We start from the raw sequence: 68,366 nt of genomic DNA on the forward strand, positions 1-68,366 counted from the left end.
AGGATGTGGAGATATAGGAATGCTTTTACACTGTTGGTGGGAGTGTCAATTAGTTCAACCATTGTGGGAGACAGTGTGGTGATTCCTCAAGGATCTAGTACTAGAAATACCATTTGACCCAGCCATCCCATTACTGGGTATATACCCAAAGGAATATAAATCATGCTACTATAAATACACATGCACACATATGTTCATTGTGACACTATTCACAATAGCAAAGACTTGGAACCAACCCAAATGTCCATCAGTGACAGACTGGATAAAGAAAATGCGGCACATATACACCATGGAATAAAAAAGAATGAGTTCATGTCCTTTACAGGGACATGGATGAAGCTGGAAACCATCATTGTCAGCAAACTATCACAAAGACAGAAAACCAAACACCACATGTTCTCACTCATAGGTGGGAATTGAACAATGAGAACACTTGGACATGGGGGTGGGGAACATCACACACCGGGGCCTGTTGTGGGGTGGGGGGAGGGGGCAGGTATAGCATTAGGAGGAATACCTAATGTAAATGACGAGTTGATGGCTGCAGCAAACCAACATGGCACATGTAACAAACCTGCACTTTGTGCACATGTAACCTAGAACTTAAAGTATAAAAAAAGTAGAAAAAAGCTTATAGAATAAGGATATACAGAAAGAAAATAATTATACAGTTATCCAGTGTGTTCACGTTTTAAGCTAAGTATTATTACAGAAGTCAAGACTTTTTTAAAAAATTGAAGTTTTAAAAAGTAAAAATGTTATAGTAAGCCAAGGTTAATTTATTATTAAAGAAAGAAAAAAATACTTGTATAAATGTAGTGTTCCCTAAGTGTACAGTTTATAAAATGATACACTCTGTATAAAGTGTATAAAGTGTTTGTAAAGTCTACAGTAGTGTACAGTAATGTCCTAGGCCTTTACATTCACTCACCACTTACTCACTGACTCACCCGGATCCACTTCCATTCCTGCAGTCTCCATTCATGGTAGGTGACCTATACAGGTGTGATATGGTTTGGATATTTGCCCCCCACCAAATCTCATATTGAAATATGATTCCCAGTGTTGGAGGTGGAGCCTGGTAGGAGGTGATTTGATTGGGGTGTCGATCCCTCATGAATGGCTTGACACCATTCTCTCAGTGCTGTCCTCAAAATAACCACTGAATCTTGCTCTGAGTTCACACGAGCATGTGGTTGTTTAAAGTTGGCACCTCCTCCTTGGCTCTTTCTTGTTCCTGCTTTCACCATGTTACATGTTGGCTCCCCATTGCCTTCTACCATGAGTGTAATCATCCTAGGTGTCACCAGAAGCAGATGCCAGCACCATGAATCCCATAAAGCCTACAGAACCATGAGCCAATTAAACTTCTATTCTCCCAGCCTCAGATATTTCTTCATAGCAATGCAAGAACAAGCTAATAAAAAGTACATCATTTTTTATCTTTTATATCATATTTTTACTATACCTTTTCTATGTTAGATATGTTTAAACTCACAAACACTTACCATTATGTTACAGTTGCCTACAGTATTCAGTAAAGTAACATGTTGTGCAGATTTGTAGCCTCAGAGCAATAGGCTATACCACATAGCCTCAGTGTGTAGTAGGCTAGGCCATCTAAGTTTGTGTAAGTATGCTCGGTGATGTTCACACAATGACAAAATCACCTGACACAGTTCTCAGAATGTATCCCCATCTTTAAGTGACACCTGACTATAAATAGAGGCGTACACCATCTTCAGGAATTAGAAGACTCAATTTTGTATTTATATCAATTATCTCCAATTTACTCTCTAGATCTGAAGCAATCCAAATCAACACCCTGACAGACTTTTTCTATGTAGAAAGTTGTGAATTTATATGTAAATGCAAAGGGCCAATGTGGTCAAAACAATCTTAAAGAAAAAGCTGGAAAATTTACATGATCACATATCAATAGTATCCGGACCTCTTTTTTCTTTCTTTTTTTTTTCTTTTTTTCTTTTTTTTTTTTTTGAGACAGAGTCTCACTCTGTCACCCAGGCTGGAGTTCAGTGGCCTAAACTTGGCTCACCGCAAGCTCCACGCCATTCTCCTGCCTCAACCTCCCAAGTAGCTGGGACTACAGGTGCCCACCACCATGCCCACCTAATTTTTTGGTATTTTTAGTAGAGATGGGGTTTTACTGTGTTAGCCAGGATGGTCTCAATCTCCTGAACACGTGATCTGCCCACCTCGGCCTCCCAAAGTGCTGGGATTACAGGCGTGAGCCACCGCACCCGGACCCGGACCTCTTTTTTCTAAAGATACTTAAAGAAATTATCCAATCTAAAGGGTAGAAAGAAAAAAGATGGTTTCAGAGACCTATGGGATGATATCAAACAATGTAACATATGTGTAACTGGAGCCCGACAGGAGAAAAGAGTGAGAATGATGCCAAATATATATATATATATTTGAAGAAATAATTGCCAAAATATAACTAAATACAATGGAAAACATCAATTTGAGATTCCAGAAGTTCAGCAAACCCCAAACAACACAAAGAAAGCACATCTAGATATATCAGAGTAAAACTGCTAAAAGTAAAAAGAAAAATCTCAAAAGCAGAAAGTGGAGAGAAAAGATGTATTACATAAAAGAAAAAAATAATCACAAATGACAGTTAATATGGTTAGGCTATGTCCCCACCCAAATCTCATCTTGAATTGTAGCTCCCATAATCCCAGTGGGAGGTAATGGAATCATGGGGGTCAGCTTTTCCCTTGCTTTTCTTGTGATAGTAAGTCTCATGAGATCTGATGGTTTTATAAAGGGCAGTTGCCCTACATACACTCTCTTGCCTGCTGCCATATAAGATGTGCCTTTGTCTCCTTTGCCTCCCCAGCCATGTGGAACTGTGAGTCCATTAAACCTTTTACTTTATAAATTACCCAGTCTCAGGTATTTCTTCATAGCAGTATGAAAATAATAGACAAATACAACAGCTGACTTCATGTCCTAAACAATAGAAACTAAAGGACAATAGAACACTACATTTGTAGTGCTAGCTGAAAGCCAGAGAGAGATTGTCAACCCAGAGATTAATATCTGGTGACAATACCCTTCAACATTGAGGGTAGCCTTTGGTCCAAGGTGGCAGGGCTGAGCCAGCAGCGCCTCCCTCTGCTCCCCAGCTCTCCACACTCCATTGTCCTGCCTGCTGCCATGATGGAACAGTCCAACTCCTTCACCAAGGACTCCCAGATGGCCGTGGCTCAGATCCGGCAGGTCAAGCTGCTGCTGCTGCAGGTGCAACATGCCAGTAGCAGATCGCAGCCCACAAGTACCACAAAATGTGGTGGACGGACCGAATTCTCTGCATCTCCAAGGAGCATGGGGATGTCCTCCTGGAAGGGCAACCTTGCCAGTGCCATCCGTTACTTCCCATGCAAGCCCTTAACTTTGCCTTCAAGAATAAGTACAAGCAGTTCTTCCTGGGGGTGCAGACAAGCACATGCAGTTCTGGAGGTGCTTCGCTGGCCATCCAGCCTTGGGTGGCCTGGCTGCCACCTCCTCACTCTGCTTCATGTACCCCCTGGATTTCTCAGAACCTCCTGGAAGCCGACATTGGGAAATTGGGCACAGTGCATGAGTTCAAAGACCTGGGAGCCTGGCTGGTGAGGATCACCAAATCCAACGGACCCAGGGCCTGTACCAGGGCTTCAGCATCTCACTCAAGGCATCATCATCTACCCAGCAGCCTCCTTCCACTAGTAGGATACAGCTGAGGGCATGCTCCCCAGCCCCAAGAACATGCACATCCTGGCAAGCTGAGTTACTGCAAAGACTATGAGGGCCATGGTCAACATGACCTCCTATCCTCCTACACGGAGCTCAAAGGAGCCCACATCATGCATATAGGGACCCTAGATTGTTGGAGGAAGATCTTTAAAGATGAAAAGGGCAAAGGCTTCTTCAAGGGCAAGGTCCAATGTCCTTGGAGGTATCGGGGGCACCTTGGTGCTGGTCCTGTAAGAGAAGCTGAAGAAAGTCATGAAGTGCCTTTGTCTCCTCCACAGAAACAGGAAACAACAGAATCATGGTGAGTACTCAACAGCTGCAGACCATTGACCTTCAAGAAACTCCAATTGTCTATCCTGGCCACACATGTCTGTGGAGGGTGGGGGAAGGCTCTGGAAAAGGGGCACGTTGTGATCACATTCGACCATCAGCATCACAATCAATGACCATGATCAATTCCATGAATTGATCACTGGGGGGAAGCAGGCCCACTGGCATTTTCTCTGCTGCTCAGACCTAGAGTCTAGTTGTTTGTAGGGCCTGAGTGGTGTGTAAGTATTTATGTAAAACAAAAGAAACATGTGTCCCATTTGTACTTAAGCACTGGCTCCTCATTTGCACAGCCAAATATTTGCAGTTATGTTCTATGTGGGCATTCTGCTGCAAAACAATAAAAAGAGAGCACTGAGAACCTCAAAAAATGAAGGCAAAGACATTTTCACAGAAAATAAAAACTGAAAAAGAATCATCACCGGCAGATCTGTACTATAAGAAATAGTAAAGAATGTTCTGCAGGCCAAAGGCAATTGATTCCAGATAGGGATGTCTATCTACAGGAAAGAAGGAAAAGCATGAAGTGAGTAGGAAAATATAAAATAGCCTGGAGTTTCTTTTCTTCTCATAATTGTCTTAAAACACCACTGACTATACAGAGAAAAATATTGTAAGGTGAGATTTACAACGTATATTGAAGTACATGTCAGGGGAACAGGTTCAAGGGAGTTTACTCTTGTAAGGTTATTACATTTATAAAGTAGGAAGTGAAACATTTCAGACCAGGTGTGAAGTACAAACTGAGAAATGGTACAAGGTTGACTTTAAGTAAGCTTTGATAATTGAAGGATGCATATTGTTAGCCATAGAGCAACCACTTAAAAATTAAATTAAAAGAGATATTCCTAGGAAACCAATAGAGGAAATATAGTCTTATAATCCAATAAGCAGATGGCAAACAACCCAATAAAATATAAGCAAAAGGGCCATGCAGGGTGGTTTATGTCTGTAATCCTAGTAGTTTGGGAGGCCAAGGCAGGCAGATCACTTGAGCCCAGGAGTTTGAGACCAGCCTGGGCAACATGGTCAAACTTTGTATCTACAAAAAATACAAAAGTTAGTCAGGCATGGTGGCACACACCATGGCACTACTTGGGAGGCTGAGACTGGAGGATTGCTTGAGCCACTACTTGGGAGGCTGAGACTGGAGGATTGCTTGAGCCCAGGAGGTCCAGGTTGCAGTGAGTTGTGAGTTGTGATCATGCCACTGCACTCCAGCCTGGGTGACAGAGCAAGACCTGTCTCTTTCTCTTTCTCTCCCTCTCCCTCTATCTCTATCTCCCAGAAGATTTTTTGCATACATATATGCAAAAGATTTACAGAAGGAAGTATACAAATGTCCAGCAAGTCAATAAAAAGCATTTGCATAATTAGTCATCAAAAGATACAATTTACACCAAAATGTGATATCACTATACACCCACTAGAATAGATATAATGAAAAAGGCAAAACTTTCTTAGCGTGGGTGAGCATCTGGAGTAAATGGAGTAACCCATTGCTGGTGGGAAGAGTATGTTGAAGCCAACAATTTTGGAAAAGTGTTTGGTAGTTTCTAGAAGCATATACACACTCTATGACCCAGAAATCCCACTCCTAGATATTTATTGAAGAGAAACAAAAACATGCCAACAAAAATACTTTTAAAATATTCACAGTAGCTTTATGCATACCAGCTCCAATCTGGAAATTACCCAAATATATATCCCCATTGGGATAGATAAATTGTGGTGTATTCTACACAATGGAATAGTATACAGTCATAAAAGGAATGCTAAGTGAAATAAAACATACACAAAAATAATCCACAAAGAATTATTCCACTAATATAAATAGAAATTTGGACAAATTGGGAAAAATTAATATTTATTTGGGATAAGAAATCATGAGAGCAGTTAGCATTGAGGGAAAGTAGGATGTGGAGACTGAGAGGGACAAAAGGAGGTTTCTGGGTGCAGATATTATTCTCTTCTTGAGCTAGTCAGAGGCCACATGGATGTGTTCACCATCTGAAAATTCATCAAGATATGAACTTCTAATTTGTACACTTTTCTGTATATGCTTTACTTTGATAAAATAATTTCCTTTAAAAATATATTTGGCTGCCACCACAATAATCATTGTTTCAAGCAAGAATCATCAGTTGAGGGAAATAGCTGATTGGAGACAAGTCTAACCTGCAGCCCCCACTGAGACACAGCAGCATGGAGAGACACACCTTGTGAAATTTTGTTCCAGGAACTACCGCAGGAACATACCAGGAAAGCAGAGAGAATCCACAGGCCCTTTGAAGGAGGTGAATTGCCCCTGCAGGCTCTGTGGGACAGCTGAGGAACTGTGAGTCGGCTTGCTTTCTCAGCTGGGAGGCTTGCAACCTGGGGCAAGTTCTCAGCCCTACTCACTGGCTGCCTGGAAATAAACTCAGTGCTGTTGGGGTGTGGGGAAGGAGGGCATGCTGGGAGAGAGACTAGCTTTTTGGGCTGCATGGGAGCTGGGGGAGACCTGTGGTTGCTGGCTTTCTCCCACTTCCCTAGCAACCTGTATGACACAGCAGAGACAGCCATAATCCTCCTGGAAACATAACTCCATTGGCCTCCACACCCCCATCCCCCTCAACAGCTGCAGTAAGCCCTGCCCAAGGAGAGGCTGAGCTCAGACACACCTAACTTTGCCCCACCTGATGGTCTTCCTCACCTGCCCTGGTAGCCAAAGACAAAGGACATATTATCTTGGGAGCTCTACCACCCACCTCCTGATCCTCCCTATATTTCTGCAGCTGATGCACTCTTGCAAGCACCACCTCCTGGCTGGAGGCCAACCAGCACAAAACCAGCACACTAAACACAAATAGAACCAAGATCCCTCACTGAGTCCACTCCACTCCCCTGCTGCCTCCACCAGAGCAGGTGCTGGTGTCCACAGCTGAGAGAATTGAAGACAGATCATATCACAGGACTCTTTGCATTACAAGCCCAGAGCCTGGTAGCTCCGCTGGGTGGCTAGATCCAGAAGAGAAATAACAATCACTGCAGTTCAGCTCTCAGGAAGCCACATCTCTAGGGGAAGGGAGAGAGCACTACATCAAGGGAGCACCCTGTGGTACAAAAGAATCTGAATAGCAGCTCTTGAGTCCCAGATCTTCTCTCTGACATAGTCTACCCAAATCAGAGGGAACCAAAAAAACAATTCTGGTAATATGAAAATCAAGATTCTTTAACATCCCCCCAAAAAAATCACACTAGCTCACCAGCAATGGATCCAAAACAAGATGAAATCTCTGAACTGCTGCAAGAAAAATTCAGGAGGTTTACTATTAAGCCAATCAAGGGGGCACAAGAGAAAGGTGAAGTCCAACTTAAACTAATCAAAAAAAATATACAGGATATGAATGGCAAAATCTTCAGTGATAGCATAAATAAAAATCAATCACAACTTCTGGAAAGGCAGGACACACTTAGAGAATTGCAAAATGCACTGTAAAGTCTCAGCAACAGAATCAAACAAGTAGAAGAAAGAATTTCAGAGCTCAAAGACAAGGCTTTTGAATTAACCCAACAGTGACAAAAAAAAAAAAAAAGAATAAAAAAAGAACAAAGCCTCCAAGAAATTGGGATTATGTTAAACAACCAAACCTAAGAATAATTGGTGTTTCAAGGCAAAAGAGAAATCAAAAAGTTTGGAAAACATATCTGAGGAAATAATTGAGGAAAACTTCCCTGGCCTTGTTAGAGATCTAAACATCCAAACACAAAAAGCTCAAAGAACACCTGGGAAATTCATCATAAAAAATAAATCATCACCTAGGCACATAGTCATCAGGTTATCTAAAGTCAAGACAAAGGAAAAAAATCTTAAGAGCTGTGAGGCAAAAGCATCAGGTAACCTATAAAGGAAAACCTATCAGATTAACAGCAGATTTTCTCAGCAGAAACCCTACAAACTAGAAGAGATTAGGGTCCTATCTTCACCCTCCTTAAAAAAAAATTATCTGCCAAGAACTTTCTATCCAGTGAAACTTTGTATCCAGTGAAGCTGCATAAATGAAGGAATTATATAGTCTTTTTCAGACAAACAAATGCTGAGAAAATTTGCCACTACCAAGCCAGCACTACAAGAACTGCTTAAAGGACCTCTAAATCTTGAAACAAATCCTCAGAATACACCAAAATAGAATGTCCTAAAGCATATATCCCACAGGACCTCTAAAACAACAACACAACAAAAAATAAAAAATAAAAAAATAAAAAACGAAGGTTTTCAGGCAGGCAACAAATAGCACGATGAATAGAATAGCACCTCACATCTCAAAACTAGTGATGAATGTAAATGGCCTAAATGCTCCACTTAAAAGACACAGAATGGCAGAATGGGTAAGAATTCACCAACCAAGTATCTGCTGTCTTCAAGAGGCTCATCTGACACATAAGGACTCACATAAACTTAAGGTAAAGGAATGGAAAAAGATATTCCACTCAAATGGACACCAAAAGTGAGCAGGAGTAGCTATTCTTATACCAGATAAAACAAACTTTAAAGCAACAGCAGCTAAAAGAGACAAAGAAGAACATTATATAATGATAAAAGGAATAGTCCAAGAGGAAAATATCACAATCCTAAATATATATGCACCTAAAACTGGAGCTTCCATATTTATAAAACAGTTACTACTAAACCTAAGAAATGAGATAGGCAGCAACACATTAATAGTGGGGGACTTCAATACTCCACATAGCACTAGACAGGTCATCAAGACAAAAAGTCAACAAAGAAACAATCGACTTAAACTATACCCTAGAACAAATGGTCTTAACACATATTTACAGAACATTCTACCAGAATATACATTCTGCAGAATATACAACTGCAGAATATACATTCTATTCATTGGCACATGGAACATTCTCCAAGATAGACCATATGATAGGCCACAAAACAAGTCTCAACAAATTTAAGAAAATTGAAATAATAGCAAGTGCTCTCTCAGACTTGGAATAAAATTGGAAATCAACTCCAAAAGGAATACTCAAAACCATGCAAATACATGGAAATTGAATAACCTGCTCCTGAATGATCTTTGGGTCAACAACGAAATCAAGAGGGAATTTAAAAGCTCTTTGAACTGAATGATAATAGTGACATGACCTATCAAATCCTCTGGGATACAGCAAAGGTGTGCCAAGAGGAAAGTTCACAGAATTAAATGCCTACATTAAAAAGTCTGAAAGAGCATAAACAAATAATCTAAGGTCACTCCTCAAGGAGCTAGAGAAACTAGAACAAACCAAACCCAGACTCAGAAGAAGAAAAGGAATAACAAAGATCAGAGCAGAGCTAAATGAACCTGAAACCAAAAAAATACAAGAGATAAGTGAAACATAAAGCGGTTCTTTGAAAAGATAAATAAAATTGATAGACCATTAGTGAGATTCACCAAGAAAAGAAGAGAGAAGATCCAAACAAGCTCAATTAGAAATGAAATGGGAGATATTACAACCGACACCACAGAAATACAAAAGAACATCCAAAGCTACTATGAACACCTTTACACACATAAACTAGAAAACCTAAAGGAGATGGATAAATTCCCAGAAATATACAACCCACCCATATTAAACTAGGAAGAAACAGAAACTCTGAACAGACCAATAACAAGGAGTGAGATTGAAATGGTAATTTAAAAGTTACCAAAAAAAAAAAAGTCCAAGGCCAGATGGATTAACAGTTGAATTCTAGCAGGCATTCAAAGAATTGGTACTAATCCTATTGACACTATTCCAAAAGATAGAGAAAGAGGGAATCCTTTCTAAATCCTTCTGTGAAACCAGCATCACCCTAATACCAAAACCAGGAAAGGACATAACAAAAAAGAAAACTACAGAACAATATCCCTGATGAACATAGATGCAAAATCCTCAACAAAATATTAGCTAACCAAATCCAACAGCATGTCAAAAAGATAATGCGCCATGATCAAGTGGGTATCATACTAGGCATTGCAGGGATGGTTTAACATCTGCAAGTCAATTAATGTGATACATCACATAAACAGAATTTAAAACAAAAAATCACATGATCATCTCAATAGACACAGAAAAATCATTGGATAAACTCCAGCATCCCTTTATGATTAAAACACTCAGCAAACTTGGCATAGAAGGGACATACCTTAAGGTAATAAAAGCCATCTATGACAAACCCACAGCCAATATTATACTAAACGGGAAAATTTGAAAGCATTCCCACTAACAACTGGAAGAAGACAAAGATATCCACTTTCACCACTTCTACTCAGCATAGTACTGGAAGTCCTAGCCAGAGCAATCAGACAAGAGAAAGAAATAAAGGGCACCCAAATCAGTAAAGAGGGTACCAAACAATCACTGTTTGCTGATGGCATGATTGCATACCTAGAAAACCCTAAAGACTCACCCGAAAAGCTCCTGGAACTAGTAAATAAATTCAGCAAAGTTTCATGTTACAAACTTAATGTACACAAATCAGTAGCCCTGCTATACAACAATAGCAACAAAGCTGAGAATCAAATCCAGAACTCAACCCCTTTTAAAATAGCTGCAAATAAAATAAAATACTTAGGAATATACCTAACCAATGAGGTGAAAGACCCCTACAAGGTAAACTACAAAATGCTACTGAAAGAAATCATCAATGACACAAACAAATGGAAACACATGCCGTTCTCATGGATGGGTAAAATCAATATTGTGAAAATGACCATACTGCCAAAAGCAGTCTACAAATTCAGTGTAATTCCCATCAAAATATTATACCACCATCATTCTTCACAGGACTAAAGAAAAAACAATCCTAAAATTCATATGGAACCAAAAAAGAGCCTGCATAGCCAAAGCAAGACTAAGCAAAAAGAACAAATCAGAAAGCATTACATTACCTGTCTTCAAACTACACTATAAAGCCACAGTCACCAAAATAGCATGGTACTGGTATAAAAACAGGCATATAGAACAATGGAACAGAATAGAGAATCAAGAAATAAGCCCAAATACTTACAGTCAATTGATCTTAAACAAAGCAAACAAAAACATAAAGTGGGGAAAGGACACCCTATTCAACAAATGGTGCTGGGATAATTGGCAAGCCACATGTAGAAGAATGAAACTGAATCTTCATCTCTCACCTTATATAAAAATCAACTCAAGATGGATCAAAGACATATCTGAGACCTGAAACCATAAAAAAATCTAGAAGATAACATTGGAAAACCCCTTCTAGACATTGGCTTAGGCAAGACTTCATGCCCAAGACCCAAAAGCAAATGCAACACAAAGATTAATAGATGGGACTTAATTAAACTAAAAAGCTTTTGCACAGCAAAAGAAATAATCAGTAGAGTAAACATAAAACCCACAGAGTGGGAGAAAATCTTTGCAATCTATACATCTAACAAAGGACAAATATCCAGAATCTACGAAGAACTCAAACAAATCAGCAAGAAAAAAACAAACAATCCCATCAAAGAGTGGGCTAAGGACATGAATAGACAATTCTCAAAAGAAGATATACAAATGGCCAACAAACATATGAAAAAATGCTCAACATCACTAATTATCAGGGAAATGCAAATCAAAACCACAATAACACTTTACTCCTGCAAATCAAAAACTAATAGATGATGGCATGGATGTGGTGAAAAGCGAACACTTTTACACTGTTGGGGGGAATGTAAACTAGTACAACCACTATGGGAAACAGTGTGGAAATTCTTTAAAGAACTAAAAGTAGATCTATCATTTGATCCAGCGATCCCACTCCTGGGTATCTATCCAGAGGAAAATAAGTTATTATATGAAAAAGATATTTGCACATGCATGTTTATAGCAGCACAATTTGCAGCGGCAAAATATGGAATGAGCCTAAAGGCCCATCAATCAACGAGTGAACAAAGAAAATGTCATATATATAACATGGAATACTACTCCACCATAAAAAGGAATGAAATGATAGCATTTGCAGCAACCTGGATGGAATTGGAGACCATTATTCTAAGTGAAGTAACTCAGGAACGGAAAAACAAACATCGTATGTTCTCACTTATAAGTAGGAGCTAAGTTATGAAGATGCAAACGCATAAGAATGATATGATGGACTTCGAGGACTCGGGGGAAAGGGTGGGAGCAGGATGAGGGATAAACGACTATACATTGGGTGCAGTGTACACTGCTCAGATGATGGGTGCACCAAAATCTCAGAAATCACCACTAAGGAACTTATTCATGTAAATAAACACCACTTGTTTTCCAAAAACCTATTGAAATAAAAATAAATAAATAAATAAAAGTAAAGCAAAGCCCCACAGAGGGGAAAAAAAACAGAATCATCAGTGGATGCCGAACTGTGTGGCCTGAAGGCATGATGGAGAACAGGAGGTCTGTAGTCTCACTCTCTCCCCACAACACACTTACCACTCGCAAAGACAAAAATAGTAATTTTACAATAAAGGGAATTGAGGACACCATCTAACCAAGTGATCAACATATCAACATTAACATGTGTGTTAGTTTGCAAGGGCTACCATGGTACCACAGACTAGGTGGCTTAAATCACAGAAATTTATTTTGCCATACTTCTGGAGGCTGGAAGTTCAAGATCGAGACATCAGGAGGGCTGTTTCCTTCTGCGGGCCATGAGGGAAGGGACTGTTCTTCCAGACCTCTCTTCTTGGCTTGCAGACAGCCACTCTCTCCCTGAGTCTTGATAGCATCCTCCATTTGTACATGTCTGTCCAAATTTTATCTTTTTTTTTTTTTTTTGAGACAGTTTCACTCTGTCACCCATGCTGGAGCGCAGTGGTGCAATCTCAGCTCACTGCAATCTCTGCCTCCCAGGTTCAAGCAATTCTCATGCCTTGGCCTCCCAAATAGCTGAAACTATAGAGGCGTGCCCCCACACCCAGGTAATTTTTGTATTTTTAGTAGAGACAGGGGTTTCACCATGTTGGTCCAGCTGGTCTCAAACTCCTGACCTCAAGTGATCCACCTACCTCAGCCTCCCAAAGTGCTGGGCTTACAGGCACAAGCCACCGCACCCAGCAGATTTCCTCTTCATATGAAAACACCAATCATGTTGGATTAGGGCTCGCCCTAATGACTTCGTTTTAACTTAATCACCTTTTTAAAGAACTTCTCCCCAAATCCTACCACATTCTGAGAAACTAGGGGTTAGGGCTTCAACATCTGAATTTTAGGGGACAAGACTCAGCCCATGACAATGTGTACCAGTCATGGAACAATAGGGCACCATGGGCTCAAGATAGAAGAAATTGAAATGCTCACAGCATCATTTTTGCGACTTTCTTGCCGGAAATCTCAAACCTGCATTTCATCATTAAAAAAAAAAAAAAATGAGAAAAACCTAAATTGAGGGACATTCTACAAAATAACTAACCTGTACTCAAAAGTCTCAAGGTTATGAAAACAATGGTTAAGGAACTGTTCCAGATGAAAGGAGACTAAACAGACACAAATTAAATACAGTGTGTGATCCTCAACTGCCTCCTGGCCCAGATGAAGGAAACAATTGATGAAATTTGAAGAAAGTCTATCAGTTGGATAATAGCATCATATGAATATTAATTGCTGATTTTAATAATTGTGCTGTGGTTTATAGGAAATGTCCTTGTCTTTTGGAAATTTTCATTGAAGGATTTAGACATAAATATAAATTTGGGGGATCTTGGTGAAGAGTCCTTATATCATTTTTGCAACTTTTCTATAAGTCTAGAATTATTTCAAAATTAAAAAAAAAGTTACAGAAGAGAAAAGTAATACTTTAAAAACTCTGCAGTTGAAAAAAGTGTGTGTGTGTGTGTGTGTGCGTGTGAGTGTGTGTGTGTGCCTGAACACATCTAACACACACAGAACCTGAGAAAATCGAGGATACCCATTTGTTCATTCTTGCATATTTATGTAACTAGGAATTATTGATATAGCAAGTTGAAACCAAAGACAAAATGTGCCTAACCTTACACCATCTAGGAATCAAATTAATTGGCAGAGTGGCCCTTTAAAATAGGGGTGAGTGGGTGATTTGCTCAAAGACCTTCATCTTGGGTTCCTCAACTGTTCCCATAGCTTTGGCTCAAATTCTGGTTAAAAGTAAAATTTCAAGAGCATGAACCCTAATTAAAATGTTGCTGGTGCTGCCTGGATTTATATTTAAAACCAAAATCATAGTATAAAATTTCAAGTGACTCCATTCTCCCATGTTTTACCTCTGAAAACATTGTATAACTGTCACACAATCCCCAAAATTAAGATGACAGACATTTCCCCTCCAAAGATGATTATTTCAGCATTGTGTAGGTTCAGGTTCTAACCTCCCTCAATCAGGATTTGACTCAAATCTTCCACGTGGTTATCTCCTGATTTGTTCAGCCAGCAATCATTGAGTGTCCAATGTATGCCAGGCACAGTTCTATAAACTACATGAGTGGAAAAATAAATCAGACATAGAAACTGTCTTTGAGGGGCTTGCCTTTACCTAAGATGTTGAGAATAAATGTTTTCCCTTTATTCTTAAAATTATTATTAAAAATAGGAATTATTTGGCATTAAAATCTTGTGTACTGCCTTAGTTTCCTAGGGTTGCCATTCATAACAACAACAAAAGAAGCCCAAAACCAAGGTGTGAGGAGGGCCAGGCTCCCTCTGAGACTCTGGACAGAATCTCTCCTTGCCTCTTCCCTGCATCTGAGGGTAGTTGCCAGTCCTTGGTATTCTGCGGCTTGTAGCTGCATCAACTCCAACCTCTGCCCTGTTGTGACACAATATCCTCCCAGTATGTCTGTCTCCACATGGCATTTTCCTCTTCTTATAAGGACACCGGTTATACTGGGTTAGGGCCCACATTAATAACTTCATGTCAACTTAGTTGCATCTACGAAGATCCTGTCTCCAAATAAGATCACATTCACAGGTAATGGGGATTGAGGCTTCAACACATCTTTCGATAATTCAACAATTCAACTCCTACACGCACATTTCAATAAATGAATTTGGTCTTCTCCTCAGGGAACTTAAATCTTCCTAATGAGAACACAAATTTGTGTTTCAGACTTGTTTTCCAAAATACTATAAATGACTTTCCATGATGTGAAGGGCATCTTTCTGGGCCTCAGGAGAAAGTTTAAACGTAATACTTGCTTAGTTAGATATGTGGGTGAAAGGATGAGTTCAAGTGTAACGCTAAGTATGAGGTCTCAAGGCCGCTCTGATCCGTTATTACATAAATATTAAACCTGTATTATCCATTATTACATAAATATTGAAAACCTGTACTTTGGGCTGGGAACGGGGGATGCAGGGAGGAGAGGGGAAGGGAAAGTGTGTAACTGTCAGAGTAGAGGCGGCTGGATCCCACCCCAGCCAGAACAGCCATCATTACCACCTTACCTGCTGTATACACTGGGCTCCTGCACAAAGATCCCCCTCTAGAAAACAAACAAAGCAAAACAGGGATTCCCAACTTAAAACACTTGAAAATCAATGGCTTGGATTTCTGGGAAATTTTTTCATAAATAGATTGAGGGGGTACATGTGCAGTTTTATTATGTGGGTATATTGTGTAATGCCGGGGTTTGAGCTTCTAATGAGCCCATCACCCAAATAGCGGACACAGTACCCAGTAGGTAATTTTCCAACCCTCACCCCCTTCTCATCCTTCCCGATTCTGGAGTCCCCAGAGTCTCTTAATTCTGTCTTTATGACCTTGTGTACTCATTATTTAGCTCTCACTTATAAGTTAAACACAGCCACATTTTATTCCTATGGTGATATTTTTCTTTGTCTTCTTAATAAAATTAGGCTGGTCAATTTATTTTCCAGTTTCAATTATATTTTCCAAACCATTGTTTTTCTGCTCCTGTACTAATAAAATGCTGTCATCGTAGGTCCCTGCTAATAGTAAAAATGTTTAAACAGTGGAAAACTATAGCAGCATGATTTATAGTCCTTTGGGTATATACCCAGTAATGGGATGGCTGGGTCAAACGGTATTTCTAGTTCTAGATCCCTGAGGAATCGCCACACTGACTTCCACAATGGTTGAACTAGTTTACAGTCCGACCGACAGTGTAAAAGTGTTCCTATTTCTCCACATCCTCTCCAGCACCTGTTGTTTCCTGATTTTTTAATGATGGCCATTCTAACTGGTGTGAGATGGTATCTCACTGTGGTTTTGATTTGCATTTCTCTTATGGCCAGTGATGAGGAGCATTTCTTCATGTGTTTTTTGGCTGCATAAATGTCTTCTTTTGAGAAGTGTCTGTTCATGTCCTCTGCCCACTTTTTGATGGGGTTGTTTGTTTTTTTCTTGTAAATTTGTTTGAGTTCATTGTAGATTCTGGATATTAGCCCTTTGTCAGATGAGTAGGTTGCAAAAATTTTCTCCCATTGTGTAGGTTGCCTGTTCACTCTGATGATAGTTTCTTTTGCTGTGCAGAAGCTCTTTAGTTTAATGAGATCCCATTTGTCGATTTTGGCTTTTGTTGCCATTGCTTTTGGTGTTTTAGACATGAAGTCCTTGCCCACGCCTATGTCCTGAATGGTATTGCCTAGGTTTTCTTGTAGGATTTTAATGGTTTCAGGTCTAACATATAAGTCTTTAATCCATCTTGAATTAATTTTTGTATAAGGTGTAAGGAAGGCATCCAGTTGCAGCTTTCTACATATGGCTAGCCAGTTTTCCCAGCACCATTTATTAAATAGGGAATCCTTTCCCCATTTCTTGTTTTTGTCAGGTTTGTCAAAGATCAGATAGTTGTAGCTATGCGGCATCATTTCTGAGGGCTCTGTTCTGTTCCATTGATCTATGTCTCTGTTGTGGTACCAGTACCATGCTGTTTTGGTTACTGTAGCCTTGTAGTATAGTTTAAAGTCAGGTAGCGTGATGCCTCCAGCTTTGTTCTTTTGGCTTAGGATTGACTTGGCGATGCGGGCTCTTTTTTGGTTCCATATGAACTTTAAAGTAGTTTTTTCCAATTCTGTGAAGAAAGTCATTGGTAGCTTGATGGGGATGGCATTGAATCTATAAATTACCTTGGGCAGTATGGCCATTTTCACGATATTGATTCTTCCAACCCATGAGCATGGAATGTTCTTCCATTTGTTTGTATCCTCTTTTATTTCATTGAGCAGTGGTTTGTAGTTCTCCTTGAAGAGGTCCTTCACATCCCTTGTAAGTTGGATTCCTAGGTATTTTATTCTCTTTGAAGCAATTGTGAATGGGAGTTCACTCATGATTTGGCTCTCTGTTTGTCTGTTATTGGTGTACAAGAATGCTTGTGATTTTTGTACATTAATTTTGTATCCTGAGACTTTGCTGAAGTTGCTAATCAGCTTAAGGAGATTTTGGGCTGAGACAATGGGGTTTTCTAGATATACAATCATGTCATCTGCAAACAGGGACAATTTGACTTCCTCTTTTCCTAATTGAATACCCTTTATTTCCTTCTCCTGCCTGATTGCTCTGGCCAGAACTTCCAGCACTATGTTGAATAGGAGCGGTGAGAGAGGGCATCCCTGTCTTGTGCCAGTTTTCAGAGGGAATGCTTCCAGTTTTTGCCCATTCAGTATGATATTGGCTGTGGGTTTGTTGTAGATAGCTCTTATTATTTTGAGATACGTCCCATCAATACCTAATTTATTGAGAGTTTTTAGCATGAAGGGTTGTTGAATTTTGTCAAAGGCCTTTTCTGCATCTATTGAGATAATCATGTGGTTTTTGTCTTTGGTTCTGTTTATATGCTGGATTACATTTATTGATTTGCGTATGTTGAACCAGCCTTGAATCCCAGGGATGAAGCCCACTGGATCATGGTGGATAAGCTTTTTGATGTGCTGCTGGATTCGGTTTGCCAGTATTTTATTGAGGATTTTTGCATCAATGTTCATCAAGGATATTGGTCTGAAATTCTCTTTTTTGGTTATGTCTCTGCCAGGTTTTGGTATCAGGACGATGCTGGCTTCGTAAAATGTGTTAGGGAGGATTCCCTCTTTTTCTATCAATTGGAATAGTTTCAGAAGGAATGGTACCAGTTCCTCCTTGTACCTCTGGTAGAATTCAGCTGTGAATCCATCAGGTCCTGGACTCTTTTTGGTTGGTAAGCTATTGATTATTGCCACAATTTCAGAACCTGTTATTGGTCTATTCAGAGATTCAACTTCTTCCTGGTTTAGTCTTGGGAGGGTGTATTTGTCGAGGAATTTATCCATTTCTTCTAGATTTTCTAGTTTATTTGCATAGAGGTGTTTGTAGTATTCTCTGATGGTAGATTGTATTTCTGTGGGATCAGTGGTGATATCCCCTTTTTCGTTTTTTATTGCATCTATTTGATTCTTCTCTCTTTTCTTCTTTATTAGTCTTGCTAGCGGTCCATCAATTTTGTTGATCTTTTCAAAAAACCAGCTCCTGGATTCATTAATTTTTTGAAGGGTTTTTTGTGCCTCTATTTCCTTCAGTTCTGCTCTGATTTTAGTTATTTCTAGCCTTCTCACTCATAGGTGGGAATTGAACAATGAGAACTCATGGACACAGGAAGGGGAACATCACGCTCCGGGGACTGTTGTGGGGTGGGGGGAGAGGGGAGGGACAGCATTAGGAGATATACCTAATGCTAAATGACGAGTTAATGGGTGCAGGAAATCAACATGGCACATGGATACATATGTAACAAACCTGCACATTGTGCACATGTACCCTAAAACCCTGAAGTATAATAAAAAAAAAAATGGAAAACTAAAATATTGTTCCTCCATTTTTCTGACAATAATTCAAAGATTTTTTCCTTAAAAAAAAAACAATGAGTTCTCTTTTAAAATTCAAATTCCAGTATTGATTTAAATGTTATTATCACTGATGTATGAAAATTTCAGGTCACTTTTTTCTTTGCATTTTTAATCTTTTCTCAATACACTTTCACCTTCTAATTTCTTGACTCACAGAAGAAAAATTGTATGAATAAAGTTAGTTTTCTACCTTTTTCTTGCCATACCTTCTTTTATCTTACCTCACTGTCTTTACATCCTCCCTACATTATTCCTTTACCGTTCTTTTCTACTATGCTTACACTTTCACAGTTTTTCATTTCTTTATTTTTCTAAGCCTTCCTTATTTCTAATTTTATAGTCACATATTTTAATAAACTTGAATGATTCTATTTGGCATTTTTTATTACTCTTACACCACTTTTAGTAGAAATTTAAAATATGCTGTCACATTAAACATCTTCATTGAAAAATTTTCGAAATACAGATAGATTTAAAAATTTTTTTAACTCCTGAACGACCACTTGGACAGCATTTTCAATACTTTGATGTACTGTATATACTTCCAGACCTTTGCTATGTAAATAGTTTTTATTAAAATGTAAGCATATGGTAAACTGATATTTGTGGATAGGCCTAGTGAAACTGCAGGTAATTCACAGGGAAATCTACAACTGGCAGCAGCGAGCGGGCCTGTGGTTGGCCCTGGAGTGCTGCGTGGAGACGAAGCGGCTGCGTCCCAGCGCACCCATGGAAGCATCTGCGTGCCCCACTTCTACGCCCAGACGTCTGGTCAGCTGCATCCGTGGAACCCCATACTGGCCCTCAAAAAGCTAAGGGAATCATATCGATCCACTTCCTCCCGGCTCCTCCCCAGAACCCCAGTCCTCACATCCTAGGTCCTCCCTGCTCCGCCTCTGATGGTTTGGAATGTGCTGGAACCCAAGACCCATCGAGCAGCTGCTGAGAATGCCACAGCGCCCAGGCCACAGCAGCCAACCCTGAGGGGTGGCCTTAGCTGGAAAGTCACCCCCAAACCATGCTCAACCTGGCCCACTTCCGGGATTTAAAGTTCCGACTCTCTTGCCGGAAGTTGGGACTGTTCTGGAGGCCCACTCATCTTCAGAGCTGCCCCCTACAGCATGGCAGACAGTTTTCCACCGCCCACTCCTGCTTCGTTCTCGCCCCTTGCCCTCCAGGTGCAGATCCCAGGAACAGCTCCCAATGTGTCCAGAGTTTGTTCCTGCCGGTGGGTGCGTGGTCTCGCTAATTTCATGAATGAATCCACAGACCTTAGGGGTGAGGGTTACAGCTCTTAAAGATAGCACGGACCCAAATAGTGGGCCGTAGGAAGGTTTATTGTGAAGAGTAAAAGGACAAACCCTGCACAGCCTGAAAGAGGATCCTCAAGGTTGCCGCTGCTGGCTGGGGTGGCCAGCTTTTATTCCCTTATTGTCCCCTCCCATTTTCCATTTCTGTCCTATAAGAGTGTCCTTTTTTAAATCTCCCGCCATTGGCTACTTTTAGAATCCTGCCTATTGGTGCATTTTACAGAGTGCTGATTGGTGTGTTTTACAATCCTCTTGTAGAGTGGGAAAGTTCCTGATTGGTGCATTTTACAATCCTCTTGTAAGACAGAAAAATTCCCCAAGTCCCCACTAGATCCAGGAAGTTCAGCTGGCCTCACCTCTCACCAATAGGCATCCCTCACACCCATCTCCATCTGGGGACCCCAGCCTTGCACTGATAAGATGGGATTCCAGAAACAGCAGCACCGATTTTTCCTCCCTCTGCAGACCACCAGGCTCCAGTGGCTCCTCAACGTTTTAACAAATCTTTGTATATTCAGTTTAAAAAAAAAATGGGGCCAGGCGCAGTGGCTCACGCCTGTAATCCCAGCACTTTCGGAGGCCAAGGCAGGTGGATCGCGAGGTCAGGAGATCGAGACCATCCTGGCTAACACGGTGAAACCCCGTCTCTACTAAAAATACAAAAATAATTAGCCAGGCGTGGTGGCGGGAGCCTGTAATCCCAGCTCCTCTGGAGGCTGAGGCAGGAGAATGGCGTGAACCCGGGAGGCAGAGCTTGCAGTGAGCCGAGATTGCGCCACTGCACTCCAGCCTGGGCAATAGAGCGAGACTCCGTCTCAAAAAAAAAAAAAAAAAAAAAATGGTAGCTGATTTTATTTTGCCTTTCTTTGATCACTACTGAAGTGGACATTTGTTTCTCTTGCTTACTGGGCGTTTTCACTTGCAATTTGTGACTGTTATATAAATCATATTATTTTCACTCAACCACTTTCTCCTACTGATTGGTAAGAGCTTCTTAGATGAATTGTTAAAGCTTTGCTATACATTACAATTCTATTCCTAGATGTATTCTTTATTGTCTAATGCTATTTATAATGTTTTGAAATAAGCTGAAGTTTTTGTTTGTATTTAGCCAAATGTCTCAGTCTTTTCCTTTGTGACTTAGCGTTTGTAATATCATATACACAAAATTCTCGGTCCCTCCATGATTATATGAATATTCACCAGAGGGAAAAGATGTCTATAATTATTTCAGTGAACATTATGAAGTTGTCTATAAATTGGAAAAACTGTTATTTGTTTTGTCAATGTTTAAAAAAACTCTTAATTTATCAAGGGAGAAGATAAAAATCAACCACTATGACATTCAGAAAGGCTTGTGCCCTCCTCTTGCAGACTCTGAACTCATTCATTTTCACGAGCCAACCAGGTGTCCTGGTGCAGTCTTCTCCAGGACTATCTTGGCCTTTATTGCCTTGTAAACTGTATTTCCTGGGACCAGGACCAGCAACATAATTTGCAGGGCCCAGTGTGAAAAGAAAATGTGGGGCTCCTTGCTCAAAAAGTATTAAGAATGTCAAGAGGGTAACAACAAAGCATTAAACTAAGCATGAGGTTGCACAGGGGTCTCACACCCATGAAACTACCCTGCTCGGAACACAAAGAGCAAACCTTCTAGATCAATTCCATTTACCAATTAGATTAGTCAAGTCAGTCAAAAATATATTTCATGAGTTTTTCACTTGATTAGTTCTTAAAAAGATGTGATTGAATTCTTTTTAACTGAATTAGGTGGATCTATTAGGATGGGGGAAAAAGTGAGGATGTCATTAGGCTGAAAGTTCTGCAAACAATTTGGGGGCAATATTTGAAGTTAAAATCTGAGATCTATTATCTTTGAAGATCCCCAAGTATAATTCCAAAATTAGATAATAACTGCCAATAATGATCTCTGGCCAAGATCCTGGGCTAAGAGTGTTTACAGGGAAACCTTCATGGCAATCTCATGGGTCAAGGAGTCACCCATTTTACCGATGGTTCACCCATGGATGGCTCACCGATTTTACAGATGCAGAACTTGAGGCTTGAAGGAGAGCAAGTAACTTCCCCAGTTAACACTGCCAGTCAGCAGCAGAACAAGGGCTCAGATTCGGGTCTGAATTTAGAGCCTCACTCTTGGCCTCCGTGTTGTTCTGACATCATGATGACAGGTCCCACCTTCTATAAACACAAGTGAAAATCTGGATTTGGAAAGTTCTATCGTTTGAAAATTTGCCCCCTCTAAAACTCATGCTGAAACTTAATTCTCCATGTGGCAATGTTGAGAGGTCAGACCTTTAAGAGGTGATTGAGTCATGAGGGTTCTGCCTTCATGAATGGATTAAGCCATTCATGGATTAGAAGATTAATGAGTTAATGAATTAATGGGTTATTGATTAATGAGTTATCAGGAGATTAGGACTAATGGCTCTATAAGAGGAAGAGAGACAAGAGCCAGCACAGACAGCCCTTTGCCACGTGATGGCCTGCACCATCTCGGACTCCACAGAGTCACCACCATCAGGAAGGCACTTAACAGATGCAACCCCTCAATCTTGGATTTCTCAGCCTCCATGAACTGTAAGAAATAAATGTTTTTCTTCATAAATTACCCAGTTTCAAGTATTCTACTGGAAGCAACAGAAAATGGACCAAGACAGGAAAGCAGTAGGGAGGCTCACCTGGTGGTATTGCATGTCATGCATTCTTTTTTTTTTTTTTTTTGAGACTGAGTCTCGCTCTGTCGCCCAGGCTGGAGTGCAGTGGCGCAATCTCGGCTCACTGCAAGCTTCGCCTCCCGGGTTCACGCCATTCTCCTGCCTCAGCCTCTCTGAGTAGCTGGGACTACAGGCGCCCGCCACCACGCCCGGCTAATTTTTTGTATTTTTTAGTAGAGACGGGGTTTCACCGTGGTCTCGATCTCCTGACCTCGTGATCCACCCGCCTCGGCCTCCCAAAGTGCTGGGATTACAAGCATGAGCCACCGCGCCCGGCCGCTGTCATGCATTCTTAAGATGGTCCTCGTACTTGTAAAAGAGCCAAAGCTCCTGGACAGCACTGAACTTGTATGCCCACATTTCACGGCTGAAGGAGGTGGAGCTACTCTGTTTTCATATAAAGACAAGGAATTTTTTTCTCCTCTGTATAAACAGCAGGTTGTTTTCCTAGTTCTAAACTGAATGCCAAGCTTCACTTAAAAGAAATTTTTTTTTTTGCATAGAACATTAAGGATTGGGCAATTGCATCTCAAAATCCCAAGTGTTCAGGTTCCACGTAGTGGCCAGCATTTCAGGTGCTTACTTAAACCTTGCCCTCACCCAACAGAGTTTAAAAGCCGACAGTTACAAGCATTTGCATTAGATTAACCTTCTGCCTTTGATCCTACCAAAAACAGTAGGATCAAAATGACCTGTTCATAGCACTGTGTTACTTATCTGCTTTTGTGGCTGCCTACAGACCCAAAACAAAGCTAAAAACAAGAATTGAGTCATCTGCACGATTTAAGCCAAAATCAGGGAAAAAAATATATATTTTTTAAATATATTCCATGTATATATGTAAATTCTTCAGTTTTCCAGTTTACTTTCTGCATATAAACATCAAAATAAAATATCAAACACATATTTACCTTTTCATACTTCCCACAGTCCCTTCAGGATGCAGTCAACTGCACTGAAGTTTTCAAAAGACATTTATTTGTTTTTCTCACTCATATCTAATTTGATAAGAATTCAGAGGGCCCCCCAATTTTATACCTAATGATTGTTTAGCACAGTGATAGCCAGTGCTTTTAATGAGAACCCTGAAATAAGATGCAGAAGTGACTTTCAACCATTAAAAATAATATTGTAAATAGGATGTTGCAAAAACTATATTTTATAATATTTTAGAAATTGAAAAACCCTTTTAATATCACTTACGTATCTTTTTAGTGGTGTCTACTCTGGTAGATCACCTAACCTGGCCATAAGTTTCTCCCATCCAGGTATGCATGCCCCTTTGTAATATGACTTTGCTGCTCTCCCATAAAGAGGTAGAGCCTACTTTATCATCTCTTGAATCTGGGTTGGCCTGGTGATTTGTTTTGAACATTAGAATGCTGTAGAAGTGATATTATCCAACTTTCAAGGCTGACTCTTAAGAGACCTCGCAGCTTCCACTGTCACCCTCTTAGACTGCTGCCCTGGGACTGCTAGGTAAGAAAGTTGGTCTAGCTTCCTGGATGAAAAGAAGCCATGCAGAGCAGAGCTGAGAGCCCCAGTCAACAGTCAGCAGCCATGGCCAGCGACGTAAGTGAGGTCACTTTGGGCCTTCCAGCCCAGCCAACCTCCAGCTGAAGGAAGCTGCATGAGTGAGCCCAGGGGAAACCTGCTAAGGAACCACCCAGCTAACACACAGAATCATGATAAATAATAAGTTGTTGTTGCTTTAAGCTACCACATGTTGGTATGGTTTGTTATACAGCAATAGATGGCTGATATATATACAGTAATGTTGAAAATATGATGTACAAATAACTCTTCATTGCATTGGAGGCTACTGCAAATGTAGGGACTCTCCAATTGTGACATTATACAGACATCAGAAACAAGTAAGATCTCAAGGGTAGACGCTTCACTTGTGGGCAGGGAGAGAAGAGCCACTAAAGGACTTATAAGTATCTCCTGGTTTTGCAGGGATTAAGCAGGGCTCTGAGGCCAAACTGTATAAATTCAAGTTCCGGCCCTACCATTATTAGGTGGGTAGCCTCAGTCAGGTTATGTTACCTCAATTTCTTCATCTGGGATGCAGGGGTAGAAACAGTACTTTCCCCTGAAGTCTGCAGGGACTGAATTAGGAAGTGTTCATATTTTGAAACATACATGGTACCTAGTAAGAGTATAATAAATATTAGCCTTTATCATTGGAGGTAGAGAAAGCCTACATATTTCATAAAAGCAAATTTAATATCAGAAGATGACAGCCTCCATTTGTGCAGCTGGCTTTCCTGTACTCTGACTTTTAAAACTGTAGCCTTCGCACTGGATGCCGTCAATGTCACGTCTTTCTTTCCAGAAAAGTTTGGGGAAAACAAGGGACTCCACATTTATACCTATACAAGAGCATTTCGTAAAAAATATGGCTCTTTCAAGCCTTTAACTTTTTTCTTCTACTAGTCTCTCTTTCGTAAGCCATAATACTTCTTTTGAATACTTTACACATGTGAGGGTATGAGAAATTTATTTTTATCCAAGGGAATCACAAGTTTAAAGGCTCTACATGGATAAAAACAGATGGAAGTGAACTAGACCATTTATTATTTTCATTTGTATTAAACTCTCAAAATAAACCTTTTACCAGACCAATACTTACCACCATTACTGATTGATAACATCACAGCTAAAAGTGGAACTTGCAAGAAAAAAAAAAATCTGTGCCAATTTGTTTTTATTTAACTAAACAAAATGAAATTCTTGCAGCCAAAATTCCTTCTGATGCTGAGCCTAGCATAACCTGAATAATTCTCTAAGGCTATGTTATCAAGACAATTAAAAATAAAATGTTGGCTGCATTCTTGACTGAACTGGTAGATCTTTAATTGATTCCAAGCACCACTCAGATACAAATGTTATTTTACATTCTTGACAGAAGCCACTCCATGTGACCACAAGGAGCTGAACATGCTTTCCCTGCACTTTTTCCCTCTCTCAGTCGTCTTATGCCTCAATGTAAATATTATCATGAAGCCTCAACTGTTAGACTTGACTATGGTGTTATCCAAATTTAAGAGAGTGATAGTGTGCTGAGCATAGCAACCTGGAAGTTTATACAGGAAGAAATGAGACTGGCCATAAGCTGTGGAATGTGCTTAAAATTAGAAATTCAAATGGCAAGTGCCTCTCTGGAGCTTCTTTCAGAGAAGCATCCTTTTGGGGTAATATTAATCACTATCTGATGGTTCAAATGACATCATAGGATAGAGGAGTCTGCGCGGTTTTGAATATGTTAGGCACCTTTGATTATTTTCAAAGTTTCCACAAGAACATAAAACATATTGTAGCCAGCACATTTTCTTTTAATTTTTAAATTCATGCATATTATCAGAGAAATGAAATCCATATGCTTGTGAAAATTCATTTACACTTTGCCCTTCAAAATGTGTGACAGAGTCTCTTCATAAATCTTTTAATGTCTTTGTTTACTTTTGCAAGCATCCGGTTTGTGAGAACAAACTCCAAATAATTTGGAATCAGAACCCAGCTGCCATATTCAATTAGCATGCACCCTTCACAGATGACTAATAGGGCTGTAGACATCTGGAACAAACTCGTGGACACTCTAAAACTAAGACACACTGTTAAGTAAGAAGGCCTGATGAATGCTTGTGAATGTTACTGTAACAGTAAATTCTACTGCTACCTTTTAAGTCGTCTTTTGTCACTAATTTGGTGTGTGTGCCTTGGAAGTCTTTGAGAATTTGTGGATTTCCTCTAGTTAAAGTTCGGCAATATATGAGGATCTCACCTACATTTTGAATTTCAAATGACACCTGAGAAGGACAGGACGTTTCCTCTCTCAATGGCTGTAAAAATCTGATAGGATCTTTCAAAGAGGGAATATTTGAAATGTAACTCTTACTGAAGATGATGAGTTAAAGGCTTGTGTGCTATCTTGCGGTGTCTCCAGTAGCAGCTAGAATATGTAGCTTTGCCTTAATGAAAGTCATTTACTCATCAAAGAGACACAAACTGAAGCCCAACATGGCTACCCATAATCATTGCACTAAAGTCAGCAGCAGATGCAACAGGCTTTTCAGCCCCTTTGAGGTGAATGCGTTTTCCAAGTAGGACGAGGTCTCTGCACACCAGTTCTGGATCTGTGGACATGACACAAAGCATGATCACATAAAATTGATCTAAGTGGACTTGCTACACAAATTCTACTTCAATGCAGTAATGGCAGTGACCTGCTGGCTGTTAATCCTCACAGGTCTAGCCATGAAATCATCAAGTAGTCTTAAGGTCTTGGTGAATGTCCCAAAGCCATCAGATATGATTAGTAGCTGACGATGGCTCTTCCCTCTGATGCTGTCAAGTGCTCCAGTAAATTCAGAGATTTGCGTTAGCAGTCCTGATGGGCTCTGGATCATTAACAAATCTAATATATAGCCAAGGCCAGGTGCGGTGGCTCATGCCTGTACTCCTAACACTTTGGGAGGCCGAGGTCAAGGTGGGAGGATGGCTTGAGCCCAGGAGTTCAAAACCAGCCTGGGCAACACAGCAAGACTGCATCTCTACAAAAAATTAAAAATAAAAAAATTAGCCAGGTGGTGCACGGCTGTAGTCGTAGCTGCTCAGGAGGTTGAGGTGGGAGGATCACCTGAGTCTAGGAGTTCAAGGCTGCAGTGAACTGTGATCAGACCATTATACTCCAGCCTGGGTGACAGAGTGAGATCCTGTCTCAAGAAATAATTTAAAAAAATAATTTTTTATATATATATATATATAACATATATTATATATATATATGTGTAATAGCCAATGTGGTCTACAAGGTTAAAACACGATTTAATTCACCACAAAATGTTGATGTACAAAGAAAAAGAAGAAAACAGCAACAACAATTAGAACACTAATAAAAGCTGACTGTGACCCAAAGCAAGTCCCTACCCTTTATGTATATTATTACATTTAATTCTCAGAACAGCCCAGGGATAGAGGTATAATTTCCATTAAACGGATGAGGAAACTAAGGCTGAAACGTTTTGCATAAATTTACCCAAAGCAACACAACTGATAAGTGGTAAAACTGAGACTTTGAACCTAGATAGCTCTGACAACTTTTAGCTACACATCCCCTATCTTTTCCTAAACTGCTTCCTGCATAAAGATGTTCCACAGCTGGTATTCTGAGTTAAATATGTGCAAAAGACCACATTACAGATGGTAAAAGAGGCTCCTTTTTTTAAATCTAAGAAATAAATTATCATTGCCTCACCCATGGTGATCTTTCTGGATTTTATCCTGAAATAAATAGAAAGTGGAAAGATAATCATTTTCCTTGCTGTTTGTTGCCTCTGTAATATGTTGGTCTTTACACAGAAATATTGTATTGTGACTTTAAATGATTAAAACTTTCAAAAAGATCACTAAATATAGATAAGTTGCTTAAAATGAAAGACAAACTCAAATGAACCAAAAAAATTAAAATTTCACAAATATAAATGAAATTGATTTTATTTCCCAAAAATATCAGTTTAGATTAGATTGGTTTTTTGGTTTTTTTTTGTTTTTTGTTTTTTGAGACAGAGTTGTACTCTGTCACCCAGGCTGGAGTGCAGTGTTGCAATCACAGCTCACTGCAGCCTCCCTCTCCTGGGCTCAAGGAATCCTCTTGCCTCATCCTCTCAAGTATCTAGAACTATGGGCATGCACACCACATCCAGCTAATTTTTGTTTTGTTTTGTTTTTTGTTTTTTTTTTTTGGTAGCGATGGGGTCTCGCTAGGTCGCCCAGGATGGTCTCAAACTCCTGGGCTCAAGCAATCCTTCCTCCTCAGCCTCCCAAAGTGCTGGGATTACAGGTGTGAGCCACTGTGCCTGGCTAGTTGCTTTTAAAATTCACATATGTTTATTTTAAACTCAAAGACTTCAATATATGTATATATTACAGTCAAAGTTGGAAGTGAAACTTATTTTCAAGGTGCTATTGATGTCTAAGCTAACTTGTTTGCTAAGTCATGTGTTGATGAGCCTAGAAAGTCCATTTTTTACCACATGTGCAAGCATCTGGCTAACAATAATAATAACAACAACAACAACAACAAGAGCCCTTCTCTTGTAAGTAGACCTTCACAACAGGACAGTTGCCACTTTAACAAAACGACAAATCTTTTACACTGTATTGTTTATCTTCATGCTTGTCTTTATCTCCTGGAACAATGTGTGCTCCCCCTGGTGGCCAGAATAATACTTTCGGCTTCCCAGTTCAAGCTAATCATGTTACAACTTGTTTGCCGGAGAAGCATTTTATTTTTTATGTTTCACAAGTTTCAGGCTCGAATTCAACTTTTTAAGAAGTCAATTTCTTTCCATTCATTTAAATATCTTTCCATTCATTTAAATATCTTGCTTACTTTTCGTCTAAGAGATTATTCAATCAAAACCATCTAGTAATTTTTGTTTTGTTGTTTGTTGTTTGGGGTAAAATAAAATCTTACAAAGCTAAAACCACATCCACAAATGACTGGAAGAAACCCGAAAAGTTAAAATTGTGAGGTCTATATAAGAAATGACACTGCAGATAATCCATCAAGTCAATATATTTCACCAGAGAAAAGGGAAATAAGACGTTACAGGATGGAAATGTAATTTAATAGCTGAATGAATACTTGTCTGCCTATTTCATCCTTAAGAAGAAAAAGGAAAGTGAAGGCAACCCAGGTGATTACATTATAATGCAGTTGAAATTCTGCCACCCATGAAAACTGCAATTGGGATTCCACTTTTGGATTTGGCCAGCCAGAAACAGATGTGTGTTCCAACAAGAATCACAGGCTGCATCTCCTGGACAAGAGCTCTTTAGAGTGCAGCAGGAGTTTCAACTGGTTTCAACTCCAAAGAAAGGACTAGACTAAACTGAGTATAATTGTTCCAAGTGTTTAGAATTCCCAAGTTGGACTGGGGCTAAATGTGTGATTCTCATTTTATGGCCCTGAAAAAGAAGACAGTGTGATTCTTCCTTGTTCTGTTTAAAAAAAGAACCGAAAAAAAAAATTTAAGGTTGAGATACAAAGGTTTGGCTAGAAACATCTCAACCATAGGACATTTCTTCAGTGAGTAAGGCTATGGTTCAGACAGCAAGGTCAAGGTGAAAACTGAATACCACTTTGTGCATAAATCTTGCCCATTAAAAGAAGGGATTCAAATGTTTCTTATTATATAGCCTGTCTGGATGCACAATCCTTTCAACTGAGTTCCTCAGGCACATTCTAGCAAGATTCTAAATGCATATCATGCAGCATTACATGGGGCAGGTAGAGTTTCTTTTGAAAAGAAACCCAGGCCAATGGAACCCTAGCTAGGGAAGCTGATGCCAGAAAATCTACAGTGTGCTTTACTGAAACCACAGTTCAATTAAATAAATTCCATCCTTCTTACCAGGAGTCAAGAAACACACAAATGGCAGAAATACAGTTGTCAGTGAGTGGGGTTCACTCATCAGGAGGTTAATTCCACGTAGATTTTAGTAAATTGAATTTGGGATAGGTTAAAAAAAATGCTTGTGCCAGTATTGGAAATCTAAACTTTATTTGTAGCTGGTATTTCTTCACACAAGGTTTTCCCGCACCCCTCTGTCTCCACGTCTCTTTCCTGGCCCAGAGAGACTGACTCCCTCCAAAGGAGAGGAAGCCTTCCCCTCACACCTTCAAATGACCTTCAGTGATCTGTAGAACAATTCGGGGCATATTCAAGAAGGGCAAAACTTCATGCCTCTTGTCCCTCAATTCTCCTTTCCTTTGGTTTGTTTTCCTTACTTTTTGCCAAAAAGCATCTACCTTTGGCAGGGAAGTTATTACAATCCATCGCAAGTACACCCTCCAATAATGAACGCAGCAAAATCCTGTCTTTATTCATTTAAAGCACGAAGCTGGCCCTCTTTACAAATACCCTGTTTTTAATAAATCCTCGGTAATAGACATCCGTTCACGAGAATAAAGTAGGTACATTGGAGCTGAAGCTGGTGGTACACAAAGAGCAGATCTTCAGCTCATGTCTGTGTGTGCACAGCACAACTCATTAGTGTGCACTTTTAAATAACACATAGAAACAGGTATTTTCCCGCATGCATGTTTTTCCTGGAAATATTCACAAAAGACTATAACAGCATTCACCTTTAAGAACAAAAATGAGGGCAGGAAGAACTTCCACTTTTCATTTTAATGTTTCTGTACTGCTTGAGTTTTTTAGTGATACGCATATATTATTTCTATTCTTTCAAAAACTCAGAGGGCTATCTAAGTGATTATGTCTTTATTTTCTTTGGGTTGCATCTCTATATTTTTTTTTCAAAAAAAAACTTAAATTAAAAAAATAAAAGGCAAAGACAAACTGCGTTTAGGGAGTGATTGTTTCTCAAATTATTCTACCCGACGTGGTGCTGCATAATTTTGTTATGAGCTCTCAGTGCCTCCACAGATCCATATGAACAAAGAGCAAAAGTGCAATATTCCAATGGGATCTTTTGGAAAATATTTAAATTCTGGGTCTCCCACCAGCCTTGCAAGTGATTCCTCTAACTTTTGTTAGCAGATAAGCAAAACTGTCTCCAGAGAGGTGAAGCCACACCAGTGCCAGTCTTCCTACAGGCCAGGTCACCGTGTGCGTTACTGCATTGAAGGCCACATTTCACAGACAGGTTCAGAGAGGTCCCAGTCCCCTGACACCTACAGTGGAGCAGAGATTTAAGCAAAGTTCACTGAGACGTTCCGTGACCCCCAGCCGCGAGAGAGGGGGTATATCCCTCTACACCCCACATGAAATGTCAGAGCCTGCTGGCTCTGGGACGAAGGCTGCCTGTCCTCTGTGAATGCTCGCCCCAGAGCCAGGGAACTCAAAGACCCGCCTCCAGCCACAGGACACAGGGAACAAGAGGCAGATTTGAAGAATGCCTCCCTTTGCAGGTGGCACTTAAAACACAGGTGCTTTCCATCCATCCTGGGGCGCGCTTCCCAGCTCTTCTCCCCCATAACCCTGATCAGCTCAAACACAGAAGTGGGCCATAGCAGGGAAATGGGGATGGTGACAACTCAAAGTTAGAAGTTGTCATATATATTCTTCTCATTCCTTCAGAAAAGGATGTGATGTCTTCCTCCTGGCCTGAGCAAGCCAGTCCTTCTCCAGGCAGCACAAATGGGTGCATGAAAATTCTGTCCAGGATGTCACGACTGAGCACGCAATGCTTATTAAGCACAAGGAGACAGGCTGAGAGGATGGGGGACTTGGGAACATGCTTCTCTGTCATACATTTTTGCTATTATCAGTATGACAAGCTCTTCTACAGGATATGCTGCCATGGAAGGCTGAGGACCTCAGTCTCAAAGTCCAAGTCTCAATCCTGCCTCTCTGATGAGATAGTGTCACCCAGTTTCCAAGCACAAGCCCTCTAAATCATACCTTGCTATGTGGTCCAAAGAAAACAAATCAGATCTCTAGCCATCACTAACACTGTCTACAAAATGAAACTTTAAAAAAAAAAGACAAGAGACTTTGAATCTGAGGAGAAGAGTCTCTCTAGGAAAAAAGTAAGTACTGTTTTATAACTGATACCTTCAACAGGTACTATCGCAAAGAGTTGAAATAAAAACTGTTTACCACTGGTCCCCTAGGTGGGACCAGTGCACACACCAAGCAGGCAGCTCCACTCACAAAGAGCAACTTCAATTCAAAAATCTCTTCCGTCAGTTTTAGAAAGTCAAACAGAGGGAGGAATACAAACAATTAGCCGGAAGCCCCTTTGTAGTGCAAACCCCCAAGATTACTTGGTAGCCTGGGATTGTCTTCTTTAGCTTTTAGAATACTAGAAATGTTCTGAAGAAATCCTCCATTCTGGCTCATTGCCTTTTGCCTATTTTACTCTTTTCAGAATTAACTGCATTTTAAGGTGGTTTCTGCATATTGCCTCTCTAGCTCCGTTTCTCAGGGCTCACCTGGCATTTCCTGGCCGGCTAACATGCCCATCCCTTGTGAGGGAAGAAGGGGCTCCCCATCCCATTGGCAAATGCCTTCCCCATTTCCATTTCGCTTTCTCTTCCACTTATTGACCAACCTGGAATGCAGGTGCTCATGAGGAAACCAAGAAAATCATTTCCCTTGATAGTGTTCATCCTAGGAACTCAGGGGAGAGAGTAGCTGCGGAGTAAGAACTCAACACTCTGCGCTGAGAAACAGACTTGCTCACCTCACCACACACCTTTCAGACGCTTTCCTTTATTCAGAGGCAGCCACCTTTAACGGGCGATGTTAGGCTCTCGCCAGGGATATTGCTATGACTACAGAATTGCATTATGTCCAGGGGACCACCACCAGCTCGCCTGACTTGGAAGCAGTTCACAGCTCTTGTGGCTGGCTCTAGAAGATACTTTCTGGGTTGTTTCGTTGTTGTTGTTGTTGTTTGTTTTGTTTTTAACCCCCATCCCTTGCAAACCAGAAGTCCAAATGAACCTTTGTACCTGGAAGCAGTTTGTGGTTGAAATTAACAAATGTGCTGACCCCTGAACACCAAAAAGTGCTGATGTGTTTACCACTGGTCGGATTCCCTAGCAAGTGTTGCGAGAGGAGGGCTGGGAGGAGACACCTGCAGGACACCCAGTTTTCTAAGCACTGAAAACACCAACAACCCCGTACTCCTTACTCCTACCCCAGTCTTCTTTGGGGTGACATCATCTCAGAAGGAAAGAGAAGCCCGGCGGCCAGTGGGCTCTGAGAAAACAGATTTCCAGGCAGTATGCTGCTGGGATCGACGGGAGAGGACGGTTCCTGGAGGGTTTTTTAGGGTTTGTTATTACAAAAATATATATAAGATAAAGGCTGTGGCTTTTCTGTCCACTTCCTAGGTTTGAGCCCCCCTCCATTAGGGCTGGGGGGCTCAGAGGAGTGAAGGCTACAAAGTCCCAGGTGCCAGAGAAGGGACTGTCACCGAGATGGCTCTAGGGCTCTCAGGGACTGAGGGAGGGTTGGGGAAGCAGTAAAACAAAGGGAATCAGGGCCCTTGACAGTAGAACAAGAGAGACAGAGGAGAGGGAACGACAGGGATGGACCAGGAAAAAGGGCTGAGAGCATAAGAGGAGTAGATAGAGCAGACGGGGAAGGAGCCGGACTGGAGCAGAGGTCGGAGCAAGGAAAAGAGAGTGGAAGGGCAGAGGGAGCCCTGGAAGGTCGGGGAAAGCCGGGGTGGAAGGTAGGGAGGAAGGGAAAGAGAAAGGGAAGGGAGGGAGACTGAGAAAGAAAGAGGGGGGAAGGAAAGAGGGAGAGAGGAGAGACGGAGAAGGACAAGAGAGTGACAAAAAAGAAATTTGAGGCTGGCAGAGCGAAATTTTCAATTTTGTTTTTTCCCCAAGTCCTTCTTTAAAGGGGGAGCTTGGAGCGCCTCGATTTGAAGTGAGGGGACTGAAGGAGGGTTGGGGAAGCAGTAAAACAAAGGGAATCCTTGCTGTCAGAGCAAGGATTGTGAGGAGGGTGCGACAGTCCAAAGCCAAAGTTCAGAGAAGCCTAAAAACCCAGGCCAATAAAGGAAGTGTGGTGGGTCCGGCCAGAGGCAGGGCTGGGCCTGGGGGCTAGTGGGCGTGCACCCCGCGGGCCGGCGCTGGCTTCCTCCGCCGCGAGTCCTCCGATCCTGCCCGCGCCGGTTGCCGGGGCCGCCGCGCAGACCTGTGCGCCCGGGTCCGCCTGCCGTTTCCTCCGGGCTCGGGTCCAGGGAGAGCTGCCCCTAGGAGGTCGAGGCCGGGATGGGCAGTCCGTGTAAGCTACTGAGGGCGTCCGGGGCCTTGCTGCCGGGGCTGGGAGGCTTCCTGTCAGCCACTGCGGGAGGAAGCACAGAGGCGTCGGATCACTGCCTAGCGCCGCGCAGTGCGAGAGGCACTGGAACTCAGGACGCCTGCAGAGCGAGGTCGTGAGCGCTCAACCGTTGAAGGCTTTGGAAGAGGGAAGCAGAGACTCGCGCTCTCCAGAGACCCCAAGCTTCCGTGGGCGACCAGCCCTTCCTCTCCCGCTAGGAGAGCCACTTGCAAGGAGAGCGTTGGCAAGCAGGACTCCTCGCAAGGCCATTTGCAAACACTGACCGCTGGCCAGGTGCAATTCCCGTTGCCCTCCAACCTCCTCACCACCTGCTCAGTAAAGGAAGTGAAGGGCGCAGAGGGCTGGGAAGCTTTCAGGTCTGATGGAGACTTCCGCAGAAGGGAGCGGGACTCTAACGTTGCGCGGACCCTCACCCTTTCCAAACCCCAGGCGCGCGCACAAGTGGGAAGAGCAGCCAGTGCGTCGAGTCCGCTGACACTCGCGGCTCGGAGCTCGCTGTGGGCAGGGGGAAATCGTGCGGGAAATGAGCCACCAGAGATTTCCCTGGAGCGGCCTGGATTCCTCCGACGTAGGAGGCAGTTGCGCTTTAAGTGAGCGGCAGACTTCGTTGTGCCCACGACGTGCGGGGATCCAGATGCGCTCACCACTGTGGGCACAGCACGTCCTGGGACCTGTGGGCCCCCGGATTAAGTGACAGTGGGATTACCAGATCGGGCAGTATTCTGCGCCTTACTCTATTATTTAGGGGTTTGGGAAGGGGCCCAAGTTTTGCTACCGGAAGCCAGAAAGTGACGCCACGATTGCGCAAGCCTGTTTTTCCTTTCCCAACCTTGGGCCACTCTGCTTCTCCTACACTAGGATCCACAGTTTGTTTATACTACAGGGGCCTATTTTCAATTTTCTTTTTTCCCCAAGTCCTTCTTTAAAGGGGGAGCTTGGAGCGCCTCGGTTTGAAGTGAGGGGAACTCTGGATATTTTTCTCCTGCAACTTCCCTCGCCTCAGCCTCAGGCGCAACTTGCTGTGGCTGCGCAGAGCTGGGCCAACCACATCTGTGCAAGACACACACACACACACGCACACACACAAACACACGGTTTCGTTGAGGTTTTAAAGAGGTCTAAAGACCTTCCCAGGACAGAGTGGCCCCTCTGCTTTTCCCTGGCTCTCAGCTGTTTTTCCTAAACAAAGTTGTGGCCGCCCAGCCAACAAGTATTCAGACCTTTTCTTTCTACCCTGGACACACACTTCAAAGTGAGGACCTGTTTAGAAAACATCTGAGGAGGTGGAGGTTTCTCAGCCAAGGGACGGTTACCTTAGAGACAAGCAAGAAACTGAACTCATGAAAAATAAACACCTAGGACGACTGCATCCCACCCTACAGGGGCGAATCCTGCTGTGTTTTTAGCCCTGTCCAAGCCATCCTTCCTCATAGGGCCCCTCCTGCCCTCCATTCCCTCCATAGGACAACATGGGTGGGTACTTCTGGGCCCTCGGAGGCCAGAGCCTAGGTCAGGCTCATTTAATTCAGGGGCTAAGAATGGGGAGAGGCATTTTTTAAGTATTCAACAGCAACTGCAGGGCACTCTGGGACCACCGTTGAGGGGAGGCACGGGTCTGGGAAGGGATCCCCGGGGGCTAGGTCAAACGGAGGCTGGGGTTGCCAGCGTCCAGGTGCGACAATGCCAGCGCCCTAGTGCTCTTTGACAAAGTTTACTTTTAGGATCCTCCAAGAACCAATCCTGAGGCAGAGGTAACTGGAGCGAAGCTGCAAGTTATCTTTAGCAAATATAAGCACTACATTTTCTTTGTGCCTATGCAATATCTTACAGATTTGATTTCCAACTCTTTAGTCATTCCAGAGCCCCACGAGGAGGAACTTAAAACCCTGAGGTTTTGAGGGTCTCTGAAAACATCCTGTAAATACCAGCTGTCTTGAGGGAACATCTGGTGGTGTCTGTCACCTAAGGGTGGGGAAGGGAAGATGGTCGTGCCCTGGCTGTGAAAAAACATTTGGATGTGGGTGGAGAATCCTAGAATGTCAGCCTCTCCAAGTGAAGATTAAGCAAAACTTTCTATTCTTCTCAATTCCCAAAAATTAAAGTTTCCTTTCAGGGGATGGGAAATGTAAATCACACTTTTTGCATACATAATAGGAAACCCAGACTCGCTACCTTAAAAAAAAAAAAAAGAAAAAAATTCATTATAATATTAATTAAATAACACAATTAATTAATATCTAATTAAATGCTAAATTTTCAATTTGACATTTGATTAAGTTTCACTTAGGGTAACTGTTAAGCTGTTCACTTGCACTAATTTGGAGGACATATTGATATATATTGCACTGTGTGTGTGTGGTGTGTATGTGTTAGGTGATCAAAGGTATTTGCTTTTCCTGAGCATTTATTATATTAAATTGCTTTTCATTACACAGAAGAATTTTTTCTTACTGAAAAGAAATTCAGTAAATACTATTCTTATGAATTGAACAATTGCTGACAGTAAATTGTCCTCTGGGACACGTTTCTTTGAAGATATTAATTTCTTAAGAACTGATCAGAAAATAAAAGGCAGTGATTCTTATTATTTTTCTGTCTTTTCAAAGACCAGTTGTGTTGAGGGAATAGATCTTTGAAGTCAGCTGTTCTACCAGTAAGGAGTAAAAATCCATAACCCAAGTATGTATGTAATTCTCAGGCTATGAATATAGATAGATAATGAATGATTATTTCTACATTCCTGTTTGAACACAAACAGTTGCATGCCAGCTTGAGAAATCATTGCTAATGGTGTCCCCAAGTTATCTGATTATCTTTTATTAGAACTTTTAAAGAACTTGGAGGACCACAAAATTAAATTATTAATAACTAGAGTAACAAACTATTGCTGTAGTTTTTAAAAACAGGTGGGATATTACATAATAGGAAATCGATATAATGGTAAAAGGGACTTAAATGCCAGCACCGCTCAATGGCCCTGTATTTCTGAAAAGGAAAGTGTCTTCTAAAGAAAGTCAATCACCAGTGAGGCTTAATGTTAAAATCAGCTTCCCCACAACTTCCACCTCAAATTAAAAGAGGTAGTTTAGAATTAGGAACTGTGTGTGTTACCTTTGGCTTATTATCTGCACTTTATAATTTGTGTCTAATGTAGAGCTTAAAATGCCTCCAGGGCAAAGTGGCTCTATTGAAAACAAATGCATTCCTCTGAAGACTGTGGGTCTTTTTTCTAAGTCTTCCTTCTCCTTAAGATGAACCCAGGGAAATATTTCAAATCTGTTTTTCTACTTTTTTAATTCAAAAGAACCTGCTTATTTAAGTGATTTGTGTAATGTGGTAAATTTTATTTTGATTTCGATTTCGACAGATAACCTCAATTGTGGAGAAAACAGGTTGATTGGAGGCTGAGGATGAGTGAAGCGCTCATCTGCGACCCCTTAGCTATCCTTAAACATACAGCTTAAAGGAGTTCTCACTCTCAACTTTCAACATTTCCTTCACTTGGATTTTTCTATAAATGAGCAAGTGATCGTATCCTATTTAAATTACACTTAAAGTTTAAAAGAGCTCCAAATCCCAATTTTTATAAATTTTCCTTATTTGGATTTGTCTATAACTAGGCAAGTGAACATTATCCTAATATCCCAGGATGTCTGTGCTCTAGGAAAGGTGGAAATAGAAAAAGTATTTTTCTCCCTTCATTTCACTGTTGTGGATGGCATCTTTATTTCCTTCCTGCCCCCTACTCCACCCCCACTCTCCAGGGCATGCCCTCCTATCTTATCAAGACTACTTGGAAATAGCACTTTTTACCTGGGCAGCACCAAGGAGGATGGCCCTCCTGTCCCGGGCCTGCCCACTGCCACCTGCCACTACATCCACCTCGCTTCCAGCCCTGGACAGGTGGAGGCAAAGCAGCTAGTAAAAATCCTTTTATAATCTGGGAACTCCATGCTGTCCCCCAGGTTTGTGCCTTGTCCCTTTCTCTACTGGGGCTGGGATGCCCTGGGGTGACCCTTTTCTTTCCCAGGTTGATTGAAGTTGCAAATTTCTGGTGCTCAGAACCTAAGCACCGGCAAGTTTGAACTTAGCAAATCAAGCCATTCCTTTTAACAACAAAGAAAATGAGGATTCAAGGGCTGATGAGCTTTTCCCAAGCTAAAGGAAAAACTGGAACCCTCCTGGTAGTGTGAGAAGATGCCCCTCACACTGTTGACTGTCAGTGAAATACCTAAAATCTGTTCCTTGACTGTTCAGGAAGTGGACTTATGGAAGAGGAAGAGGAGGAGGAAGCGGAAAAGGAGGCAAGACTCCCAGGCACATTTTGCACAGAAAGAGAGAACCCCCCGCCCCCACCACAACCACACAACCACCACCACCAACCACAGGAAGCTCCTCAGCCTGGAGTAAAAGACACTGATTCACATGGCCTCTACTTTCCCACAGTGTGTATTTAAGAAAAAGAATCCAAAGGCCTTTTTTTTTTCTTTAAGGAACCTGGAAAAAACAGATGGGCAGTGGGGCAGAGACGGGGTCCTGAGATGGAGGTTAGGTGCCACTAGCAAGTCCAACCCAACCTAAAGGCTTAGGTGCCAGAACAGGTCTACAGAAAGGTGAGCCTGGAGGGTGCCTGCTAGACGTGTCTCTGGATGGAGAAACAGAAACCCAGAAAGAAGCAGGAACTTGGTCGAAGGTGCCAGAACCGGATCCAAACCCACCCGTCCTGTGTGCCAGAAGGACCTCCTTTCTCCTCTCCCCTCATAAGTGGAGGGGACATGGGGCCAGTCTCTCTCAACCTCGGGTACCTTTATAGGGACACCTGTCAAAACTAATCTGCTCCAAGAAGCTACAGGCTTAACGGTTAACCCAGAAGAAGGGTTTATGCCCAGGACCCACCTCTTCCCCACCCGCTCTCCCTTTTCCCAGGCTCACACTCCCTCCCCAGTACCCTTCCTAACACTTCCAGCATCCACCCGCCTCCCTCCCTGCGCTCCTCACCTTCTCGGCTGGGATGCTTGAAGGTCATTGCTGCCGCGAGTTCCCCGCCAGGCACAGCTACGCCGGCCCCGGGGGGCGCCAGCGGAGGGCCTTGCGCAGGCGGCCACGGCGGGCCCGGGGCTAGGTAGCTGCCGCCCGGGGCGCTGTACACGCCGTGCTGGTTGGAGGCCGGGTAGGCGCAGGCGGGGAGAAAGCTGCCCACGGCAGAGAGGGTGGAGGCCGACTGTGGGGATAGAGAGGGACCGTCAGCAGCAGAATATCCTGCCTTCTCTAGCCCACGCCATCACTGAGACGGGGGTTCTCGTCCATTATCCCTCCCCCACGTCCTGTCCCCATCCATTATCCCCATGGGAGGCCCGGCCTCTAAATTTCCTAGTCAGGACTCTTTGGCAAAGTGATTTCTAAGAATTCACTCAAACTGTTATAAATAACATTTGAAGGGGTCATGGTATTCATATCGGGATTTAGAGAAAGAAGGCCCTTGACTGTGGATTTGTGACCTGGAGTTCCAGCTTTTTTAGATAAGCTATCTTGGCAAAGGCAAGTCAACCCCTCGAAAGTCAGACTCCCCCAAACTAGTACGCTTGAGGAAAGGACAGAAAGGGCGCTTGCTGGCCGGCTGCCAGATACAACCATCTCTCTGCCTGGAAATTTTTTCTTTTCTTTCTCTTTTTCCCCACTTCCCCAAACCTTCTGCTTCCCTACTTAAGGTCACCACCTCACGTGCCTTCTGGTTACCTGAGTGTATTTAATGTCTGCCTCTAAGGCAGGTTTCTCGAGCCCATTCACCGCTGGGGTGGCGGAGAAGGCCGTGCGGTTCACGCCAGCCCAGTCTTCCATCTTGGGAGAGTAAGTGGTGCCTTCGCTCCCAGCCAGGGCCCCTGCAGGAGACAGAGGACGGATTAAAAGGTGCCTCCGAATCTGCCCTGGGCACACGTGTGGCCAACCACGCAATTTGTATCTGAAGACACGGCTAGGGGTCCCACAAAATTTGTAGGTGGCCTGACACTCCACCAGGAGGCAGAGGGCGGCAGGGCCTGGGATGTTCACCACTCCGGGTGGGGCGGAGGAAAGGCAGCCAGGCCTGCTGCCCGGGACTCCTAGCCTTCAACCCGCTTCCCACGAACGGGAGGCTGCTGCTGAGTCAAAGCCTGGGCAGACTCGGCCAAAGGGGCCGCTCCATTGTCCAGACACGGCCCCCAGAAACTTCCGAGTTCAAAGCTACAGCAACCTCACGAAAATTGTATTGATTTCTCAACATCTGCACAAGCATCTGGAGGGCAGGGAGACGATTCTACAAGAACTGCCTCTGGAAACGCCCAGGGTTTCCCAAAAGAAGCGTCAACATTGTGGTCCCCACGGGTCAGATAGAACCACACAGCTGCTCCCCGGGGCCCTTGTGTGTGCCAGGAACCAAGGGAAAGCTCCAGATCTGCGTGCAGGCTTGGTGGGGTCACCTCCCGACCAGCTGCCCACTGCCATTCCATGGAAAGCTTTAGCCTTAGGCTGGGTTAGAGCCACCAGGAGACACAAAGCCAGAGCAGGGCCACAGAGGCGCTGCTGCTGCTGGAGCTGAGCACTCACAGTTTCTTTCCAGCCACCACTCTTTCCTCCTAGGCTACCGTGAATTTTGCTTCTTACCCTCCTCCTGAGTCTGATCACCTAAGAGTGTGCTATCCCCTGGCCAGCTGCTGGCAGCTGGGGACAGTGCAAAGAAATCCAGACCCGATTCTGGCCGGATTCTTTCCCAGCCAGGCATCAAAGTTGTTCCAAACCTCCCGCCTTCCCCATCTTCCTCGTCACCCACTTGACCAATAGTTTGTTGAGCTTTAATTGCAGATAAATGACAAATCCTTGTGAAGGTGGCTGCAGCCCCAGCAGCCATCACCCAAACTCCAGGACCTGCAAGGCCACAGGACCTTAGAGATGTAGGCCACTCGATCGACTACAAGATCCCCTTTCCTTTAACTCAGAAGAGCCACTGGGCCTGGGAGTAGGGGACAGAACCCTTAGGAAATCGTGAAGGATTCTGAGAACTAAAGAAAGGGTCTCAGAATTGAGCGGGTTTTTTCCCCCTTAGATTTGGCAACAGGGGTTTGCATACTTTTTGCAAGAATGAAAAAGCGCAATTTCAGGCCTCCAAATTTGTGGTCGGCGATTGTTCTTCTATTTGGGAAATATTTTCCATATTTGTCATAAAAAGTTCAAGATGTCCGAGGTCTCTTACAAAAGGCCCAGGACCCCCAGCCTCCCTGGCCAGTGTGGAGCCCTCCCCTGAGCCAGAACCGGTCCCGGGAGGAGAGCGAGTGTGAGTCCTCTCCTGCAAACCTGCCCGCCCCAGGTTCTGCCCCTTAATAGAAGGCTACGGAGGCCGCCACGACTGACCTGTTTGCTCCATAAACGTCCGGATGCCCAGGATGTTGCTGACCGAGTGTGCCGAGGGCCATGAGCGCGGGATGCTGACGTGGCCCGCCGTGCCCGGGACCCCGGGGTGGCTGCCCATCTTGGCGCCCGTGGGCGACACGGGACTGGGGTAGGGGTACTGGTAGATGTGGTTGTAGGGCAGCGTAGGCTGCGACGGCGGCTGCTTACTTGCCTCGTACGGTCCGGGCTGCGCCAGGCTGCCTATCTTGTTGCGCAGGATGCGGCTGATGGAGCTCACCGAGGGCACATTGTACTTGTCACAGACGCCGTCGGCCAGCAGCCGGTCGCGGATCTCCCAGGCAAAAATGCCAGGGTCTCCCTGCTTGTAGTCCCGGATGTGCTTGACCACGTTGGGAGTGGTGACGCGGGGCTTGCTGCCCCCGATGGCCCCGGGCAGAATGGAGCCGGTCTCGTTGTAGCGCGCCAGGATCTTGCTCACGCAGCCGTGGGATACGCGGAGCTGCCGACTGATGTCACAGGGTCGGATGCCCAGCTGCGCCAGCTCCACAATGCGCAAGCGGATGGCGTTGGGCAGGGGGCGGCCGTTGACGAACACACCGCCCAGCTGGTTCACCTCGCCATACGTCTGCTCTGCGGATGCGCCAGACAAGAGTGAGCCGGCGGGGGAGAAAACACCCGGCGGGTTAGCCAAGGGTCCCCACGCGGAGCGAGGGACTGCACCCAGGCGCACTTCCAAAGGTGACCTGTGGGTCGCCAGACAGCTCGGAGTCCAAGGGCAAACCGCCTGGGTCCGGCTTGGAGTGGGCAAGGGCGCAGAGGAGCCGCGGAGTGGAGCGCCGCGCATTGTTGCCCTCCGTGCCCTTTCGCGACTTTTAGCGCGTCTACTTGGAACACTCCCTTCCCAGACTTGCTGAACTGCCCCCTGAAGACTGGTGACCAGAGGAGAATGCAGCTTCTCCAGGACCCAGGACTGGGTCGCCCAGGGAAAGCGGACGAGAGGGAAGGGAGGCAGGCGGACCCGACCCACCTCATCAGCCCGCCCGCGCCCTGCCTGTCGCCCGCCCCTTACCCATAGCTCGCGGGCGGGCCAGCTGCCTGGCGCCGGGGTGGCCGGGGTGGCCGGGGCTGGGCCCGGAGCAGTCCGGGAGTGCTTGGGCGCCGCCGCCGCCGCGGGAGAGGCATAGAGGGAGGGCGCGCGAGAGCCGAGAGCCGCGGCGGCCCAGCCGCGGGCTGGAGAAGCGCTGTGCGCGGCAGCCGAGCGCGCTGCCGCCCGCTCCAGGGCCTGCCGCCGCCGCTGCTGCCCCCTCCCAGGACACTCTCCACGCCCGCGACCCCGGGCCCAGGGTGAACTTCATCCGATTGGGAGAAATTCGTCTGACCGGGAGGCTGCAGCGTGCGGGAATCAATTTGACGTGTCCTCCACGTCAATCTCGGCAGTCACGCCGGAGACGCGCGAGTTGGCAGCTCATTGGTTCCCGTCACTGCGCCCCAGGGCCCCCCTCCCCGCCCTGAAACTCTACCCCATCCTGCTATCCTCCCCCCTCGGCCCTCCTCCACCCCCCCCCCGCCCGGAACCCACCCCTCTACACACACACACACACACACACACACACACACACACTCGTCCCAACCCCAGCTGGGCTCGGGACCTTCCACTGCTCTGAGGCCCTTGCAGCCCCCTCCCTCCTCTGGCTTTGGAAATGATGGGGAAGTCATCTCAAACTGATTAGTGTGTTAGTACTAGTACTCGTTTTCGTTTTGGTTTTAGTTTTATTTCCGCCACCATTAATAATAAGATAGAGAATAAAAGTTTATCGTGGCAAGGTGTTTAGGGTGTGGCTCTCTCTACCTCCCCACTCCCTAGGCAGTGGCCGGGGAAGAGTGGGATCAGTACCCCAGCTGGCTGGGAGTGTCAAGGTGAGCGTCCAGCGCGGTGCAGGGCTCCTGGTAGGAAGACACAAGGCGGAACTGATTCCTGCGTGTACCATTCCTGGCCAGGTCCTCAATCCTTCTCTCAGGAAATCTTCACAACATTTAATAGCCAACCACTCTTGGAATAGTGGGGGTGATTTCGGTGACGCGAGAGGGGCACGGTCCAAATCCTGTCTCCTACAGCCAGGCCCAGCCACCAGAACTCATTCCTCTCCAAGAAGTGACAGAAGGGGCAGGAGGAAAAAGGATCCCGATCTGCTGCTAAGAGGCGCATAGATCCGGCGCCCTCCTGTCCGCAAGCGCTACCGGCGGGAGGCCAAATGCATAGCTCCAGCTCTAGGCCTGAAGGACAAGTTCCTTTCTCCCTGGCAGTGGAATCTCGCACCTCTCTATCCCAGGTGACCTGGCTTCGTCTTTCTCCCAGCACCTGCAGCTTCAGGAAGTCTCTGTTAAACCACAGAATGATCATTTCTCCTTCATTTAAATGAGGTTTTGCGCAGCCCTGAATTATTTACCCCTGAGATTGAACATCAACAATTTCTCTGTTTCTACCCTGCATCAAAGCAGTTCTGAACTCCCCAACCTGTGCAGCTAACCGTGCCCGGGAGCCATGCGGTGAGGGCCAGGAGGAGGAAACTGGTGGTTTTGAACATGAACTGATTTGAGGGGGTCAGGATCTGGAGTTCTGAGGTTGAGCCCAGTAAGCACCAAAGGCGTTGGGCTGAATGTGCTAGGCCAGGAAGAGGGCATGGGGAGAGAATAGAAACAGCCGAGGTTTCTGAAACTCCCAGCGCTCCCCTGGAGGCGAGAACCCTCTTCCCCTCCCTCCTGCCCACCCCAAGGGTCTAGCTCTCCTTAGCCACCCAGAGTTAAGTATGGCGCCAGCGCGGTGACAGTGGCTGAGGAGCACATGGACCCTATCAGCCCACCCTGGGGAGCCATGGCTGCGGAGGCCCCGACCCGTTTCCCTCCGCTGCGGGGCCAGAGAGCATCCCTGGCTCCTAATCCACCTGTCTAAATGTATCTGTTAGGAGAGACTGGCTCATAATTCCTGGGCTCTCTAGAGAGAGCACGCGGTGGGGCCACAGACAAGAATTACCCCTGGAAAAACAAAAATCAGGCTTAAAAGAAGTGAACTCTTCCTCTCCGGCGGCATGAACACAGTACAGTCTCTGGCTCTGGGAGGTCCTGGAGACCTGGAGGAGGTTTGAGGGTCAGTGCACTGGCAGGAGGGTGCGATAGTGGGAGCAGGGGAACCTATGTAGAAGATTAGGCCTGTCCACGACAGCGTAGGTTTGGAGTAAGGAACGGGGAAAGAGAATGGTTTGGATTAAAGTGGGCACGCCTAAGCCAGGAGTTCCGCGAAGGCAGCGAAGAGAGGACTAAGCACGCACAGTATGCCCGGGGCTCCGGGGGTGCGGGGAGTGGGGACGCACCCTGCCCAGTGCTCTCCATTGCGGAATCTGCTAGCTTCGTCGGGCGCGAGATACCAAGAAAGGCTGATTTCCAGACCTTGGAGTCTCTGAGATAAAGGAACGCCGCATCCCTGCCTCAGTCCAGTGCATACTTGTGATCCGGAAAAGCAGCTAAAGCCGCTTCTTCCCCCCCAGTAGGTGAGGAGTCAACAGGCACACTCAAAGGCGAGGAAATAAAGCCGATCGTGACACCGTGAGAGCTGGTTCGCCCAACTACCCTTTCAGGGGAACATCCACCCCACCTCTGCTGCTGAGCTTGGAAAAGTGGCAAGGAGTCGCAGTCCAGAACAAAACTCCGCCCCCGTCCCCGTGAAGGCCGCCCGTGGCTGGGGGCGACTGTAGAGGGGTGAGTTTGGGGATTGCGCACAATGAGAGGGGGTGGTTCTCCCCGGTAGCAGAGTCCGCGGGCCCTGGTCTCAATCCTAGCCCCTTTCCCGCAGCCAGTTGTGCGCGATCGGGAGCACACAGCCCTCGCTGCAGCCTTCTGCACGGTCGGGCATAGGGAAAACCTTACAGTTTGTCGCCCCCTGTCGTCCCCTGGCGGGGCATCGCGGGTTCCCGAGCTGCAGGCTAGGCTTGGGGAGAGCGGCCCTAAGATGGGATTGCAGAAGGAAAAGAAACATCTCTCCCACCTCCCAAGGAGGCAGCTTAGCCCTCTCCATGGCCCGGGGACAGCTACTAGTCAGCGCTGAGCGCACAGAGGTAAAGAGCTCGCGGATTCTGCGTTTTTGTTTGGCTGGGTTTGGCACCGTGTTTCAGCGTGCTCTGGGCGCGGAGTGCAACAAAGTTCCGCTTCCAGAGTCGCGGGAGCCTATTAGCTGAGGGCGCACTCAGAAACCTGGGGCAAAACTCCTCCGCCTGGGGCTGGACTCCTAGCAGGGCAGAGGATGGATTTGAGGGTACCCCAGAGGCCTCGGGTCCTCGCCCAGTTTTCCCAAGGCATGAAAAGAAAGAGAGGTAAACTCTGTGCCAAAAGCAGGAGTCAAAAATGAGGCGCGAAGGGGTGCCTGCCCTTCTGGGGACTGGGGGTTGGCGGCAAGGGGGGTTACTGATGAGTACTCCCCTGCTGCACGCCAACCTGAGCCGTGAACTCAGCATCCGAAACTTCAGACTGCTAAACACCCAGTGGTTCGGTGACAGGGCCGCTCTCGGAGCTACAGTCGCCCCCACTTCATGTCTCCTACTTCGCTTTGATTTTTGGTGGGTTTGTTTCCAGGAGTTAAAACAAGCAACAGACCGGGATGTTCCCTGGGCCTATGCATTTCAAGGTCTCCAGGAGAAACCTTAAGAAAAAGCTGATTTAAGTCCAACTTGGGCATATAGGTGCGCATTTCGGTTCTTGCGGGAAGTAACAGAGGGCAGAAAACACAGGTGGCACTCTCCGAGATCCCTGGCCAGACTTGGGCCTAACAACAAACGCTGGTACCCACCAGCAGCAGCCCACAGGGGCCGCAGGGCCGGGATCTGGGGTCTTCCTCACGACGTCCTAGCCTCAGGCCTTAATAGGCCCGCTTTCGCTCCTGCATGAGTCCTGGCTCTGCTCAGGACCTGCGCTTTTACTGTGTTTTTAAGAGTTTTAAGAGCACTGAGCCGTGAGTCCTGTGGTTCAAAATCAAAGTCAAATTGAGTCTCTTAATTTTCCTCTTAAATTTACTTTTGAAGAGAGAAAAAAAAAAAGCAGCTCAGGCTACAAACGCACTTTATGCATCAGGTTATAGTACCAAGCTCCACACGTACACATGCCCATAGTTTTGCAAAAAAGATCCGCCACATCGTACTTAAGAAGAAAATTGACGAAAAGAGAAATGAGGAGCTGCTAGCTGCAAACAAACCATGGGAAGAAGAGCTGAGCCAGATCGGGGAGCTGCAAACCCTCGGGGAATGCGAACAACTAACAAACCAAAAGCTGGCTTGTGCGACAAAGCAACGAAACTCCGCGGCGAGTGACTGAGGCTGTGGAAGGAGGGGGGCGAGGAAGGGGAGAGGAAGAGTGGATTCTGAATTGGCGTCTGTGAGCGCTGCCTTGGAGCGTGAGGTCAGAGCGTCCTCCCAACAGTGTGGATCCTCAAGGACGAGGTGGGGAGTGCGTTTTGCACAGAACCTGCCTCTCCTGACTAGGACACACAGACTCTCTAGACCCGAAATTGAAGGTGTTGAGGACCCTGCCAACTGGCATTAACAGAGCCCCCAAGAGCGAGAAATAACGTCCTTGGCTTCGCGGACCCATTCCCGCGGCTTATTTCCACTTGGCCTGCTGCTGACCAAGGCGGTCGTAAAGTTGGTTCTTTGCCTAGGCGTCCATGATGTTCGCTACCCTGGAAATGTTTATTGTCGAAAATGAGTCAGGTCAGCAGTGGTGGATGGAGCACCGTTTCCGCTGACACTGGCCACTACCAGCGAGCAATGTCCTTGGCAATGCATGGCGAGAGAAGCTAGGAAAACTTTTTTCGTTTTCCTAAAGTAAAATGAATAAACAAGAATAGGTGAACATTTTCAATGTGATTAACAAAACGGTGGAAGACCAGTGCTCCTCAATTCTGTTCAGAGATGTAAGAAAAAAGCAAATTGGAACACAGATTTGCTGTGAAACCTGCACTAGAAATAAATAGGGGGAAATTGAGTGTTGGCAACGAAGATCTAAGATACTTTCTACCCTGCAATGCAGGGATCTGACTACTACATTAATAACATTTATTTTGGACTAGAAACATTTTAAACGTGGAATTTGGCTGATAAAAATAAACTACAGAGGGCTGGTGCCTTTGTAGGAAGAACGGTTTCTAGAGCCTTCAGGAGGATCTGGCATTCTTGCCATTCTCGTGTGTATATTCTCACTAGCCCCAAATCGAGTTCTGCAGATTGCTATTAAGTCTCTCTCTTTCCCTGGCAATGAGCGTGTCAAATAAGCCTCAATTTCCTCTTATATAAAATGACCTCTACCGTGCAATTAGATCTTATTTAATTTCATTTCATCAACATGAATGCCTGCAGAAATTTCCAGACATGGGTCAAAATTCCACTTTTGCAGTGAGCACTCAGAAAATGTTTAAGTGACAGTATTAAGTCTAAATGTCACTAATAAAATGGGAATTATTTGGGAAACTTGAAATGTCCATGCGGCATATCTCCTGGGTATTTGGAAAAGGGGAGATCTAAGAGTAGCCACAGGGGTGCAAAGGATAGAAATGGCATTTGTGAAGGGAGCTGAGAGGAAGGTGGTGTAAATACCTGCAGGATTGTTCGCAAAGGCAACAGTAAGGAGGGTCTCCTGCTGTCTAGAGGATACCCCTGCAGATCTGACTAGCTCAGCTGCAAATACTGACGCGTGTGAGACATCCACACTGGCCCAGCCTAATTGGAACCAGCTTGAAGTGTGTTGCCCTTGAATGAAAGGGTAATGCTTTGGAAATTCTGTTCCTACATGGTAATAGAACCTGAATAATGGACAAGGAAGCTGAAGGACCCATGTGGAGCCCTTTGTCTTGATTAAATACAACGTCAAGCCAGTCCTTGTTTGCCTGGATTTGTCTAGTTTCTTATTAAAGATCAGTCCTCTCCAATCTTCAGCACACACCCACACAAAAACATAATTCAAGCCCTGAAAATTAGATAGGTAGGTCTGCCAAAGGAACGCTAACGCCTGCAGCTACTGCAGGTGTTAAAACCAAAGTACTGCCCCCATCTTCAGTTATCCATTTCTTCCATTATTAAAATTATGATTAGAATTAGATGTTAAGGCTTTTATTTTTTATATCCAGCGTACTATTTAGAAACACCGCTATTTTGGAATAAAGACTTTGTTACAGGGTTTTGTAAACTCAGAAGTCTTGAAGTCCTTTATAATTGAATATTCTCATGAAAGTAGGATCTCCTTCATGTTCATTTAATTTCTCATATGTATATCACTGTTATTTCTACCCACCATGGCATAAATCATTTTCCTTGTTAGAAATCAAGTATCTTTTATGATGAGCTTTCTTTAAGGCACAAATGGATTATTTTTACTTGTGAGTAACTTTTTACTGTCTGCCTAGCCAATCACTTTTAACTAATTATTGTTCTACATATTTTTGTCTCTAATTGCTATGACATCCCAATGCTTGCTACATATATATACATACATACATACATACACACACACACACAAATACACACACACACATATAATATGTCCGCAGCTTGGTGATGGTTTTAATTTTCTTCTCCCTCCCCCTTGTGTACAGACTATGAAGTTTTATTGAAGACCCGTAATGCCTCCGGTTTTGATTTAATGTTTTGGAGTTTGTGATCTCATTGCCTGGCATGGAAAATATTAGACAGGGTCTGTAGATTGTATGCAGGAAAAGACCCGCATCACCACCGCGGGTGCGTGCTTCTCCCCAGTCCTGCAGTAAGCCGACTGAACAGCCATTTAGAGTCGATGTTCAGTTCTGTGCCATTGAATAGACGCCACTTGAACCAGTCCTGCTTTTGTAAAGGGTTCTTTAAGAAACACTGAATCTCAACTGGTGCTGCATATTGAATTCACCAAAGGGAGCCTCAGAAGGCCCTGATGCCTGGGCCCCATCCCCAGAGATTCCGATTGAATTTTTCTGGGCTGTAGCCTGGACACTGGGATTTTTAAGAGCTGCCCAGGTGATTCTAATGCGTATTAAAGTTTGAGAATCTTTGCTTTAGGAGAAACTGGGAAGAGAAGGACTGGTGTAACATGATACTTCTTGCTTCACAAGTGTTTTCCTGGATGCCGGAGGAAAGGCTGGCGGCTCACTGGTCTCACCTCTGTGAACACCTTACAGTGGCTCATGAAAATATATTTAAATCCATGTCTAAAACAGCCTTCCTGGGTATTTTCACACTATGTCACTTTGACCCCTCCTGGAAACAGGGAGAACACTGCCTTCCCAGGCTGGGTTGGCTGCCTGAGGTTTGTCGTCTTTAAAGATTCCTTTGTCTTCCTGCCCTCACACAGGTGACCCCAGCCTCCTGCTTAGGTGTAACCGTCTGTACAGCTTCACTGTACAGTAAGCTGGAGGGGGTGGGGAGCAGCAGAGAGTCAGCGACTGACTTAGCCTCTCAGGCTGACAGATCAACTTTGGGAGAGGTGGCAATGAATCACAAATGCTACCCGGTGGGGGATTCAGAATGATTTCATTGTCCAAGGAGGTAGGAGTTGAACTCAACTCTTAGCACTGTTAAATAGCACAGTTCTCTAGATATGTAAGGTCACAGAGCAATCATAACCCTCAAGCTTCTGATGCCATCTGAGAAATACAGAATCTTCTGAAGGGCTCAGTGTAGTTCATATCTTTATGACTAGTGGGGTTGTTAACATTATTTCATGGCCGTGCAGCTTAGAATGGGGGTGACTTTTGCACACTGGCTAGGGACTGCTGCATTGCAATCTGAGCATTGCTTTTATCCAGACCCAGACTTGTGGTCCTGATAGAACACTTCACTTATGCTCTTCCAAGTCTCAGAAATCAAATAAAAGGAAGCTCCTTTTCCTTTTCACTAGCCTCACCTTGGTAATAAATGTTAAAATCTAAACTGCTTGATTTCATTGGATTTTTATTGTTTTGTAAGCTTGTTCTAAAATACAAACCTCATTTCATTTTTTAAACAAATTGCAAAAAATCTGGAAGTAACTGCATCACTGTAGGACCTTTATGTCCTCAAAAGGTACATAAAAGTACAGCATTGTAAGCAATGGTTTTTCAGATTCTTTTTAGCTATAAAGTGTTGTAACTAAGTCACTATTAAGACTAAAAAAGCAAATACGCAAATTCTTGAGGGGCTTTAGGTCTTGTTTATCTTTTAAAATCTTGCATGGACACCTCTTGAGAAGATCTTGAAATGCATATTTTAGAAACCTCATCAGTTTTTGTAAAGTATCTTGTAAAATATTCTTTACATTCATCTACTTTAATAAAATTAACTGTGGGTTATATGATGATGTTAAAATAATTTAAAGGTACATGAAAATTAATAATAGCAACAACAGAAACTAAAATGTCCTTAAAATGACATTTAATATTTGGTGTTTCTCAGAAACACCCAGAAGCTTAAGGGCTACAGGGTTATAGGAAATGCAGTAACAGATGCGGAACGAGGGTGCAGGACTATAGATTTTATGAACGAGTATGCTGAGAAAATGAGTTTTGACAAGGTTTCTAGGCATTTCAACATTGGCAAAGTGGATAATTGAATTAACATCCGTCAGACTGGGAAATGCTCTACGTTTGGAATATCGCTTTTTGACAGGCCAACAAGGCGAGAGGTTTGCTCCCCTGTAATGGGTACCCTATAACAGTACTGTCCATTTCGTTTTGCATAATAACACTTCTGGCTGAGCCCAAATTCTGTGTGGTTTAATCTCTGTTATGCAATTTTGCTATCCAAAATATAACCCAGTTCGTTTTGCAAGGGGCTGGTCATTTCATGTGCAGGATATGTGTTCATGTTTGCGATGTCAGCCAGCTGATTTGGGCAGATTGAATGAGGCACTTTCGTCTTACTTTCTCTTTAAACTAGGGTGTAGGTAACTGTGGAAGAGGAGCTGTGGAACTGGCTGGGGCTTGGCATTCAGCAGAACTTTAATTTGGACGAATAGCTTTAGGCAGGGTTTGATAGCGTTTTATTACCACTCAGGCTTGAGGTTCTTCTGCCATTTTAGGCTGTACTCACCTGCCCTTCATTACAGAGGGAGTGGGGACTTAATTAATGACCCTCTGTTCTCACTGTGCCTTCAGAGCTTCTCTTTGCAGCTCTAGTATTTAGGCTGCTAGGAAGGTTGAAGAAATTTGTGACCAGACACTATTAGAGCTACTACCCATGGCTAGTGCCTGCGTGTGTGTGTGTGTGTGTGTGTGTGTGTGTATTTCATTGTCGAGTAAGCACACAGAGGATCTACACATTCTCTTTAAGTTTCAGTATTTATAGGTCAAAAAATGCTTATGCACCTCAAACTCAGAAAACCACCTGGCTACAGAAAAGCACAATATGGACAAGTCTAGGCATTTTTTTTTTTAGCTCAAAAGTCCTCAGGCTGAAATCCATGTTCTGGATTCCACCTCCTGAGGCTTAATCTCACGGATCTCATGGACCTCAATGTTTTCATCTATATGATAGGGTCATGGCCAGGGCCAAATGACCTAACCACAGAAAACACTTGATGACGGGAGATGCTGAATCACTGGCCATTATTCTCATTATACTATTTTTCTATACTTTTTTTGAGACAAGGTCTTGCTCTGTCAGGCAGGATGAAGTGCAGTGGCACAAACACAGCTCACTACAGCCTCGACTTCCTGGGCTCAAGCCATCCTCCCACCTCAGCCTCCTGAGTAACTGGGACTACAGGTGCACGCCACCACATCTGGCTAATTTTCTTAATTTTTTGTCTCACAATGCTGCCCAGGCTGGTCTTAAACTCCTGGCCTCAAGAAATCCTCCTGTCTCAGCCTCTCAAAGTGCTGGGATTATAGGCATAAGCCACTATGCCCTTCTTATTTTTCTATACTTTTAAAAAACTAATACATTTTAATTTGTCTTTTTTTTTTTCTGATGAAGTTTCTCTCTTGTTGCCCAGGCTAGAGTGCAATGGCATGATCTCAGCTCATCACAACCTCTGCCTCCAAGGTTCAAGTGATTCTCCTGCCTCAGCCTCCCAAGTAGCTGGGATTACAGACATGCACCACCATGCCCGGCTAATTTTGTGTTTTTAGTAGAGATGGGGTTTCTTCATGTTGGTCAGGCTGGTCTCGAACTCCCGACCTCAGGTGATCCACCCACCTCAGCCTCCCAAAGTGCTGGGTTTACAGGCGTGAGCCACTGCTCCCGGCCTTTGTGTCTCTTTTATAGGACATCTGTTAAACATGCAGTGAATGATTTGCCAATAGAAATATGTATACATCAAGCCATCTTAAATCGAGTCTCGAGAAGAAAACAGCCCTATTTTTCTGAGTTTCCATTAGCTTGTCACGTTCTTCCCTGGTTCAGAAGCACTTCACAGGGCTGCATTCAAGACCCTGAAGTGACACTCACTAGGGAAACAGGGTCAGCAGCATCTGTTGCCAATAGAAGATGAGTGATGGAGGTGGTGAGTGACAGCTATACGCTCTCCAGTTTCGGAAAGCCGAGGAAGACGGCAATCCACAGCTGGCCAGGTATTTTCCTGTAACATGGGAGAAGTATGGTTCTTGCTGAGGTCCAGTCCTCTTGAAATGCTGGGCCCTGCGCTAAACAGGAATCACCGGCTTGTTCTGGCTAAACCCACTGTAACATCAAGCTCTTCCTTTGCCAGAAAGAAGAAGATATTTTACTTCTGTGTTTACCGTTATGCTTTTTTGTCCTGAGTGTGGTTTTTCCCCTTCCTTGTTTGCCTTCTGAACATGTTATTTCATCAGGAGCTCCCTCAGGGAATGGGCCAGTCTCTTACAAATCAAGCCTGGGCTTGGGGTTCAGGGACTGGCTCTCTGAGCAGGCCCCTGCTTGTGACAGGGTTCCTGACTAAGGAACAGTGAGACTTGACTCTTCCTTTATCCCAAATTACCATTTTTCAAAAAATTCACGCCTCTCTTGGGTTGCCCCCTTCTATAACTTCTCCCCATTCCCTGAAGTGCCTGATGTCTAAGATTTTAGTGAAGTGACATCTTCTATTATGAAAATGTTGTACTCTTGGGATAAGCAGGCTCCTAGTTATTCGTCCTTGTTAATGCAGTGGAGTGCTGTAGGGAGCTCATGGCCTCTGTTCACCATGAGGCTGGGCAGCTGTGTATTGTAGCTAACACTGACCAGCATGCCCAGATCCCCCCACCAGCACTGAGATGCTCATTCCCTCAAGGCTGGTGGCTCACAGCAGAGCCTCCTTTCCATTGCCCTAGGCTAAAGAGAACCATAAAACCCAAGCAAACACCCCCTTCCTGGGGACCACTCACTGTGGGGTACAAAAGCTTCAATGGAGGACAACTCTGAGGACCATCCCAGCACCAGAGCTCCACGGAAGATCAGCTTGGGTCTGTTTTGCTACTGCATCACAGTCAGACTTCTCTCCTGGTCAGCCCTGCTCCTCATCCCTCACAGGCATCAATCCCGATAACTCTTCCCAGTACACCAGCTGCCTGCCGGGAAACCCAGCCCATGCCATGCCAACCATATGGGTTTGTTATAACAGTTTCCTTGCTGCAAAGATGAAGGCATGGAGATAAAATCATTGCTACCCAATCACACAGAGATAGAAGCCAGGGTGGCTCCAGCCAGTTCACAGCCCCCCTGCCCTGGCAGGAGGAATTATTTTGAGAAGGTGGGAGTTCTTGCTGAAAGGAAATGATTTAGCCTGTGGTGCCCCAAGCAAGGAGGGGGCAGGCTGAGCTGCAGCAGGGCCACGTCAGAGTTAGGTTAACATCGGGTCTCTTAGAATCTCAGCGGCAGGAGAAAGGCAACGAATACGGAGGTGGGAGGGCTCTGGGACAAATGCAGCGATTTAAGAATGTGGTCTGGCTCTGTTTCTAGCGCATGTAGATTTCTGAAATGGAAAAGCAACAGAACCTCCTAGGGACCCCACAAATTAGAACTTGGGAACACAAACTATGTTGGTGGGCTCATACCAGCTCTAAAAAATAGCTTCATTGAGCAAATTTATCAAGTCATTTTCATCACAAGGAAAACCCACATCTACTGAGAAATAAATGATTTTCAGACCCTTTAAGAGGTGATGTTAACATGTAATCCATTTGAGCAAATATAAAGTTCATTCTTTCTACAGTTGACACCGGCTGGTGAGGCAGGGCGAGAGGCAGTTTTTGCCTTCGAGGACTTTGTGTTTTGCTCACCTGCTTCTTAAACTTGGATGTGCCTCTCCTGTTAGTGCTTGGCAGTGGGATGGAGGAAGGGCCTGCCACGGGAAAGCACGTCTTCCTGAAATCTCAACCTCACCTAATGATTTTGGAAAATAACATTATTTTGATATCAAAACAAGTGTAGACTCTTCATGGCACGAGATAGAAATTTTTGTCCATTTGAAGGACAGAATAGAAAACATTAAAAAATGCCGCCCTGGTTATCTAGAACGCAGGTTGAGGTCCCTTTCCGGAGTGGCAGGGCATTTACCTCTGGGAACCAGGAGGGGGTGCTGTGGCAGAATACTTTGAGCCCCACTGTAAGCAGAGGGAACAAGGTAAACACACAGTTCTAAGAATGAGGAGGCCATGGGCCGCCAAAGAACACGGGGCATTTCAGGAAGGAATTGGCATCTCAGACGGACCTTGACGAATAGGTGGAGTTTGACAGGCGGAAGTCCAGAGGCCAAAGGAAGGACAGGAAACGTCTGCCTGGGAAAGCAAAGGTGGTTGCAGAGGTAAAGTCACAGGAAAGCAGGCTTGAGACAATTTGGCTCAGGAAAGGAGCTGGGCAGTGTGGGATGTGGTGGTGCAGAGAGCAGGAAAGAGGGTTGAGGTTGATCACTCGTGAGCCCAAAAGGCAGGTTAAAGTGCGGTTACTGAATTGAGGGGGGCATCCAGCGAGGGGAGAGGCCCAAGTCCTAGGAGGTGGAACATTGACTTCAGCCTGAAGAGGCCTCCTGACTCATCCACTTTCATCCTGTGACCCAGGCAAGTCATCTAACCTCCAAACATCAGATTTTTTCCATCTGGAAAATGAAGTCACAACAGAACCCATTTTGTGAGGACGGCCAACAATTAAATGAGATGAAAAAGGTAAGGTGTTTGGTACAATGTCAGCTGCATAACAAGTGCTCAATAAATGATTGTTATTATAATAATATTATATAGCTATAATAGATGACAATTTTCATATAATACATAATTGTTATCATGGTTTTCAAGACTAACCATGAGAGTTCTGAGAAATCAAGAGGAAGCCAGATGAGCTGTGAGCTAGGAATGCCAAGAGAGGAAAGATGCTCAGACAGACTTCCTTGCTTGGCTAACTGTGAGACGATCATAGCTATTCACTAAGGCACAATTTCTGCAAGCCATATCCTGCTGGCATCCTAGATATTCCTTCCTGGAAAGCAACAAAGCCTCATTTTTAAAATCTCTTCTGAGTTGAGTTGCACTTTCACAATGTTCTTCCTCTCTATACTCCCACCCTAAAACACTCAGTCTTGGGAGCAACCCCTGGAAATCAAAGCAGCCCTCGGAGGATGGCCTTGAGGGGCCAGACCGCAGAGGGAAGCAAAGGCAGGAGTCAAGGAGCCCAGTCAAGGGCCCCCGTGGGCTTCAGTAGGGGAGGACTCTGGGCAGAATCACCTCTGTTTGCTTCCTTTAACTTTGACTTTCAGACACCAACTTCTCCGCCTTTGTCTGTCTTCTGGGTCTCTACCCAGCTGCTAGTAACTGGGGGTTCCCCAAAGCCAAGGGCTTGGCCCAGCCTTCAGGCTTCTTATGTGATGGTGGGGTCAGCCCTGCAGTTCAGGGAGCCCCATCTTCAGCCTGCTGTGGGACTGTGACCCTGCTTCACATGGACCCCTGGCCTACCCTCCTGTCTTCTCTCACTTTCGAGCTCCATGGAAAGGAGAGTGCTGTTTCCCTCCTCACTCTCCTGACCTCTGGCTCAGCCAGCCTCTCTTGCTGGGGTCCTCAGTTGCCGCTGACTGTGTCTGAACGTGCTCCAGGCTTCTCCGGAGTGGTCTTTGCATCATGCCTTGCCCTCCATCCCTTCTGCCTTCCTGCTCTCAATGCTCTAATCTCCCCAAGATCGCCCAAATCTTGTGATTTTTTTTCTCTTCCTTCACTCATGCCTCCTTTCAGCCCCTGCACCCTAAAATGTAACCATTCTCAATCTCTTTAGTTTTACTTTTTCCTCTCTGGAGGACTTCTGCTGTATCCACTGCTTCAAGCCATGCTCACAGGAATTCCAACATCACAGCCCCCTCCCCAGCTGCCACCTCTTCCCAGAGCCCTGATTCTCATTTCCAGCCACCAGCTGCACTCCCGCCCCATGACACAGGCCTTCAGGACCTTAGGAGGCTGACAGGCTCTTTCTCCCAGCTCTGCCCCTCTCCTGGCTGTGACTCTGGCACCCTCTTTTCCACTTCACCACTTCCCCATGACCTCACCTCAACCACCATCACCCCTAATCCTGTTTGTCCTGTTTCACTGGTACTTTTCGTACAGTTGGAACCCCCTTCATTCCAGCTCCAGACAACCTCTCCTAGATGCCTTGATTCACCTGCTTTGCTGATTGGATTCCTGACTCCAGCATCTTCTCTCCTCCCAAATCTCTACAACACTAACCATTCTCTCCTCCGGAATCTCTACAACACTAAACATTCACCAGATGAGCCTTTCCACTTTTTATTTAAGCATCCCAACTTCTCTGGAGGCTCCCCTAGGCCTCCATCTTCCCCTAAAATGAATGAATTGAACCTGTTTCCTGTTACTTGGTTCAGACTTCTAGTGCCTCCCTCAGCACACGGCCCCTAGTCACTTTTTATAAACCTGTCTCCCCAGGAGATCACCAGCTCCTGGCTGGGTGCTGAGTGGTGCTCATCTCAGTGCCCCAGCACCTGGAGCAGTGCCCACTGTCTTAGGCACACAGGAAACGCATGAACAGATAAATAGAACTGCAGCTCTGGTGGATTCAAAGGGACTCAAAACCCTTTAATGGCACCCCACCACCTGCAGAATAAAGTTCAGGCTCCCATCTGGACAGGTGGGGCCCCCCAGTGCTGACCCCAAGGGCCATTTTTGTCCTCCAGTGCCCTCTGCTCCCAGAAGGCCCATGGTGCTCTCAGCTGCTGCCCACACTCACCCAGACATTGCTCCTCTGAGCTTTTCCTCCTACTATTCACTGCCTGTCAGCTTCTCCTCAATCAGCACCTGTTGAAACCAAGATCCAGCTCAAGTGCTTCCCCTTCCATGACACATTTTTTAAATTACCCCCTCAAAATCATGGGCCACTGTTCCCCAGTGAGTGCTTTTTGCAGGGTGCATCTTGTTGCTGGGGCTTCCTGTTACATACACTGGTACACAAGCCTTCTCCTTCCTGAACAAGCTGTATACCTTTCAGACCCAGGACCATTCATGTTTTTAAATTTTTTTTTCTTTTGAGACAGTCTCGCTCTGTTGCCCAGGCTGGAGTGCAGTGGCATGATCTCAGTTTACTGCCTCCCGGGTTCCAGCGATTCTCCTGCCTCAGCCTCCTGAGTAGCTGGGATTACAGGCACCCACCAACACTCTCATCTAATTGTTGTGTTTTTAGTAGAAATGGGGTTCCGCCATTTTGGCCAGGCTGGTCTTGAACTCCAGACCTCAGGTGATCCACCCACCTCAGCTTCCCAAAGTGCTGGGATTACAGCCACTGCGCTCAGCTGTTTTTAAATTTCATTTTTTGTAAATATGTAAGATATTCGCATGACTCGAGGGCCCATACGATACATAAAGGTCCACCTTGAGAAGCCTTCTTACTCACACCCTGCCCTGTCCTCCCTTAGGTCAGTTTTTAATCTGTTTCTTTTGTTTCCTTTTATGCAAATACATGCAAATAAAAGTACATGGTCTTTACTCTCCCTTTCTTACCCAAAAGGCGGCATGCCAGGTACTCTTTCTGCACTTGCCTGTATTCACTGACTCCAGTGATTTTTCCATAACAGCACATGGAAAGCCTCACGGTCTCTGTTAATAGCTGCATGGTGTTCCACCGATTGAGGTACCAAAGTGTTTTTGGCCTTTGAATTGTGTCTAGTTCTTTGCTTTTTGTGGGCACACAGGTAGGCATCTGTGGGATAAATTCCAGAAGTAGGATTTCTGTGCAAATAATATATGCATTTGTAATTTTGATAAATATTCCCAAATGGTCCTCTCCAAGGGTTGTACCATCTTCTGCCCCCAACAATCACTTTTTTCAGCCAATCTAGTAGAGATGTATGTTAAGTTATTATTACATATCATGACAGTTATTACAATTACATCTGCATTTCTCTCCTTAAGAATAAGATTAAACATCTTTTCACATGTTTAAGGCCTTTTGTAGTGGTTCTGTGAAATGTTTTTGTTTATTTTTATATTGGGTTTTTGGCCCTTTTCCCAGATTCTCGGAAATCTTCACATATTAGAAAGATTTGCACTTATCTGTCATATAAGATGCAAATATTTTTCCCAGTTTCTCAGTTGTCTTTTGATTTTGCTTATGGTGATTTTTTTTTTTTTTTTTTTTTTTTTTTTGGTGTACAAGTTCTTGACTCTTAGGAGTCAGAGTAGTCTTTTCTTTTTAATGGATTCTGGATTTTGTGTTACAACTAGAAAAGCTTTCCTTCCTCCATGTTATAAAAAATTATTCCATGCTTCTGTCTAGTACTTTCATGGCATCATTTTCCATATTTAACCCACTGGGGTTAACCTAAGTGTGTGGTGTGAGCTATGGATCTGTCTTTCTTCAGGCCACCTAGTAGAGGAACAACCCACAGAATTGTAGGTCTGAGCTTGACCATTACCAAAGCTCTGAACACACTCTCTTGGCCTCTTATCCTGCCATTCTATGCCCTTCCTTCTGTGTACAGTAATTGACCAATTCTTCATTCTAAAATGCCTTTGACAATGCTATTCTCCAACCTGCAACTTTCAGTACTCCTCCTCCCTACTCGGCAGCACCTATGGCCAAATATTCCACAAATGGTCCAGGCTCAATATTACCAAAAACAGAAAGGAGAGAAGTTCCCATTTCTCACTTTTGAGCAACCAGGTCATTCTGCCTAGGGAGGAATCTTCACCTCCTCTGGATTACCAGGCTGACTTAGGGAGGTAGTAAAGTAAAGTGGTTCAAGCTAACAATGGCAATAATATCATTATTTAGTCTTGCAATGCACCAGACTCTGTTCTAAGTATATATATACAAAGCACTTGGCACATGGCCTGTTATATGTGTTTTTAAAGTATTATTATCCATATTTCTAGCTTCATCTTGCTTTGCTTCCCTCTATGAGGTTTCTATTTTTGATATGAGTTTATTAGCTATACCCAGAATACTTTAGAGTTAAAAAATTGTCTTCAGGTCTTTCACGGCCCTAATGAAATCCTATTCATCAATAAGGCTGTCAACATCTGAACCAAATGATTAATCGTTTTCTTTTTCTTTTTCTTTTTCTTTTTGGAGACAGGGTGTCGCTCTGTTACCCAGGCTAGAGGAGTGCAGTGTTCAGTGGCACGACCATAGATCACTGCACCTTTGAACTCCTAGACTTAAGTGATCCTCCTGCCTCAACCTCTTGAAGCACTGATATTACAGGTGTGAGACATTATTCCTGGTCTCCAATTATTAATCTTGATATCACAAAGAGAGAAACAACTGGACTTTATGTGTCTCTGTATGGTGCAGTAGGAAGCCCCAGGCCCATGGAGTAAAACTGAATCTGATAAAAACTTTGAATCTAATCACCAGCTTACAGGAATTATAAGATGAAGGTTCTCATTAAATGACCTCATGAGGATGCAATTAGCCAAATCTGAAGTGTGGGAAATTTTACAGAGCAATGGCCTAACACGTTCTGTAAATAAATGGCAGTGGAAAACAGAAGGGTATGTAACACATAAAAGTAAAATTAGAAGAAATAAAAGACACCTAAGAGATAAATCAACCAGTGGAGAGGGTTGACCTTGTTTGAATTCTGATTCAAACAAATCAACTGCAAAAATTCATTTATTGATCCACCACAGAAATGTGAACACTGACAAAATGTTAGAAAATATTTTGAAATTATTGTTAATTGTTTAGGTGCGTAGTAGTGTTGTGTGTGTGTGTGTGTGTGTGTGTGTTTTAAATCCTAACCTCTTAGCGAGACATTCTGAGACATTTTCTGATGAAATGGCATCTGAGATTGGCTTCAACACAATCCAGCAAATGTACGAGCTATATTCCAATACATTTCTTGCCCATGCTTATTATATCAGAAGCCATTCAAGGTCAGGAAGCAGATCCTAAATTCTTCTACTGAGCCTTGAGTGTAGATTTTCCAGGAGGCATATGCTGAATTTTCTGAACACAGTCACATCAGCAGAGGAGCAGAGCTTGGTTGCCAAGTGCCCCTCATTTTGAGGGTTGGGTAAGTTGGGTCATCACATGAATATGACAAGATGATAGGAGTCTAGTGAGAGTTGGCCTTCTTGGTTTTTCATGGAAAACATTGCCAAACCTATTCTCAGCACCTAGTCTCCTTCCACCAACAGAAGCCTAGGAAATGGCAGTAACAAGAGCTTCATTATTGTAACATCCAACCCCCCTTGTGTGGAGCACAGGAAAATAAAACACTATGTAGTCCACTTAAAGTGGTCTTTAAGGCTTTTAGTGTTTTGTTCCCAAACATAGTTGAACTCAAATAGCTCTCTAAAGACAGGCCAGAGTCCATTGCTCTGTTTCTTTTCCTAAATGCTAACCTCCTGTTCACCTACAATTTAGAGAGCTACAATTCCTGCTTACTTAAAATACACAGATGAGGCCAGGCGTGGTAGCTCACACCTGTAATCCCAGCATTTTAAGAGGCCGAGCCGGGCGGATCACTTGAGGTCAGGAGTTTGAGACCAGCCTGGCCAACGTAGTGAAACCCCGTTTCTACTAAAAATACAAAAATTAGCCGAGCATGGTAGCGTGTGACTGTAATCCCAGCTGCTCAGGAGGCTGAGGCAGGAGAATCACCTGAACCTGGGAGGCAGAGGTTGCACTGAGCCAAGATCATGCCATTGCACTCCAGCCTGGGCAACAGAGTGAGACTCCACCTCAAAAAAAAAAAAATGTGAAGTTTGAAGCTGAGTTTATTCATGTCATATGAAGCACAGTTTTCCAGCTTTAACTTCATCACCAAATCAGCATGAAGAACACCAGTAAAATGTGTCCATCAAGGAGAACGTTTTTTAGACTCAAATTGTCTTTCTTAAAGAGCTGGTCTGCTTCCTCTTCAGATGCACAACTCTATACTCCATCATGTTTCCCCAACATTTTAATGTTCAACTTCAACTATTATATTGGCTATCACTGCTGGAATATTCATCATCCATTTTTGACCTTGCTATTTAATTTTTTATTTTATTAGCCTTATTGAGATACAACCCTACTGACAAACCAATATAAAATAAAGCAGATATTTAGAACTTTTACGGAAGCCTAACATGTGTAGAAGCTGTCAGATGCTATTGGATATGATTTTGAAAAACGTCAGGTTTTGATGTAATGGGAGGCAAAGATGGGTGATGGCCTGGTAATCTGAGGGGAAGTCCTCTCACCATTCATAATGATCTTGCATAAAACACTCTACCTATGGATACATTTTGTTTTCTCTGGAATGGGACATTGGCCATCCTGTTCCATTTGTTTTTCTCATCTCTAGTCTCAGAAAATTTGTGTGGGCAACTTTGGACAGCAAAGAGATTATCACATTACTCCTGAAAACCACAAGCAGATTCTGTTCAGAAACCACAGAGTGGCTTGGAGCTCAGAAGCAGCAATGCTCTGACCATGACCTTCAGTGTCATCATTCCTAGGACTTCTTGATCCTTTGCTTCAACTGCACATTCCCCCACAGATGCATCTCCAGCTGGCTCTTGGCAGTGCAAGGAAGTCTGAGTTCTCCCACCACTGGTGGATTGTCTTGAGTCATTTCTACTCCCAAGCCAGAGCTGCCCCAGACGGGAGCACACACTGAGAAATGGCTGCTCAAGCCAGGGTGTCAACTGTATCTCATTAATAACAAAGGCCCCTCTAAGTGTCCCTTTCTGCAGCAGTCACTGGAGCACAGAAAAAAAAGTGTTGTTTAGTATTTCCAGCTGGGAATCACCTGAATTGCATTATACTCACCATTCAGGTCATGAAAGCAGAATTGGAACTCTGAATTTCAAAAGAGGTGAAGAGGCTTCCTGTGTTAAAAAGATAATAAATTTTAAAAAAAGAAGATAAGGTGTTTTTAAGTTTAAAAAAAAAAAAAAAAACTATTTCCAGGGAACATTCCTTTTACGCCTAGGAATAGAAGCTGTTTCCAAGGTGAAACTCCTGAGGTGAGGATAGTTTATGACCCAGTGCTAAGCCCCTGCATGAGAGGACCTGCATCTGAAATACTGGAAAATCACAGCAGCTTCACACGTAGAGCAAATGAACAATTAAAGGGGACAAAGGAGACAACGCAGTCGCTTCCAAAGAAAACAGGCCCCTTTTTGATAAAATATTCTTTACCTTACCAATTTAAGTGAAGAAAAATGCCAACTTGGATGTTTAGCCCCACAAGGACTAAAAATGCAGCTGATGAGCAAACCTCAAGGTCGGGTCTTGCCTGGTTACCGAAGAAATTACAGCAGCTGCCTCACTGTCAACTATCCCACTCCACTGGGTCCATATGGCTGTAAACTGATGTGCTCCTTCTTGACCTTGCTAGGAAGAGCTGAGGCTTGCTGAGCAACTTTTATGTGCCAGGCATCATTCCAGGCATTTCCACTTACTATCTTGCTTGAGCTTCACAACAGCCCTGGGAGGCTAAACTAACCAAGTTATCTCCAATGTACAGACGAGGAAATTGAGGGCTATAAATGACAACTCACCTCCAGCCAAGCAAACCAGGAAGCACCTGAACCAAGATTTGAACCTGGCATTTGACTCCAGAGTGCACATTACTTCCCTGTGCTATTCAGGGGATGAGAACGTTGGGGCACAAACACTTTGTTCTCAATTCAGAAACATCCAACCCTCCTCTAAGGTTTAATATGCAGCCCACTCAGAATTTCCCAAAAAGGATTTCTGACCAGCAGGCTACCCAGTCCCTGAACGACTCCTGTAGCCCCCTCTAGAGACCCACTGGGATGCTCTGAGTGCTCACCAGTGCCTCCACCAGGAGGCGGCTGATGGGAGGAGAGGCAACGAAGGCAACTGGGGAATTTGACTAAGGCTGTTTTCAAAAATATTTGGTAGATGATTTGTAAGGTGAAGACCTAATAGAATTTACAGATTTTAATTATCTATCCATTACATTTTAACTGGAGATCCCAGGTGCCATGGATGGCCTCTGGATCCACAAATCCACTAACACTGATTGCAAATTTGTGTATCTTAAATAATCCTTTGTTTTCATTATATTGTCAAAAGGCTTACTAAAAAATTTCTAAAATCATTGCTATCTTTGTTATTCAAACTTGTGAATAAGTAAAAGTGTATTGTGAAATAGGCAACACAGTGGCAAATGCAGTTATTTAAGGTAGCACAAGTTTTATCTTGTTTCCTACCAGGAGTCAATTTTGCTTTTTAGAAAAGGCATTGATCTTGAAATTGGAAGACCTCAGTTCTTATGCCGGCTTGGCTATTCACCAGCTGTGTGTCCCGAGGAAAGGCCTGTATTTCTCAGCTGGCTTGCTTTGTAGAAGGACGATAGCAAGATTTTGCCCTGCCTGCTAAATCCAATGGTCCAGTTATGGATTTTAAAAATATTACATGGTCTTGTGAAAGAACATTAGCCCTTGAAAATGTCCATGGAGTTTAGATACAATATTTTCCTAAGCTTTGGATAATATTTCCTAAGGACAATATTTGTCCTTCAGGGAGTGATCTGAAGGAGAAGCAATCCTCTTGCCTGGCCAAATTCGCAACAATCTTCCACTTCCATGAAAGACGGGCATTAAAATGAAAGGAAAAGCAGGTACTTGTCCTTATGTTGAACGTTGGGAAATATTGCTGCCTTCTCAGGCTGCAAGGACTCTGGACTCTTGAGCGGCCCAAGTGCCGTGAGGTCTGTCTACAGCCAGAGGAGACCCTCGCTGAGAATTCAGGGCCTGGCAATGAACATTAAATGCCTGAGTCTCCTTTATCTTTTCATGAAGTTGTCTTGCTTGGTCCCACCTCTCTTTCAGGTGATGAACCACACTGACCTTGTAGGAGGAAGGTGGAATCAGAGTACCTGGGCCCAACGTTGTCCAGAAATTTTTAGCCAAATATGGCAATTGCTAACAAATGCAGGCTCCTCCATTGACAGTCTCAATGTATTCATTAATAACCGTATTCATTAATACTGAAGGCCCTAAATGCCAGTGACTACTCACCCCTGTTGAAGAACCTCATCTCAGACCCCGTAACACTTTTTTGAGGCCTCTATTTGAAATAATTTATAGTCTTTGGTCTGGTGGCTTTGTATCGCTGAGCCTAATGACTGTTTCTATTTGAATTTCAGATGCTTAATTACAGTGGAACACTTCAACACCATTAAGTTAACGCAAGCTACTAGCTTGTTCTTGATCATGGCCTGGCACACATTTATAGCAATATCATATATTTAATTCATCCCACACATTTTGCAAACCTTGGAACAAAATGGGAAAATGCCTTCAAATCAGCTTGTGAGCTAAGAACTCTTCCACCAGGGAAAGAGTTTGGGGCAGCATGTCTCATCTGCTAATGAGATTTTAGTGTTTTGCGGACATCAGAGTCCCTTTTCTTGAGGAATAATGATTTTCCAATTTGGTTTTCATAAGGACTGCTTATATTACATGATGTGAAAACTAATAAAATTACATATTTCTTGTAATCATGGTCTTATTTACACCACCATGTGACCAAGCCTATTATTTGGACTTGGCAAATGAGCAGATAGGCCATTAATCCTCAGCCTTTCGGTGTAGAAAGCAAGCTTTTCAGGTGCCACAAAATCCTGCAACACAAGTACCTATGTTGGAAGAGAGTTAAAGGCAACATCAGGCCCCTGTAAGATAATATTCCTTGGGAATGGAAGTTAAGAGTTAGTTTGTGTCTTTACAACATCAGTCATATGGGTATTGTTTGCATCTGACAGTTTTTCTTTTAAGATTAATGTGCTTATGAAAACCTTGTGCGTTACTCTACAAGGCAAGCTTGAAATCCATCAGCATTACCATCGGAATGACACAATGCTGGGAGAGCAAACCAAATGACAAACAGAATCTGGTTTTCAGAGGCCAGTGTGTGTTGAAGAGAAATGATCTGAAGCCAAATTTGGCCTCCTTCCAGAAATTCCTCTTGCTACACTGTTGGCACAGCCCACCAAAGGGTGGGGGCTGAGGGAGGAGGGAGGGCACTCGGACATGGAGCGGGAAACAGTACCATGGGGACAGGGGAGTCGGAAGGGAGCATGATGGATTGCAAAACTTGATCTTTATTGCAAACAATAGTCATATGTAAAACTAAGTCATGGAGAAAGAAAAAAAAACCTTTGTGAAAAATGGGACTTTTTCTGGATCATTAGGGAAAGTCGTTTCTAACATCACCATTTGACATGCAGTTGGTGACATCCATGCAATTGGATTTGAGGCCTAAGAGCAGAATGGGGAGGGGGCGGTGCACCAGCTTAAGGGGAGGAAAATCTCGAGGACCTCCACTGCCTCAGGAGCCTTTGGGTACGGCAAAGGGATGCTTGCGCTTGTGAGAAGGGGAGGGGGAATTGCGGTGTGGTCTGTAGGCCAAGGGGAAATCAAAGCAGTGTCCAGCTTGAGAAATGAGGTTGCTGTCTGCGGCAGCCAGAGATGCAAACAGCACTCACTGGGCTCAGGGCAAACAATCATATAGAGATGGAAAACGGATGCCGAGACTGGCAGCAAGAGCAGCAGGCAGGGTTGGCGAGGCCCCACTCAGGCGTTCGGACTGACAGTCCACCAAACTGAAACGGATGAGGGGATTCTCACCACCCACTGCCGTCACGTTGGCTACTATCTTTCTTGATTTCAGCAGTTTCACTTCGGCTCAACTTGGCCAGATCCCACTCCCTCAGCTCAGAAATAGGTGGCCAGAAATAGAAGGGAACAATGCTTCAGAGTTTCCTCGATCCACAGCCTTTTTGAGTCCCAAATCACTTCCAAATGTGGCAGCCCAGCAAAGCACTAAGAGATCGCACTGCCTGCAGCAACCGCACATTGGAGATATGATGAATTGGTGGGACCCCACGGCAGGCGTTGCCAGTGGAGCAGGCCAAGAGGCTCTCACTGCCTGGGGGAGTTAGGAAACAGTGGGACAGGCTGGGTTTTCACACCATCTCAGCCCAGGCCGGCACGCTGCGACTCCAACAGCTTCCAATGGGTGTTGCCTCCTGTCTGGCTTGGGAGAAGCTGCACAAAACCAAGTGTCTGAAACAGAGAGTAGATGCAAGAGTGGGGAAGACGAGAGAGGCATGAGCAGTAACCAGAGAGCAAATTCCACCAGCTGCGTGGGATTTGTTCCTAGACATCTACATCTGGGGGCCCCTTCTCGGCTGAGGCCTTAGAAAAGTGTGTGTGAGTGGAGTTCAGATTGGCTGGCCCGAGATGGGATTTCTCAACAGGCTGCGGGCATGCACATCTCTGCAGCTTTCAAGGAAGGGAGGGAGGGCTGGTGGCTGAGGCTACTGTGAGCCACAAGCCTCCACATGGGCTTCGGTCTCCTCTCTTGACCTCACAGGCGTCTCATCTGCTGAACAGATGACGGTCATTCTGTGTGCATTTGGTGGGTGGGCTACTTAGCCTGTCCCTGGGGTTTTGAAAGCAGAATTATCATAATACACCTTGGCTTCTTGAGAATCCAGAGTTGATTCCTCTGCTGATTCCTCTGCTGATTTCTTTCCTATGGAGGTGGCCCTCATCAAAGCCAGCTCTGCAGGGAGAAGCAATGGTCCGGAACTGGGTGAAACCCCTGTCAGGCTCATTTTATTTCGATCTACAAGTTCTGCAGGAGAGAGGCAGCCAGGTGGGGGTATACAGTGTTCGAGTCTCACTCCTGACACTTACTTCCAGCTGTCCCTGACCAGCCCATTAACAACCTGGCACCTCCACTCCCTCATCTGCAAAATGGGAG

The 68,366-nt window shown here is 44.3% G+C and overlaps 1 protein-coding gene across 2 annotated transcripts; it reads right to left on the reverse strand.

Moving 5' to 3' along the window:
* Positions 1-34,494: 34,494 nt before the first annotated feature.
* On the reverse strand, positions 34,495-43,538 carry PAX1 (paired box 1). 2 transcript variants are annotated; one of them, XM_055265775.2, is made up of 5 exons: positions 43,253-43,538; positions 42,184-42,813; positions 40,537-40,679; positions 39,799-40,021; positions 34,495-34,793 (listed from the first exon to the last, which is right to left on the reverse strand). In XM_055265775.2, the coding sequence occupies exons 1-5, from the start codon at positions 43,536-43,538 to the stop codon at positions 34,495-34,497; spliced, it is 1,581 nt and encodes a 526-aa protein (XP_055121750.1). The 2 variants fall into 2 exon arrangements, with proteins under 2 accessions (XP_055121750.1, XP_055121751.1); XM_055265776.2 differs by having other exon boundaries at positions 34,712-34,803.
* Between the last annotated feature and the right edge of the window lie 24,828 nt (positions 43,539-68,366).

This window comes from Symphalangus syndactylus, chromosome 24 (assembly GCF_028878055.3).
Source record: "Symphalangus syndactylus isolate Jambi chromosome 24, NHGRI_mSymSyn1-v2.1_pri, whole genome shotgun sequence".
Classification (NCBI taxonomy): Eukaryota; Metazoa; Chordata; class Mammalia; order Primates; family Hylobatidae; genus Symphalangus; species Symphalangus syndactylus.

Coding starts and splice junctions, on each gene's coding strand:
- PAX1 (XM_055265775.2), bottom strand. CDS start 43,538: ATGAAGTTCACCCTGGGCCCGGGGTCGCGGGCGTGGAGAGTGTCCTGG. Junction 42,814..43,252: donor GGCCCGCCCGCGAGCTATGG/GTAAGGGGCGGG, acceptor GCGCATCCGCAG/AGCAGACGTATGGCGAGGTG. Junction 40,022..40,536: donor CAGACATTAAATACACTCAG/GTAACCAGAAGG, acceptor CTATCCCCACAG/TCGGCCTCCACCCTCTCTGC.